The sequence below is a fragment of the Petaurus breviceps genome, unplaced genomic scaffold (assembly GCF_028583685.1).
Source record: "Petaurus breviceps papuanus isolate PSGF00001 unplaced genomic scaffold, PetGlider_PUasm1.0 225, whole genome shotgun sequence".
NCBI classification, from domain to species: Eukaryota; Metazoa; Chordata; class Mammalia; order Diprotodontia; family Petauridae; genus Petaurus; species Petaurus breviceps.
This window is the reverse complement of record NW_027185889.1, coordinates 4,776,527-4,848,615: the sequence shown is the minus strand read 5'-3', so window position 1 is coordinate 4,848,615 and position 72,089 is coordinate 4,776,527. Positions and strand designations below refer to the sequence as shown.

The following is a 72,089-nucleotide window of genomic DNA, read 5'->3' as shown; positions in this document are numbered from 1 at the left end:
TTCCCTTATGTGTCTCCTCCCCCTCCCCAACACACCCCATGTGTATATGTGTGTGTGTGTGTGTATTGCGGTTGCTATATGTGTGTGTGTGTGTGTGTGTGTGTGTGTGTTTTGTATGGTGGTAGTGGTGGTGGTGGTGGTATCTACCTTCTTTATATGCATGGACATGACTGTGAACTGCTTATTACAAAGATGATTATGAATCATAGATTCAGAAGTAATCTATTCAAATTCCTTCATTCTGTAGATGAGACTAATGAGGCCCAGAGAGGTAAAAGTAGTTGCTCCAGGACACATAGGTAGAAAGTGTCATGGCAGGAATTTGAACCAACTTTTCTGGCTCTCAATACCATGTTTGTTTGTTTGTTTGGGGTGTGGGGGGGTGTGCACTGTACCATAGCCATGGGCATCTTAAAGTAGGTTTAGTTCTTTCTATTTCCTGGCAGTCACATAGACCAAGCAGGACTTATTATGATGACCTTATTAGAGAGAAAAATGAAGGCATTGTCATAAGTATAATAAAACTTAGTGGTAATCTTGTCCATCTCTGTCATCAAGTTAAATAGATTTGTTCACCAGGAACACTGGCAATTATATTAATCTATATACACTGGCCTTTTAATAATGACTTAAAAGTCAAATAATGTCTTCCAAATTGCATTTTATTTTTGATACATATACTAACTAAGCAGTGTCATGGGACTTCCACTTTAATTCCATACCCTATTCCACCTACCCTGTCCCCATACTATCCAGTAATTTATTCGGCTATAACTAGACAACAAAGATTCTCATTAAGAGCAAGTGCTGAGATTATTTTTTACCACCCAATAAAAACTATCCACATGAGTATATGTTCCTATAGATTAAAACATGTTTTCTTTTTTAAATTTAGAAAAGCTGAAGTTCACAAGTCAGGTCAACATATCCCCCCTAAATATTGTAAGGGTGTGTGTGTTTATGTTTGTGTGTATTGTTTTTAATAAAGTTCAAATAACAATGGGTAACATAAATTAGAATAAAAAATACTCAAATTGACATTTGATGTCCATGATGTAGTTACACCCTCAGTGATGCATATTATAATTCACCTATGCCTACTAATTCTGTGTCCTTCTTGTACATATCCTAACCAATGTGCTAGGGCCCTTCCTTCCTTTCTTTTGCCATTGCAAAGATGTCTGGGGGTGGGGGTGGAATCCAAAATGTCTGGAAAGATTTTTTTTCTCTTAAAAAAAGCAGTGAATTAGCTGGTTAATATGTCTTTGAAAATTTTTAACATTCATTAACGTGGAAACCTCATAGCACAGTCCATGGTGAAATCTTTCTTCCAAGGTGAGTGACAGGAAAATAGATCCAAATATCACAGAACATCAGATAAATATTGTGTTGAGTTAAGTTCTGGGAATGGAAGAAAGACTTAAGTTGGTGAACAGATTTGTTGATTCCGGGTATATATCTATGCCAACATTTGACAAGAGGAATTTTGGTTTTCTTTGTGTTTTTACATCTAACTTATCTATTGTCTAAAATGAGATTTCATGTTACAATTCCAGAGAACACATCTGGATCAGAATACATCCTATATAGATAGATCTATGCTCTCAATTCGGTATTTGCTTTGCAGAGTTTTGAGAATACTATACTTCTGCAGTGGGGGGGGGGAGCAGGGGACAGAGAACAGGTCCAATTTATGAGTTAATTATTGACTTCTTTTTAGGGATAGAGAGTAACTCCATTCCTGTGAAGTCCACAAGTAGCTAAGAGCATACTGTACTACCATCCACAGAATTTCTGCATATCAGATAGATAACTTTCAAAGAAAACCCAAACAATTACAAATATAAATGATCACACAAGTGAAAGGAATTACTTTATAGGAGGAAAAGATAACTTATGAAAACTATTCATTAGTAAGCGGTGAGAAGTAGGATGTTTATATCCTTAAGCAATAAGTGAATGAGTAAAAGAATGTCAAGTATGATCTACAAACAAGGAAAATTCTCCATATAAATGTTTGCAAGTATATTACTGATAATTTCAAATTTGCATCTATGCATTAAAATAACACCTTAAAATCAAATTCAATTCAATAAATGTTTATTAAATGCTTACTACTATCTGATTTAACAGTCAGACCACTAAAGTTTAACTCATGTCTTTAATGAATACTGCCTATGTGACATGAGGGAAGTCACGCTAAATTTTGTTCCAGGCAAATCTCAAAGACCACATGTTATAGAATAGTATACTATCTATATCAATGGAGAGACCTTCTCTTCAAAGGAATGTGTAAGTAGATAAACATACAATCAAATGAATGGCTAATATCAGTAGCTAACACTTATATGGTACCTATTACATGCCAGGCACTGTGCTAAGTACTTTACATATATTTTCTCATTTGATCTTCACACCAGTTCTAGAAGTTAGATTTTTTTTATCATTACCCATGAGGAAACTGAGGCAAACAGAAGTTAAGTGATTTGCCCATGGTCTCACAACTATTGTGTCTGAAGCTGGATTTGAACTCAAGTATTCATGCCTCTAGGACTAGCATTCCCTCTACTGTATCACCTAGCTGAATAAATGGGTGGATTGATGAATGGATAACTAAAATAGTGCCAAGATTTCCATATATAAACACAAGAAATAAAATGTGTGTATTTACCATGTATATATCTGCATAGAACCTCTAGTGAATAAAAAGGGATGAGGCTAGCAGTCTTCAGGCATCTCACATTGTAATGGATGACTAAATCAAATATACAGATAAGTAAATGCAAATTATATATAAAGGCAATATAAAGTAATTTCAAGGATGAGAGAAGGCTAAAAACATTAAGAATGGTATGATGTAGGGGGTGGCCAGGTGGCGTAGTGAATAAGAGCACCGGCCCCAGAGTCGGGATTACCTGGGATCAAATCCGGGCTCTGATACTTAGCACCACACCCAGAAATAACTGGCCGTTTAACCTTGAGCAAGTTACTTAACCCCAATTGCTTAAAAAAAAAAAAAGGGTATCATGTAGGATACATCATCTATACATTATACTTTTAAGCCACCTAGGGATTCAAATAAGTATAGGTATTAAAGGGATCTATCTATCTAGACACAAGAGACTATGAGTAGCCTCAGAGGTAGGGAAATAATGATGTATTAAAGAGAAAACAATTGGGTCTATTTGGTTAGAACAGGGTCTGGAAAAATATGAAATAAATCTGAATGAGCAGATGGCAGCCAGACCACGTAGAACTTTATTTTATTTTTTTTATTTAAGCAATCGAGGTTAAGTAACTTGCTCAAGGTTACACGGCCAGTTATTTCTGGGTGTGGTGCTGAGTGTCCGAGCCCAGGATTCGATCTCCAGGTCGTCCCAACACTGGAGCCGGTGCTCTTACTCACTGAGCCACCTGGCCACCCCTCAAGTAGAACTTTAAATTCACAAATGCATAGGCATATGGCTGTAAATAAAAGACAATTTTTACCCATGATTCATCTAGTGAAAAGTTCACTTTCCATCTCTCTACTTCCTATGGTACAGGAAACAATCAAACAATACCTTTATGTTTAGTTTGTTGGAGCAAAATTGTTAATATACAATAATTCCTTCTTGGAGAGATATCCAAATGAATGTTTCCCTTTTTAATGCAAATTCTTACCAACCAAGAAAATTTCCTCTTCTATTTCTGCTTTGTAAATCCATTCTCCTGAATGGTGAATTCCTCTTTGGAGAGACTACTGTTTCAGACAAATATATATCAACCACACTTCTTTTAACTCCCTTTGTCTGGCTATGGTTTCCATAGTCTCTCCCGGGCTTTTGCCCCAATCTGAGAACTCTTCTTTCCCCTATGACTCACCTTACTTCCCCTCCCAGTACTAAAACCATGATATAAAGAAATGACTCTACCATTGATTCTGGATGGGCTATATCAATCTACCCTGCTTACCATGGACTTTAACTTGACTTTTCTGCCACTGAATTCTATAGGAGAAAGTTACAGGATAAATGGGAGAAGGAAGACATGAGCCAAAAGAAAGATGGAAATTCTGTAGGTGACATGGAGGGGTTTGAATGAGCAAAATAACTCATAGATTTAAACTGAGGAGGAGTAATTGGGAAACATTTTGGAGAAATTAAGGAAATTTGAAGGATATTCATCTCAAGTGTTAAGCACGAATTCAGATTTTGGTTTAATCAAAGAAAGAATTATGATCAAGTGAAATTAGGATATAAAAATGATGGATAAGATATAGAACCTAAAGAAGTATACTAAAAAAAAGAAAATCTAGAAAGTAGTAGGCAAGAAAATGGTAGCTAATGAAGAGAAGGTAAGTGGAATAATTAGAAGGTAAAACAAATGTATAGAGTCAGTTTTGAGGTGGGACAAATTGGAAAAGTCAGAATAGTTCTAGTCTCAAAGACAGGTAGATGGAAATATAACTACTAATTGTTCTTAATAAGAAGCAAAAGAAGTTGAGTGTCAAATTATTGAAAGGTGACAATTGAATGTAAACATTGTAACTAGGATTAGGGTTGGGGTGTAAACACTTACAACTAGCTTTTTTTTTTTTTAAAGCTAAAAACTCACTCATAGAGAATGTGGGAAATTACGCAGGGATTTGTATCAAGTTCATACTTGTGACACAGTCAAGTGATTATTACGTGTGTTCCAAGTTTAAACTGATCACCATCCTGGAGGAAGTAAAAGGACTCAAAAAATATCCCATTCATTCTTCAGGTTGACCTGGAGATTGAAGTGTCCCTAAAGTAAATAGAATCAAGTCTCAATATGAGGGGAAAAGGCCTATGAGGTAGAAGAAGGGAGATCTGAATCTTGTCAGAATGACAGTGAATAGAAGAAGGTTAAGGATTGAAGACATTGAGGGATATTTTCAGTTTGACTATTCAAACTTAGACAGAAATTTGAAGATCTTCACGAAGAGTTAGGAGCTAGATATCCTAAGAAGAAATAAACAAATAAGTAACTTGTCCTTACATGATCTAATAGATACAGATATGCTCTCAGGTAAGAGTCAGTAAGGGTTAGAGGAAGAAAAAGGCATAGTTGGTGATTCTCTGCTGGGTGATATTGGTGCTGCTATCGGCTGGGGGTTACTGAGGAAGTTACTTGTTGATCTGATAACATCAGCGTTCTATTGTTTCTCTGGAGTATGTTTTCTTTTTTTTTTTTTTTGGAGGGGGTAAAGTAGGACAATTGGGGTTAAATGACTTGCCCAAGGTCACACATCTAGTCTTTTGTGTTAAGTGTCTGAGGCTCAATTTGAACTCAGGTCCTCCTGACTCCAGGGCCAGTGCTCTATTCACTGTGCCCCTTAGCTGCCCCTGAGGTATGTTTTCAAGACATAACAGAGAACCTTCCAAGATTTAGCAAAATGTTTGACAAGTGCTCACATTCCCAAAAGAAAACTTTTAAAAAAATGTTGTCAGTGATTATAAAGTCTTTGGCAGGAATAGGGAACTTAGAAACCAACCTATATCTTAAAAAGAAATGTAAAGATGATGGATTCAAAGTCAAGCAACAGAGAAGGAAGATAAGACCATGGCTCAGTATTATTAAAAAAATGCATGGGGAATGTTATAATGTCAAAATAAGCTAAGGCTTTCAGGGGAAGCAATGGGAATACAAAAAGTGTTTTGTTTGTTTTACCATATTGGGAGTCAAAGTGTGGTACAGTGGATAGAGAACTGACTTAAAAGCCCAGAAGATCCTGAATTGAAATCCCACACCTGACACATATAGGCTACTTGACCCTGAGTAGGACACCTCAGTACTCTCAATAACTCTCTAATAACTTAAGAGATATTACAGACCTCCATTTAGAGAAGGAAATTCTTTATCTGGTAGCTCCCATTAGCAATGAAATAATAGGGCAAGGTCATAGCCTTATTAGGAGAAAAGTGAAAATAAAATAAAATATTTTACCTTTCCTTGGGGTAGATTGGATGACAACTTTTGTTGTTGTCCTTTGTTCTCAAAGAGGACCATGGTACCAGGAAGGTTATGCCATGACTTGCAAGTGAATTGGATTTAAGTGAGGGAGGGTGGGGTGAAGTCACCAGTCTTCACTCTCTCTTCTGGAGTCATCTGAGTCCAGTTGCCAGATAAATATTAGAATGACTGGAGATGGCCCCCAATGATGGATGGAAAATTGGAAGGAAGGGGAAAGGAGAGAATGTTGGGATATTGGGTTCTAGAGTTCTAGACTGGATGATGATAACTGAACAGAGAAAAGAAGAGCTGTTCAGTTTTATTTTGCTTCTGTTTTCTCTGCCAAAGGAAATGCACTGGTATGCCAGAACAAAAATTATTCGTAGGGTGTTGATACTAAAGATAATTAAGGAGCTTATAGAGCATTTAGCTGCCCTTGATAAATTCAAGTCATCTGGCCCAAATGAACTACAATCACATATGCGGAAATTGTTAGCAGGTGTGATTTATGAGCTACCCTCAGTAACATTTGATAGGTCATAGAATATGGGAGACTCACAACAAGATTGGAGAAGGGCTAATGTTCTCCTGAGTTTCACAAAAGGAAGAGAGAAGAGCTTTCAAAAGAGAATCTGTGATTGTTACTTTGATTCTTGGGGAAATTCTAGAAAGATGACTAAGTTGATGATTGATGAACATGGAGAATGAGGAGCAGTAATTACAAAGAGTCAAGGAGACTTCAATGGGGTTAGGTCACACTTGACCAATTCTATTTCCTTTCTTGACAAGATGACTAAACCAGTATGTTGGATAGATGCTGGAGTTCTAGTACTGGGCTTAAGTATAACTCACAGATGTCAGGAAAGAATATTTTCTCTGGAGCTGAAAGGAACTTCAGAGGTCATCTAGTCCAATAGTCTTATTTTAAAGAGGAGGAAAATGAGGAAGAAAGGTGAAATGACTCTTAGTGATCCCACAGATTACATCCTTTCCTTCCCCAAGGAAAGGAGGGAGAAGACTGTAAGAATGCCAAAAGGTCTCTAGTGAAGTAACCCAAGGATTTAAACTTGGTTTTATCCTGTTGAACATTTTTATCATTGATTTTGATAAAGGCACATATGGGATACTTTACAGATGATTCAAAGTGTATATATCAGTAGCTTTTATACTGAATGATAGTCAGGTTTTAAAAGGTTATGAGGCTATCTTTGGGCTAAATCTAATGACATGGGATTCAGTAGAGATGAATAACTTCTATATGTGAGCAAAAAAAAATCAACTTCACCAGTACAAGATGGACATAGAAAAATAGCTGTTCTGATAAAAAAAAAAATAAAAGATATGGAAGCATTAGTGGACACAAGTTTGACATGACATGTGACATGGCAACCAACAAAACTTATTATAATCTTAGTGTTGAAAGTCATACTCTCCAGGATTAAGGGGTTCCGAATGATCAGAGATATACAAAAGTAGAATTTGCTGCCTCAAGATGTGGAAGGTTGCCCCTTCCATGGCTATACTCAAACAGAAGCTAGATGACCGCTCATTGAGTATGTAAAAGGCTGCTAGGTGACAGACCTGAAGTAAGGAAGACCTGAATTCAAATCTGGTCTCAGATACACATTAACCTTGTGACACTAGACAAGTCACTTAACCTTGCTCTGCTTCAGTTTCTTCAACTGTAAAATGGGAATACTAATAGCAATTATCTCCTAGGATTAATGTAATGATAAATATTTGTAAGGTACTTTAGAAATTTTAAAGTTGCAGGGGGCAGCTAGGTGGCACTGGCTCTGCAGTCAAGAGAACCTGAGTTCAAATCCAGTGTCAGACACTTGACACTTAACTGGATGTGTGACCTTGGGCAAGTCACTCAACATTGATTGCCCTACCTTCCCCTCTACAAAAGAAAGAAATTTTAAAGTTCCAGATAAATGTTTTTTGTTGTTGTTGTTGTTGTTAGTCCTTTTGCATGTATGTTGAACTAGATAGCTGCTGAGGACTCTTCCAGCTCTCAAATTTTGAGATTCTGTGACTAGCCGTAACTCATGTGAAAGAAATTACATGCTGAATGTCTAACATTCTTCTGACTTTTGAAGCATAATAGAAATGCTAATAATCTAAAGGAAACACAACATTGACTCATAGCCATTAGATTCAGGAAGCAAAAGCACACTTAAACTTTTTAAGCTTCAAATCTGGTTGATTTTTACTGAGTTTAGTTATCTCAGTTTTCACTGACTGCTTATAATTTCTATATCATCACTAACCTGGGTTTCACAATTTTTTCTTATTCTTCAGGGTTGGGAAGATATTGATTCAATAACATGATAAGCTATGAGTCACTGGGTGGAATTAGAAATGACTGGCAGGTAGTATGAAGGGCTAGCTCTGGAAATTAGCCAAGTATGCCCATTTTGTACATGGATGGAAACTCAAAACCTAGACCTCTTTTCAGTGAATTAATTGGTTATTATTTTAAAATGTTACAACAGAAGAGAGTTCATTCGTGCTCACCATGCTACTATACTGCTCGGAAGACTTCCATGCTTCTGATTTCTTCTGGATAAAATACAAATTCCTCAGCTTGTCATTTAGGGCCCTTCACCTTCTGATTTCACCCTACATTCCCCCCACCCCTGCACAATCTCTATGTTTTAGGCAAATTGCCCTAATTGACATTTCTTGGAATGGCTGCTCAATATCCTGCCAACTTGTTTTTGCATAGATTTTCTTAACATCTGAACTTACTCTTCATCACAACTTGTTAAAATCCATATATGGCTTCATATCACAGCTCATGTGCCATTCCCTGTGGGAAAAATTACCTGGTACTATTAGTCCTCAGTATTATCTCCCTTTCCTGAATTATATGTGTGTGTCTATATATATAAATATATATATGTGTGTGTGTGTGTGTGTGTTTGCATGTATGTATATATACATAGACATATGTATACTCAATACATACACGTATATGTATGTGTGTGTGTGTGTGTGTGTATACAGAGAGAGAGAAAGAGAAAGAGAGATTTACTTGTCTGCTTATACTTTATATCTCATTGAAACAGTGTAATATCCTTGAGGGCAGGGATACATTGCTGTTGTTGTGAATGCTGCTGCTGTTGTGGCTGTTGCTATATCTTATCACTATATCACTTGTGCTCACCACAATGTCTTCTATAAGACATTTCAGATGCTGGGGTATTTTAAGATGCTAGTATCATAGATCAATAGTTAGAAGTAAACATAGAGGTTATATAGTCCAATCCCCTTGTTTTAAAGATGAGGAAAGTTAGATTGAGGTGGGTTAAGTGGATTTCCCAAGGTCCCACAGTGCCAGAGCTGAGATTTGAACTCAAGTCCTGGTGACCCAACTCCAGTGGTCTTTCTACTATATTCTCTGTCCTCTTAAATATTTTTAGGTGGCTTGGCTTGGTATAAGGTAAGTTTCCTTGTCTTTGTAACATACTCAGGAAAATTCTTGGCCTATAGTGGGTGTTTAAATAAATACTTGTTGATTCAAAAGAAAAAAAAAAGGAAGGAAATTGCAGGAGGCAGGGTATAGTATCATATTTTAGAGACATTTAGGTGAAGAATGGAAAAGGTAAAGTAATTTTATTCTAATTATAATTCTCCTTAAAAGGTAATAAGAACACTATACCATATCAAACCTCCACTTCAATGGGTAATGAAATTTAAAATACAAATTTAAATATAATAATTAAAAAAATTAAATCCAAGAGATTTCATGTACCCAATTTTGGTTTTAACTCTTATGTTTCTCATCAGTGAGAATCATTTCGTATGATAATTGATGTAGAGTTGGAAAAGATTTCATAAATGTCCTTGTCTAATTTCTGCATTTTACAGATGAGGAAACTGAGGTCCAATGATCTTATGTCACTTGTCTGAGGTAACACAGGCACTCATTGTACATAAAATATTATGGAATAGATTTTGTCACAAGAATGGACTTTCATGTCTCTTGTTTAATAAATCTCCAAAGAATCTCACTTTAAAATAGTTTCACCTGTGATAAAATTATATGCCACAGATCCTGAAACTATTTGAGAATGACTTTGGCATATTTGGCAATCAATGCTTTTGATTTTGAACAGATACTACAATTTATACTACTGATTTTTTTTTTAATATGGTTAGTTTAAGAACATGCCCTGATGAGTTTCAAGAATAGGCTTAAATGTGTTTTATTTATTTGTCACTTTTTTAAAATTTATCATCTCTATTTGGTTCTGGATTAAATGGGCAAAAACATAACCTTGTTTCAAGGGACTTAGATTCTTAATTATTAGAGCAGTGTTGTGAAATCTGCTATACATGGATTTCTTTTTTTTTTAATAAAGTCATCTTTCCATGGGAAGCTATTCTTGTAAGTGTATTGTAAGCATAAAAATGAAACCTTTAAAATGCCATTAGGAAATGAGAGTATAGCCTTGTAGAGTCAATGAAAGACTGAGTGGGTGATCCACTGATGATGTTGACTAGCTCTGAGTGGAAGGGAGCAAAGAAAGAAGTCATACAAGTGGGTGAGGGGAAACTAAAGGGAACAAATTCATCATCTGATAACATAGATTTAGCTCTTACAGTTTGAAGAAGGATTTGGATGAGAGAATGAGATGAGAGGATAGAAGAGATAGAAGAAAGGCTGAATGATTCAGAACAGAGAATGACTCACATATGGAAGCCAAAGGGGAATGAACATCTGGGCAACATCACGATGGTCAATAAGATATCAGTATCTATAGCACTTGGATTGAACTAGCAGAAAAGAAAAGAAAACATTTAAAATGAAAGCTATAAAGTAAACAGGAGAAAAATGAGACAGAGATTGCATCTCAGTGACAGTGAAATAAGGCAAAAAATGAGGCAGTTTGTATCTCAGTAATTAATAATAAGATTGATAATAATCATTTATATGGTGCTTTAAGTTCTCAGTTTTTCCTCACAATAGTCCTGGAAGGTAACCTAGACTCTGTTAATTATTCCCTATATATCCTGTATATAATTTGTTTGTATATATTTGCTTGTTGTCCCCCTCATTAAATTGTATGGGTGCTCAGGGAGGACTAGCACCTCTGGTGAGATCACTTGGTGAGCCCTTTTCAGGGTTGTTCATCCAACTTTGGTAGCCACCTTTCTCTCAACTCTGACCTGTGGCTCAAAGAAGCCACACCCCAGTAAAGCATCTCAGATGGGCTAAGCCAGGGTGTGGGTAACTGACAGGTCTCAAACCGTTTGATGAATTAGAAGGATGTCTGCCTCAAACATGGGAGAACTTTCCCTAGCAGAATGAGTGAACGAGAATACTTTATTCCAACAGCTATGAAGGTTTGGTAAGACATCAAAAACACTAAGGCCATACACTGTATCCTGAACCATTATCAGTCATCTTAACTTCTCTTTTGCTACTGGACATCCATGCCTCTGGAAGAGAGAATGAGGCTGACAACTTTGTGCAACTCTGCCTCACTTAAATCCAATTTGTGCAAGAGTCAGGACATCACCCATGATACCATCAGTCCTCTTCAAAAAAGGAAGGGAAAACAAGTTTATCAGCTCCTTTAGGACAGAAACTGTCTTTAGCCTCTTTTTTTAAAAATAATTGGGGTTAATTGTTTTCTCCAGTTTAAGGTACCTCTGTACCCCAGTTCCATTAAACCTATAAATAATTAGCTTTTACAAAGAAGTATTTGCTTCAAAGGTATGGTAAGAACAGATATGCAAACATCCCCTGACAACTCTTCATTATCTGGGGAAGGGAGGGAAATTAGGCTTACAATTCAACTTCTTCCTATATATCATAGTCACACACAAAGTTCCAAGTCTAACCACCCTGTTCTCCCATTTCAGCACTCTGAATTTTCACAGCCTCCCTGCTTGACTAACAGAAACATCTGGCCCGGAATCTTGCTTGCCATATCTGTGGCTCAAGGTGTGGGCTCCAAGAGCCCTACCACCTGTGCCTAAAAATGAAAAGGACAAATGAAAGAGATCTAAACTCTAAGCCCTCTGGGCCATTACAGCTAAAGGTGTAGTGAGAGGTAGTCCTTTCTCCCAGCCAGCTTAGTTCATGGGACCCATGCTATGATTAACCAGGACCTTTTCTCCCTGGATGCAGCTGGAAAGAGAGTTAGACACTTACAGTCAGGTAGTTTTAAAGATACAGCCTCTCTCTTCTACCTGTGCAGTCAGTGGAGAGAGTAATGCAATAGGAAAACACAGAATATCTTCTCCCAGAAGCAGGTCTCTGGCATTTCCCACATGGGTTCTTCTATCTTGAGTGATCTGGACTTACATAAATATATTTGTAGGTGCTGTTATTATATTCATTTTACAGATAAGGAACCTGAGGCAAATGTAAGAGAGGCATTAGATTTAAGAAGTAGGATTTTAGGTGTGACTTCAAAGGAGCCAGGGAAATCAAGAGGTCTACCATTTCAAGGCATAGGGGACAGCTAGTGAAAATACACTGTTTGACAATAGTGTGTCATGTCACATCTTTGAGGAAAAGCAAGAAAGTCACTGGATCAAAGAGTACATGGTGTGATGTAAGTTATAAAATGAGTAGAAAGATGGGGGGGGGCATTAGCTTAAGAAGGGCTTTAAACCTCAAGAGATGATTTTATATTTGACCCCCAAATAGGGAGGTATTGGAGTCCTTTGAGGTGGGGAGATGCCATGGTCAGAACTGGGCTTAGAAAAATCATTTTGGTCACAGAGTAGAGAATAAACTGGAGTGGAGAGAGACTTGCAGCAAGCAGATTAAACAGCAGGTTATTGCAATAATTCAATAGTTGAAATATATCATTTGGATGCCATAATGATTTTATTGCTCAAAGATCATTGATAATATTGATAAAAATGTATAATCACTGGCTTTTACATATGCTTTAAGATTTACAAAACACTCTATGGGTGCTATAATCATTTGATCATATAAAAAAACCTGAGATGCAGCTACTATAGATAATTATGCCCATTGTACAGATGAAGATACTGAGGCTCAGAGACTTAATTATGAGCACACAACTAGTAAATATCAGACAGGGAATACATATAAAAGTATCTCCTGATTTGAAGTCTTTGTTCTTACCACAACACTGTGCTGAAAAATCTACCTTTTTCCTTTCTTTTTCAAAGATATAAATTCTAGCTAATTTCATTTAGTTCATAGATGTTTAACTAAATAAATTATAAAGGAATCTCTATATGTACTAGCTGATTCAATAATTCACTGTGTCCATTTCTTAAAGACCAAGAACTCAACTAGAATGGAAGAAATACTAAATGAAGACATGATCTCTGCCCTTGTACAGTTTACAGTCAAACTGAGAAGACCTGTGTGAATGGTCCATATTTGGAATTTGACAGATATTTGTGAATGAGACTCATTGAAGTATCACAAGTTAAACACATTCCAAACTAGCCATTTCTTGTACTTACTCCCAGCATCTCATTAGGTCAGTGCCCTAAATATGTGCTGAGTGCTACTAAACAACTTGGAGCTCCCTGCCTTGATGATCACACCAGGAAGTTGAGATCTATTTTTCCAGTGTGGAAGCAGAGAAAGCTCCCTCCCGTTCCACATTTCTACTTCATTACTTCTTTTGGAAATATTAAGAAGGCATTAAAATTATTTAGTCTGAAGTTTTTAGACCCTTGTCAGCCTTTCTCTAATAATTTCAAAATAAATCCTAATTAACTTTTCATTGGTCAGTCCCAAAAAGTACTCCTTCCTAAAACAATTAGGGAAATGATCCAACTAGGGAAAGAGCTTCTGGAATGGTCTTCCCAAGTATAATATCCTCCTTGTTTTTGACCTTTGGGCACTGGAGAAGCTTATGATCGAACAAACAGAAGGAATAAATCTATTTGGTTATCTCAGTAATTGGAAGTTAGAATGGCATTTATTGCCTAGTTGAAAAAGAGAAACATTGAAGGGTGTAGTGTTTACCTTCTCATGCTTCTCTTCTTATATCTGAATGTCAAATTTTCTATTCAATTCTGTTTTTTTCAGCAAGAATGCTTGAAAGTCCTCTATTCCACTGAATGACCATATTTTCCCCTGAAACATGATACTCAGTTTTGCTGGGTAGGTGACTCTTGGTTTTAATCCCAGCTCCTTTGACCTCCAGAATATCATATTCCAAGCCCTTCAATCCCTCAGTGTAGAAGCTGCCAGATCCTGGGTTATCCTGATTGTGTTTCCACAATATTCAAATTGTTTCTTCCTGGTTGCTTGTAATATTCTCTCCTTAATCTGGGAATTTTGGAACCTGGCTATAATATTCCTAGGAGTTTTCTTTTGGGGATCTTTTTTAGGAGGTGATTGGTGGATTCTTTCAACCTCTATTTTGCCCTCTGTTTCTAAAGCATCAGGGCAGTTTTCTTTGAGAACTTCCTGGAGGATGATTTCTAGGTTCTTACTCTGATCATGGCTTTCAGGTAGTCCAATAATTTTTAAATTATCTCTCCTGTATCTATTTTCCAGGTAGGTGATTTTTCCCATGAGATATTTCACATTGCCTTCTATTCTTTCATTTTGTTGTAGTAGCATCTTGATTTCTCATGAAGTCATTAGCTTCCATTTGCTCCAATCTAATTCAGATGCAATGATTCTCCTCATTTAGCTTTTGAGATTCTTTTTCCATCTGGCAAATTTGGCTTTTTAAGGCATTCTTCTCCTCATTGCCTTTTTGTGCTACTTTTGCCATTTGAGTTAGTCTATTTTTTAAGTCAGTCAGGCTGTTGACTCTCATTTCATAATTTTCTTGCATTGTTCTCATTCCTCTTCCAAATTTTTCTTCCACTTCTCTTATCTGCTTCTTAAGGTTCTCTGTGGCCTGTAACCAGCTTGTATTTTCCCTTGAAGCTTTTGGTGCAGGAGTTCTGACTTCACCGTCTTCCTCCTGTTCCATGCTTTGCTCCTTTTAGTCCCCAAAATAGGAGTCTAATGTTGGAATCTTCTGTCTGCTTTGGTTCCTTTGCCTGATCATGTCACCCCTCAGTCACTTGACCCCTGGGCTTTTTGCCACAGTAGGACTCTGCCACCAGCAGGGGACCTTTCATCCCAAATGCTGGGGTTTTCTCAGCTGCCAGACATATTAGATGGGTGCCCTCTCTGAGGTCTCCACATGCTCTGGCAAGCTGGACACACACCCTAGGACCTCCACCCTAGACTGCAATCCAGATCCAAGAAGGCTAAAGCAAGAGCAATTACCCATCAGACTGGTGCTTGGTCCCCCTACACTCTCCAGGCCAGGAGCTGAAGCTGCCACGTGGCACTGCTGGCTGTGCCAGCATCTCAGCAGCTTCTAGCCCTGGGGGCAAAAGCCACACACTCAAACTTACTGGGTACCAAAGTCCAGACTGCACTGACCTCTCACTTAGTTCTTCACATCTATATGTTGATAAATCTGGAAAAGGCCACAGCTACTACTGATCTGGAGTCCCTCTGGCAGGTGGCTGGTCAGGCCCGCCCTGGGGCTAAAGCCTTGGAGAGGGGCTGGGCTGAGATCCCAGAGTGCTGACCTGGATGATTCCTGCTCGCCTGCTGGGCTGTCCTCAGTGGGAGGTTAGCTTTTCTGTGTCATTTTGTGGGTTCTGCAGGTCCAAAGTTTGTTTAGAGTCCCCTTTTTACATAGAGGAGAGGTTCTGCTTCTACTCCGCCATCTTGACTTCACCCCTCCCTTTTCTAGTCTTCTTAAACCTTACATTTCTTCATTTCTCTGCAACCCAGTGTCATTCTTCTTCTCAAAAGTCAGTTTCCAATTTCAGTGCATTTTCATTGCTTGGTCTCCAAACCTGGAATTTTTCCCTTGTCATTTGTATCTCCTGGGCTTCCTGGCTTCCTTTATACCTCAGCTAAAACTTCCCTAAGAAACCTTCCCAGATCTGTCCTATAATACTTATGCCTTTAAGCCCCTAAGTTTATCTCCAATTTAGCATGTATGTGTGTGTGTGTGTGTGTGTGTGTGTGTGTGTGTGTGTGTAAAATCTTGTTTGCATATAGTTGTTTTCATGTTGTCTTCACCATACTGTTAACTCCTTGAGAAGACAAACTGCTTTTATCTTTCTTTGTATCTTCAGGACTTGACAAAGTGCCTAGCACATAATAGATATTTGTTAATTGTTTGTTGACTGACTGGTTGGTTGATATGTGCAAACTGTTACATGATGGCAAATAGTTAATTGAAAAAAATGATGTTTCCCAATATCAATTTTAAAAAATTATAAAATATCCTATGATTTCATAAATAAGAAGGGAGGGAGAAAAGAATGAAGGAAGGCGAAAGGGAAAGAAAGAAAGAAATAAGAGGAGGGAGGAAGGAAGAAATAAAAGAAGGAAGAGGGAAGGATGGGAAAGAAAGAAAAAAGAAAGGAAAGAAGGAATTAAAGAAAGGAAGGAAGGAAGAAGGAAGAAAGGAAGGAGGGAGAGAGGGAAGAGGGGGAAAGAGAGGGAGGGAAGAAGGGAATAAAGAAAACCAGTTATCACAGTGTTTGACAAATAGTAATTACTGTTGACAAATATGTGCTTATTCTCTTTCCCCTTTCCTTTCTGTCAAGATGTACTGGCTTTAAGTAGATAAGAACTTTAATTCTAATTCAAATTTATTCATTTATTTTAAAGTAACATTGTCAAACACAGTGATAGTTCTTGTACCTCAAGTCCTTAAAGTATATCATAGGATTTAGAAGTTGAGGAGAACTTGAGGTGAACCTGTCTGATGTCATATTTTACAAATGAGGAAACTGGGGAGAGATGACGTAACTTGCCCTCAGTGAACACAATTAGTAGCAGAGCTAGGAATCAAACTCCAATTCCAGTACCCTTTAGACTATTCCATATTTCCAATTGATAGGAACCTGTTTAAGCAACATTTTATCCTTTATTAATGGGTCTAAACATTTAATTACTATTCTCAAGAACTGAATGATGTAGTCAAAGCTATGATTAGGAAACCTCAAGTTCCAGCTGACCATAACCAAGTTATAATGTGGATTATTTCGAACCATGTCCACACAAAATGAAATTCCTTGAATTATAAAATAATTCTTTTGATATATTCAGATTCTAAAACATTTGGCTGTTTTCATGAATCATTTAAATAAATCTGAAGCAACTATAAAACTTATTTAATGATCACTTATAAAAACAAGCTTAGAGTCATTAGAATTAGAAACTATTTTAAATTTATTTTTAATTTACATATCCTAAATTTTGTTGGCTAAAAGGGAAACTGGAACTAAATGCTGAAATGATTAAGCTGGTCATTAACTGAGCTCATTCAACTGGACAGCTTTGGCTAAAAAGAAGGCATTGTTATTTCAATATTTTCTCCTCAAAGAGCCAATATTAATAAATAAAGTTGGATGTTTGCCAAGTACTGTATGTGCATTGCCTTGGAAATGACTATAATTAATTAATTAATTGTTATGGGAGCATATCATTGGGAAATGCATTTTATTCAACATTTAGATTTTAATCATAATCAATTTCTAGAACCTACGCTATGAGCTCAGTTTATTTAACCCCCATTTAGAGGCAGGCACACATGTATGCACACACACACACATACTTACACACACATACACCTATTTATAATCATTCTGAGCTACAGAATCCATAAGCTTATAGACAGAAAAGATTTTCCTTAATATGTATGATTGATTGATGCTATCAGCTTCCCAGAAAATGTCATTAGAAGGCAGTCATAAGCAGAAAATACATAATATTTATCTGGTTTTATGTAGTACTAGTTGTACTATTGTTGATAGGTTCATTACCCATATTGGTTGTTTTTTTTTTTTCCCAGCTCTGTGACAGATATTAATTGATTAATGTTTTTATTCAGTGATTTTTTTTCTCTTTTGCTATCTTTGCATCTGCATATTGCAAGATTTTATGCATACTTTATAAGATTTTTTCCCCAGTGGGTAGAGGGAAGCAGAGAAAAAAAGAAGTCATTTGAAAAATATAAAATATGCCTGCCATGGTGAATTTCAACTTGAAATACACACACACACACATATTCACAGGCATACAGTTGTGTGCTATATGTTTGTATTCAGTTGTGCTGTGCTGACCATGTTGTATATGTATGTATATATAGGTGTATATACATACATACATAAAAGGTATATATATATATGTGTGTGTATATATATATATATATATATATGTATGTGTATATGAGTGAATGTGTGTATGTGAAATGTTTGTGGCTTTGTGCTCAGAATAAATTATATTTTGACAGCAGATTCCCTGAATCCTTCCCTCTCCCACTCCCCCCAAAAAAGTAAGATCACGGATCTTTCTTGGTGATCAAAGAAGATATCTTTAATACTTATAAATCAATATGTAGGTCAAGTTTGTTGGTTTTCTTAGCATTTTTCTTTGTTACTCAGCTAAAATTTTGAATTGATATTCATCATTCATGGATGTGAGCTGTAGCACAGGCAATAACATTTCCTGAATATTGAGGAATAATATGAACAAAAGATGACATTTAATGGTTCTCTGGTACTCCAGATAGATTTGTGATCTTGTGGTTGTTTCCTTGCTTAATGCAGATCATTGTCCATTCATGCCTGCTTATCCTGTGCAGCTCTTGTCCATGTTATCCCAGAAGATTACCAAGGAAGGGGCAGAGGGTTCCTACCTAATTGCAACTCCTACAATTTTCTATTTTTGTCAATTAAATACAAGTCAATAAATATGAAAAAAGCAAAATGTTGAAGGACTCTCTAAATGAAGGGAAACCAGCGATCACTTAAAAAAAATGTTTGATGCTGCATTTCATACAATTAACAATAACAAATTGGCTTAAGCTTTTCTTACAGGAATCATGTAATCATAGGTAACCCATGGGTTATTGTTCCCATTTTACAGCTATGGAAACTGAGCTTTTGAGAGGTAAAGTGATTTACCCATGGTCAAATAAGTCTCTACAGTGGGATCTGAACTCAGTTCTCAAATCCAAATCTGCTTTGGATTTAGATTTACTTTATTTACTACCCGGGCTTCCTCTCTATTAAATAGTTGTTCAACACCTCTAGTGATTCATTAGTCAAATGAAATTCCCATTGTTGGCTACATATTTAACTAGTTGATTACCCAATCATCAATTTCTTACTTTAGAGGAGATTTTGTCCTGTTCTCCCAGCTAGAAAGGCTATACAGCAAGCATCAGTATTTATTATCATTGCTAGAAATTTTGGGATTTTAGATTAAGTAAATCATTTAATTCAGTGCTCAGGGTAACAAAGACAAGAACTTAGTGGAACTAAATTCTAAACCACTTTATCTTATGAATTCACATTTTGAGCTTTTGACAATAGATGATATTTCTAAGGACTTCATGCTCATGCATTCCCATGTGATTTCTAGGGCATAAAATGGGAATTGAGAATCACATAAATATTTTAAAAATAAATGAGATGATTTAAAAAAAATTACCCACTGTAAAACAAGAATAGAGAATATAAAAAGGTTTAAATATACAGTAAGATGGACATTATATACTTTCATTTTCATATAAAGGCCAAATAAGCCAAAAAAAAAAAACAGAAAGGAGAAGGGGAAAGGAGCATAGAGAAGTAAATGGATAAGAAGAGAGGCAGAGATAGAGAAAAATGGAGAGTATTAGGAAAAAAGGGGGGAAAGGGAGAGAGACACACAGAGAAAGGAATAAGAGAGAGAAAGAAAGAGAGCAGACAAGGTGCAGAAAAAGAATCAGCTGCAGGTGCCTTCCCCTCAAATGAACCTTGTCCCTATATTCTGTGTTTTGTATATACTTATATGAGATCATATAATAAGTTCATTGAGGACAAGAATAGTTTCAATGTTAAAAAAAAGTTCCCAGAACCTAGCCTAATTGCTGACATACACATTAGGTACCTAATAAATGGATATAAAAAGAGGGGGAAGGAGAGTGAGGGATAGAGTGAAAGGCAGGAAAGCTAAAGAATAGGAGGGAAATCATAGCATTTTAGGGGAAAAAAAGAAAGGGGAAGGGAGTCAGAAGCAAAATGACCTAAAGGAGGGTGGAACCTAGGAGGTCCAGAGGTGGACCTGAGCACAGTAAGAAGCCAGGAGAATGTGTTATTCAAAGGTGAATAGTTCTTATCACATCCTGCTTTTCACTTGGCCTTCAGGCCCCAAAGCAAGTTATCAGCCCTTATCGCCTTACTTAGAAATTCTCTTAATTATCTTGACTTTTACAATTGGTCTTTCTAAACTGGGGAGGAATTTGTTGGTTTTTGTTTGAAGCCACATACTTTGTTTTCCCTGGCAATCCTGCAGAGTTTGCACATCTGTGCAGGAAGTATAGGGTCATTGACAGCAATCTTTCAGCATCATCAGTGACTGTAATGTTGTGAGTTCATTAATTTTTCCAATAATACAAGTTTATCCTTTTGAACTATGAAATGGAAGCTCCCTCTTCCACCTCTTCTCCCCCAATCCAAAAAAATTCTCCACAAGGCAGCTAGGTGGTACAGTGGACAGAGCTCTGGATTTGGAATCAGAAATCTTTCTGAGTTCTAATCCAGCCTCAGACACTCAACTAGCCATGTGACTCTGGGTAAATTATTTAACCCTGTCTGCCTCAGTTTCCTTATCTATAAAATGAGCTAGAGAAGGAAATGACAAACCATTCTAGTATCACTGCCAAGAAAACCTCAAAAGGTGGTCACAAAGATTTGTTCATGATTCAAAGGACTAAGCAAGAACAACCCCCTACCCCATTTTAAAATCCATTTCTGATAGAAATTTTGGCACATTACACAGTCCCTTGACTTTTCAAATAGAACACAGGAATTCCTCAATTTTTTGTGAACTAGAATTTCTATAACACTAAGGTTGGCTACATTGGAACTCAAGTCTTCTTGACCACACACCCAGTGTTCTTTCTACTGTGCCATTTAGCTGCTTCAAACATGGAATTTCCTTATATTTTAGCACAACTCAAAAGTTTCAGTATGTCACCCCCTCCAATTCAGTAAATTCCAGTGGTTCACTATTATTGCTAAGATTAGAAAACAAACAAACAAACATCATTTGGTATTTAACAATGCTGGAAAAAGAGTCAAAACATCGAGTTTCTGCTCTGGTGCAAGGTGACTTTTCATGAGTTTTTCAACTTCTCTGGACCTTAATGATATCATTTGTCAAATGAGAAGGTTGGACTAGATGACCAGTTCTCACTGGAAGTGTGATTTGGGGACAGCAATATGCTGGAGCCTGCACTAAATGGTGTTGGAAAGTCAGTTGTTGAATTTTCAGTATGAACATTTACACATCAGAAATGAGTAAATGCTAAAAATCAAGGTTTGATTTATTATTTTGTTAATTTACATACTTAAGAAAATCATGGGAAAATGTTAATAATGAGGATAAAACTACAAAGTATATTGTTTGTACATTTTTTTTAAAGAAAGTAAGTTGTTAAATATTTACCAACACACCATTGTCTGGGAAGCCCTGAGGGACCCCTACTCCTTTTGTGTGGGTCTACAAAGTCAAAACTATTTCCCTAGTAATCTTAAGATGTTTTAAGTTTAAATATTTAAATATAAATAGATATAACTGCAATAAACAAAACTCTACAGGGCTGTCAGTGTTTAAGAGTGTTTATATGGAGGTCCTGAAATTTAAAAATAAAACAAAATAATTGAATGAAATTATTTCTAAGCTTTCTTCCCCTTTTAAAACTAATTTTAAAAGATATTTAGTTTATTCTGAGCTTAAGAAATAAAACAAGTGTTTCCATAACAAAGTTGGGTAGAAAAACAGAGGACTGCACATGAAATTGCCAATCCCTTATATTCAACTTGGTATTCCTTTCAAATATAAAACAAAGTTGTCAAGTGACTTTCTTTTTCCTCCCTTCTCCCACCCTCAATCTTTGTGATGGCTTTCATTAGACAGAAATTTTTATGTGTATATGTTTCAGTTCTTTTTGTGGATTCAAAACAGCATCATCTTTATAGGATCTTTTTAGTTGATTTGGGTATTTATAACAAAATGCCTGGGTTATTCAAGGTTGTTCTTAACAGGATGTTGCTGTCATTCTCTTGGTTCATTTTGCTATTCATCATTTCATGGAAATCTCTCCACACTTTCCTAAAATCATTTAGCTCTTCATTTCTTATAGAAGAGTAATATACCTGTATTCCCCAATTGGTGAGCATCCACTCAATATCCAAGTTTTTGCCACCACAAAGAGAACTGCTATAAATATTTTAGAACATATGGGTTATTTTTCATTTTCCCTAATCATCTTGGGAAACAAACCTAATAGTGGCATTGCTGGGCCAAAGGATATAGGCAGTATATTAACTTTTGGGGCATAATTTCAAATCTCTCTCCAAAGCGGTTGAATAGCTCAACAAAGAATTAAGGTCCCAATTTTTTCGACATCCTCTTCAACCTTTGTCACATTCCCTTTCTATCATTTTAGCCAAGTTGATAGGTGTAAAATTATATCTTAAGTTTGTTTTAATTTGCATTTCTCTAATAATGATTTAGAACATTTATATATATATTTTATATATGACTATAAATTGTTTAGACTTCATCAGAAAACTGCTTGTTTATATTCTTTGACCATTTATCAATTAGAGAATGACTCACATTCTTAGAGATTTGACAAAGTTCTTTATATATTTGAGATATGAACCCATTAACTGAGAAACTGTCTATAAAATCCACCCCCCTCTCCCCAGTTTTCTGATTTCTTTCTGATCTTGGCCACATTTGTTTTATTTGTACAAAATTACATTAGTTTAATGTAATCAAAATTATCCATTTTATATGTCACAATACTCTTATCTGTTTAAAAATTCTTCACTTATCCATAAGTCTGATATATAATATGTTCCATGTTCTTCAAATTTTCTTGTAATATGTTCCTTTATATCTAGATCATGTATACATTTTGGCCTTATCTTGGTAAATGGTGTAAGATATTGGTCTATGTCCAGCTTCTGCCAGATTGCTTTCTAGTTTTCCCAATACTTTTTACCAAATAATAATTCTTATCCCCAAAACTTGAGTCCTTATACTTGTCAAAAAGTGGGTTTCTATATTTGTTTGCAACTATAGATTGTATGTTTACTTTATTTCATGGATCTACCTTTATATTTCTTAGCCAGTTTCAGAGAGTTTTGATAATTACTGCCTTATAATATAGTTTAAGACCTAATAAGGCTAAACCTTCTTCCTTTACATTTCTCTCCATTATTTCTCATTATTCTTGACCTTTTGTTCTTTCAAATGAATTTTGTTATGATTTTTTTCCAGCTCCATAATTATTTTTTGTAATTTAATTAGGATGTCATTGAATATATTGATTTATTTTGACAAAATTGTCATTTTTATTATATTGCCCCCACCTACCCATGAATAGTTTATATTTCTCCATTTATTTAAATCTCACTTTATTTTTGCACAAATTTTTCATGGTTTTGTTCATATAAATCCTAAGATTGTTTTGGTAGATGTATTTCCAGTTATTTTATACTATCTAGAGTTATTTTAAATGGGGTCCGTCTAGCTGTGTGTTCCTTCAGGAGCCTTTTGGTTATATATAGGAATGCTGATGATTTATGTGGGTTTACTTTATAGCATGATTTACTGAAATTACTATTTCAATTAAATTTTTAGCTGAGCCTTTAGGATTTTCCAAGTATACCATTATAGCATTTGCAAAAAGATATAGCTTTATTACTCCATTCCCTATTCTGATTCCATCTATTTCTTTTCCTTCTCTTTTTGCTATAGATAGTATTTCCAATAAAACATTGAATAATACTGGTCACAGTGGGCATCCTTGTTTCACACCTCATCTTACTGCAAAGGTATCTAGCTTATCCCCATTACAAATAATGTTTGCTAATGGTCAGGTATTTTTTTTAACCATTTTAAGGATAAGTCTTTTATGTCTTAATTTTCAAATGTTTTAATAGAAATGAGTTTTATAGTTTATCAAATGATATTTATATCATATGATTTTTGTTACTTTTACTATTAATATGAATAATTATGTTAATGGTTTTCCATATATTAAAACATCCCAACATCCCTGTATGAATCCTGCTTAGTCATAACATATAATTTTTGTGAGATATTTTTGCAATTTTTTATCCTGTATTTTATTTTGGATTTTTGCATCCACATTCATTTATTATGTTGGTCTATAAATGTTTTTTCTGTCTTTACTTTTCCTGGTTTAGATATTGGTATCACATCTGTTTAATAAAAGTAGTTTGGTAGGACCCCTTCTTTTACTATTCCAAATAATTTATTTAATATTAGAATTAGTTTGTCTTTAAATGTTTGATAGAATTCACTTGTAAATTAATCTAATCCCAGTGCTTTTTTCTTAGGAAGCTCAATTATGGCCTGTTTAATTTCTTTTTCTAAAATAGATCTATTTAGACATTCTATTTTTTTCTGCTAATCTAGGTCAAATATTTGTATTTTTGTAAATATTCTTCCATTTCACTAAAGTTGTTAAAGTTATAGGCATATAATTAGGGAAAATAACTCATAATAGCTTTGATTTAATTTCCTTTAGTGGTATATTAATGCATTTCATTTTTGATACTTGTAATTTAGTTTTCTTCTCACAGTTGAAAAAAACCATTAACCAATGGTTTATCTATTTCATTGATTTTTCATAATATCAACTTCTAGTTTTATTTATTAATTCAATGGTTTTCTTACACTCAATTTTATTAATTTCACCTTTAATTTTCAGGATTTCCAATTTGGTATTTAATTGGAGATTTTTAATTTGTCCTTTTTTTAGTTTATTTGTTTTCTTAATTGCATTAAGATTTTTTTTTAAAAAGGACATTCATTGGTCTGCTCTTTCTCTTTTTTAATTGATATAAGCACTTAGAAATATAAATTTTCCTCTGATTACTGCTTTGGCTATATCACATAGATTTTGATATATTGTTTCATTATTATCAACCAACACTCAATCTATATGATCCTAGGATCCTGCCCTCAAGTAGCTTTTTGTTATTATTTGGTAGTGTCCAACTCTTTATGACTCTCTCTATTTGGGGTTTTCTTGGCAAAGATAGTGGAGTGGTTTGCCATTTCCTTCTCTAGCTCATCTTAAATAAAAGGAAACTGAGTCAAACAGGGTTAAGTGACTAGCCCAGAATGATACAGCTAGTGTCTGAGACCAGATATAAACTTAGGTCTTTGTGACTCCAAGCCTGCCACTTAGCTTCCTCCAAAGCATCCATAAGATAATAGATTTAGAACTAGTTATATAGGCCTGGGATTCTTAAACTTTTTTCTACTAGTAACTTCTTATACTTTAGCAGTTCTTAAACTGTGGGTCATGACCCCATAGTGTAAGCAGTGCTGATAGGCTATCTTTCTCATTTTGCAGATGAAAAACATGAATAGAAAGAGCATTGACTCTGGATGTAGGGGACCTGTGTTCAAATCCCACCTCTGATTTTACTATCAAAGTGGTATTGAGTAGATCATGTAATGTCCCAGGTACACTCAACTGTAAATATGAGGAGGTGGGAATAGGTGGTTTCTGAAATCCTTACCAGTTTACTTTTCCATGACTTGCCCCAAGGTTATGTGGGTAATTAATTCTCTTCAAGTATGAAGGAGAAACCACACAAACATGCACAATGTGGGTAATTACTGGCAGAGGAAGTACTTGATTCCAATTTTGATATTCTTTCTAACTGCAATCCCAATCTTTCACTCAGCTTTTCACTTTTTTCACAATAGTTAATTTTTTGTTCATCTTGTTCAAAGTACCTTGAATTTTATACAAAGAATAATTGAAGTCAGAACTAGAATGAAAGAAACCATGTTTCATTTCTTTTATTATTAATATGTGCATAGGGAGTAGAATAGTGATTTTGTAGTATAGAGAAATATCCCTAACAATTCATCTTAGCATTTTTTTCTGCAACTTACTATCTTAGAGAGCTACCTAAAGATGTAAGAGGTTAGGTGACTTGGTCAGAATCTTCTTACAGCCACTATGTTTCAGAGGTAGGTTTTTAACCTTCAACCTTTCTGAAATCAATACTTGGTGTCTTTCTACTACTATGCCATCTTACTTTTCATATATAAGTTGAAATATAATTTTAAAAATAATTAATAATAATAACAAATTTGCTCATTTGCTGTTTCTTAGCCTTATACTCTTGCCTTTACTTGAAAGCATTACTATCATCATCATCACTGGTGAAGTATCGAATGGCCAAAAATAGCCCCCAGTCCAAGCCTCTATAATTCATTATTTAGGTTTTGATGACTTAGAAAGATTGTAAGTAGCAGTTGTTTTCTATTTTGGCAAGATACTTTGAGGACCTTCCCCATCCAGATTGATATTTTTTGTGGTGCTAAATTAGTTTATCTTTTGTCTCAATTCTTACCTACCCATTAGTCACTGGATGGGTGTTGCCTAAGACAAAATGAGGCATGGGAAAGACCTTGATTTACAAAGGCCAAGGTCATCCACTGCATCCTGGGTCATCTTCAGTCATCTTGACTTTTGTCTTGCCACTGGATTGTTATACTTCTGGAGGAGAGAATGAGACTGATGACTTTGTATAGCACTAACTCACTTCAATTCAATTCATGCACAAGTTAAGATGTCTAGCTTGTGATGTCATTAGTCTTCTTTGAGAAAGAGGGATGAATAAAAATAATAATGCCTAATATCTATATAGTGCTTGCTGTGTTGCAGGTACCATGCTAAGTGCTTTAGAATTATCCTAATTGTAACAAAATGACAATACTTGAAAGTTTCAGTAAGGCTGCATAATTCATAGATATCAGTTTATTAATGACTATTTCCTTTGAGGATATCTTTGCAACTGGTGCTTTTTCTATAAAAAGTCTGGCAATTATTTATTGAGTCATTAAAGGACTGTGTTGCCTAGTAAAACAGAAATTCTGAGCAATCAGTTCTGATTTATTATTACTATTATTATTGTTGTTGTTATTGTTATTATTTTACTTTTTTTACATTATATTTAGCTTGGTGCCATTCACAGGTGGGGGCATAATCTTTGTTTTCTGAGATATAACTTAACCATACCTTTGATTGTCTTTATGACATTGAGATTAAGTTTTATTTCCTCAGCAATTCAAGGTGAATTTGAATTTAATTTAGGAGTCAGATTCCCTGGTCCATGGCAAAAAGGGTAGTCTGAACAAAACTGAAAGCATTATGTGCCAACAAAATGTCTAGAAATTACGCATTGTTGGGCAGCTAGGTGGCACAGTGAATAGAGCACCAACCCTGGAGTCAGGAGGATCTGAGTTCAAACCTGGCCTCAGATATTCAACACTTACTGTGTGACCTTGGACAAGTCACTCAACCCCAATTGCACTACCTTCCCCCTTTCAAAAAAAGACAAAAAAATTCAGCACTATATTTCCTCTGTAGTTTGCAATTCGGTTCAACTAAAACATCATCTTTTACAGGGAACTTTTGCCAATCTCTCTTAATTTTTAATAACTACTCTTAATTATTTCCTATTTCTAGAAATTCTGAACAGTGTTTGTAACTATTGGCTTTTAAAATCTATTGTTCATAGCATGGTGCTATTCACAGGTGGGGGCTTAGTATTTATTCTAATTCTGAGATTTCTCTTGGCCATGCTTTTGGTTGTCTCTGTGACATAAGATTAAACTTTTATTCCCTTGATATTTCAAGGTATTTTAGAATTGTAATTTTAAAGGCAAATGCTTTAACTATTGGCTTAAAGGGTAGTGTTTTTTTCTTTTTTGTGTATTTTGGAGAGCAATTGGGGTTAAGTGACTTGCCCAAGGTCACATGGCTAGTTTTTGTGTTAAGTTAAATGTCTGAGGCCGGATTTGAACTCAGGTCCATTTTTGTTGTTTCATTTTTTTCTTTTGTTTGATTTTTTTCCCTTTTGTTCTGATTCTTCTTTAACAACATGACTAATGGGGAAATATGTTTAATATGATTGTACATATCTAATCTATATCAAATTGCTTGTTTTCTTGGGGAGGGGAAAGGAGAAGGAGGGAGAGGGAAAAGTTTGGAACTCAAAATCTTATAAAAGTGAATGTTGAAAACTTTCTTTACATGTAATTGTGGAAAAAATACTATCATTTTAAAAAGAAGAAGAAGAGTATTATAGAGGGAATGAGTATCAGGTTTGACCTGTCATTCAATAGTTGTGACCCTGGATAAGTCACTGAACCTCAATTTCCTTACCAGAAAATTAAGGAATGGGACTAGATGGGTTCTGAACTTCATTCTAGCACTAGATCTAGAATCCCATAATACCTAAGATCACAGGAATTTGTATATCTAAGTGCAGTCCCTGGCATCCTAGCTATGTGACAATGGTCAATTTTCATCCTTTCTCGGGCCCATCTTACCAAGATTACAAATGCTGGGAGAACTCAGGTTTCTGGGACTCTGAGACCAGGTCACTACTAAACTGGATTACTTTTCAAGTTAGGTACTACAGTTATTAACATATCTATTTTACAGATGAACAAACTCTGATGTCCTTTACTGCATCTCAGATGTGAACTGGACCCTTTGGAAGGTTCTTAATTTTCTCCTAGAGACATTCTGAAAAGTCAAGGATAATTAATAAAGGGTTTTTTGGAAGAACCATCAGAAACATGGAGATTTAATGTAACAGATAGTCCAGAAGCTTCAAAAGCTCTCTGCCTAAAGTGAAATCTGTAGGCAAACAGTGGAAAATATATTTTGTAGGACTATAAGCAACTTTGTATTCCCTGTGATCTTGAGAAATGATAATAGCCTTTGAAATGTCTGTGGTTAGCAAAACAGTTAGGTGCTATTCAATAGCCTAAGTTTAGAAAATATTGACTGTAGCTCACACAGGTGAAAAAACATTGCATAAGAATCTGAAGACATTTGCAACAAAAATATTATCAAAATAGAGCATCAAAGCTTCCTTAACTGACCAGGCAATGCAAGATTTTTTTTTTTTCCCAGCGTGTACCCACAAGTGAAACCCCATTAAGATTTCTGTGGGAATTTTAACTTTAAAGGGTTGCATGATAGACTCTGTAATAAAAATAGCAAGAAAACATTCATAGCCACATATAATTTGTGTGTGTAGGAATGTTGTAAATGCACACTATGTAATTATAGAAGCACTGTTTTTACATATAAAGGCAGACACTTACATATTTAGAATGATCATTAAAAGAGAATAATTTTGGTGAAATAAGATTTCCTATTAACCATAATTGGGGTTTCAGTTGTTACTTAGAAGTAGTAAAAGAGCATTTTAAAAAGATCATAATGTACACTTGGGTTACATATTTCTTTAGCTACTGAGATCTCTTATCATTCAGTTATGAACAACACACTGCAAATAGATAGACCAGTTCAACTAAAGTTTGTGAAAAACAAAACAAAACAAAACTCCACTATCTCATGTGATGTTTTTGTTTAAAGATCTCTCTTTTAGTTTGATTGTGTTTGTTATTGGTGACAGGATCATAAGGGTATAGGGGCATATATTTAGAACTGGAAGAAACCTTGAAAGTCTTTTATTGAGTCCACCAGCTTACTTTTCAGATGAGAAATCTGAGGTACAAAGAGTTTAAATTACAGGTTTACATAGCTAGTATCAGAGACAGGATTACAACTTGCGTCTTCCAGATTCCTAGTCCTACAATCTATCCATTAGGCTATCCAGTTGCCCCATAGATCTAGAGTTGGAAAGAGAATCAGAGGATGTCTTATCCTACCTTTTAAAGATGAGGAAATTAAGGCTCAGAGAGTTTAAGTGATTTGCCCAAAATCACATGGGTAGCAAAAGGGAAAAATGGGATTAATACACAGTTCACCTGACTATAGAGACAGTGCTCTTGCCATGATACCAGGCTTCCTACTCCCTTTTATAGTTACCCTAGAAAGAACAGCTAGGTGGTAAAGCCTGGGGCTTAAAATCAGGAAGACATGTCCATGAGTTCAAATCTGGGCTCAGACACTTACTGTGTCACTCTAGACAAGTCACTTGACCGTGCCCCAGTTTTGTCATCTGCAAAATGAGTTGGAGAAGGAAATGGAAAGCCATTCCAGTATCTTTGCCAAATAAACTCCAAATAGGGTCATGAAGAGCTTGACCCAACTGAAGGGTCTAAAAAACAAAAGTTCAAGGTCCCATGTTTAAGAGTCCAAGGATCCTTCTCTTCAATCTGAGTGGACAGACAACTAGAGATCAAACCTCCCTGGGTCCCAGTTTCCTCATAAAATGAGAAATTTAACAAAATATCCTTCAAAATCCCTTCCTGTTCTTAATTTTTGATCCTAAAAAGCAATGAATATTATGAAAGTAAACAGCCCACTCTTTATTTGTCTTATGGAATCCATTAATTAGGACAACTAGTAAGCTAATGAATTGTGACATAGCACAGATAATATGTTCTAAGTTAGCCATTGTCTGAAATAGCTTCAGTTTAAGAATTGTATAGTCTTTTTTCCCAGTTGGTAAAAGAAGTATTTTGCTCAAATCAGACCAGATTTCCCAATCTAAATTTATACTGACTAGTTCTAAAGGAGTCTGGTCGCTACCACACTCTTACACAGATTAGACAAACTTTGAATAAATAGGACTTAATGTCAATTGATTTCTACAAATGGAGACAGTCTTGAGTTACATGCATCTGGCTTACATCATATTTGTTTCCTAAGATATTAATAGTGACGTTAATAATGTTAGTATTACATGCTTACAACATTTGAACCAGGGCTTGCATATCCATAACCTCAGGTGCTTCTATAATACCTATGTAAAAGACAATCTGGAGTGGTGAGAAAGGGCCAACCTCGTCAGGAAGAACTAGGTTCAGATCCTGCCTCAGGTACTCAGATAATCTAGTTACCATGGGCAAGTTACATCCAATCTCTGCCCATATCTGGCTACTCTTTAAATTATAACTTAAGAAAGCATCCTTGGTCTGCATCAGTGGAGAGAGTTTCCACCATGAGAGTTCCCCCATGTTGATGCAATACCCAGAATGGTTTTAAAACAAATTAGCAAACAATGCTGAAGTGGGATTGAGAGGTATTATTATCCTTATAGGACCAGTGAGGAATCCAAGGTGTGTGACTTTCCCATGGTAATACAACTTGTTACTGAGAACATTAACCTAGTATTTAGACTCTAAGTAAAGTGTTCTTTCTTATGTGGTAAACTCTTGAAGGTGCCTCTTACCACTTCTCAGGTCTTGCCACTGGACTCTGATGACTGCAGAGGAGAGTGAGGTTGATGACTTTGCATAACTCTACATCACTCAATTTACTTTCAAGTCAAGGCATCACCATCCTGATGTCATTGGTCCTCTTTGAGAACAAAGGATGACCAACAAAATCTGTGTCCTAGAGGCCATTTGGAAATTGCCATTGCTGGAGCCTACCCCTTCTTCCCTCTATATTTAGACACTCCCCCTCCAGAAAGCTCAAAGAAGACTGCACTGTCATATGCACTCTTTTCACCTGCACTTCTAAACCATTCCTCATATCCTACAATGTTAGGTTAGCATGTTACTAATAACAGTGCTATTTGCATGGCACTTTTCCTAATCCTACCTTTCACTAGCAAATAAAATATGGGTGCAGTAGGAGCAGAAAAAAAGCAAATTTACTTTTTAAGTTACATAGGTCACATTATACCAAGGGCACAATTGGCCCAATGGTTCTTATTGTGTACTTATTCTGCTGGGTGAAGGGTGTTAAATAAATAGCCTTTGTGAGTGATGCTTGTATCTAATTCCCATTTATGGCATTCTCTAATGGGAAAAATAACCAAGTTATATGTACTTTTGAAACGATTGAAAAATCGGGAACAATCTACAAATGAAGTTTCTATTTCACCTATGCCTATTTTAATGTTTTTGCTAAGGTATTGGATCAGCTCAAAAATAGAGTTGGGCTGACTAGTGTGGAAGGTTTGCATTCTTTTCAGTCACATAAGCAGCCTTCCGAGGCCCCTCGGTCTTACACTAGCCCAGTTCATCTTTCTTCCTGGGTTCTGCCTTTGAGTTCTGAACAGCCAGAGGGTGGTTTGGCAGGGTCAATGTTATGATCCAGTTGTCAGCATCACCTTGTATACTCTAAATTCTGGGTCAGAAGATTTAGGATTCTACATTTCAAAGACTATAGGTTTCAGAGAGGGTGCCAATATATGTTAGTAAAGGGAATTTCCCACTGATAGAACCTTTTATCAATTTAATCCTAGGTTTAGTATAAAAAGAAAATGGAGATTATAGTAATGGCTAGGTAATGGTCTCTAAAGCATAGTCTAAGGACAAGACTAGTAAGCTTTAGGGAAACTCAGCACTGATTGGTTGACTTCATTCTCAACAATTCCCAGTAGTAAATGCTTGCTTGACCTAAGGTTGGCAAGGCTCCTAAGGAATACTGTGGACATGGAGAAGTAAGGAGTCTTCCTTCTTAGCCTGGTGACCTAGATCACCACCTGTAGAAAAGCAATACAAAGCTGTGACCTGCTACTCTCCAGGCAATGTTGCCTAAATGGAAAAAATGCCAAGTAGGGAATCTGAGGACCTGAGCTCAAGTCCTCCCCCAGATATTTACTGTATGGGTAACCCTATGCAAATGACTTAGCCTTCCTAGAACTCAGTTTCCTTATTTGTAAAATAAGGAGGTTAGAGTAGATGGCGTAGATGGCTTATGAGAACTGGTCTCATCCACTTCTCGATCTGTGACGTTTTCTTTGGAGAAACACACACACATACACATACACACACACACACATCCAAATGTTTGGCTTTCTCTGTATTTGTATATATACACATATGTATATAACTATGTATTATGTGATTTATAATATATACATGATATAACACAATATTGTATATATTACAAACACATAGACACACCATACACACACACATATATACAATATAAATATATATAATGTTTATGTATTAGAGAGAGGGAGGAGAGGAAGAGGGAGGGAAGGGAGAAATGAGGGTGGAGAAAAAGAGAGAGAGAAAGGGATTGAAAGAGGAAGAGAAACTATATGTGTGTGTATACAAACACATCTATATATCTACCTATGTCTATAGATTCTAGAGTATCTTTTTTCCTTTTTTTAAGCAATCGGGGTTAAGTAACTCAAGTTAGTGCTCAAGGTTACACAGCCAGTTATTTCTGGGTGTGGTGCTGACTATCTGAGCCCGGGATTCGATACAGGTCATCCCAACACTGGAGCCGGTGCTATTACTTGCTGAGCCACCTGGCCACCCCTATCTTTTTATAAAATATACAGAATTCATAAGACCAATTTCAGTCATATGATATTATTTCTTGGTAATTTAAAATTCACAGATACATATTTAAATGTACACATATATACATATACATACATACATGCATACACACACATGCCCTTTTTTGAAGCATGCTTACTTTTAGTTTAGACCTTAGATCATAGCATTTAGGTCAAGAAAGTACATTAGAGATCAACTCAACCAATTAATAAACTGAGGAAACTGAGACCTAGAGAGATCAAGTGACTTGTCCAAAGTCACAAAGGGCAGCTAGGCAGAGTGGATAGAGTGCTCAACCTTTAGGCAGGAATCTTCCTGAGTTCAAATCTGGACTCAGACACTTTCTAGCTGGACAAGTAACTTAACCCTGTTCACCTCAGTATCTTCATTTGTAAAATGACCTGAAAAAAGAAATAGCAAACCACTCCAGTATCTTTGCCAAGAAACCCCATATGAGGTCACAAAGAGTTGGACACAATTAAGCAATGATTGAACAATAGCAACAACCAAAGTCATGTAGAGAGTTAGGATCTGAGGTAAAATCTGAACCTATGTTTTTTGGCTTCAAGTACAGTATTCTTTCCGCTATACAGCACCAATCCCACATGCTTTGAAAATACAATTTAATAATTTATTGGAAAATCATGTACCAATTGAATTTAAATCATGGAACTTTCAAATTTAATTAAACAATTTAATAATGAATTTTAAACCCAGTATCTTTTTAGATTACTGCTTTTTAGCAGTAATAAATAATATTATATGATTGAGATTTTTTTCAATTTATTATATGTTTAATTTATAGGGGAAAATATTTCCCTAATATGGTCCAATAAAAAAGATAATTGCACATGAAACTAAAAATCTACTCTGCACAACTTACTATTCCTTTCAAATATAGAACAAACTTATCATGTAAATTTCTTTTTTTTTCTTCCCTAATTCCCCTCCCCTGCCCAAGTCCATCTGTTTTTAAAGATACTCTAAGGTGGTTCCATGTTTAGTGGAGCAGTAGAGGTGATCTTATCATTAGGAAGATTTGGATCCAAATCTTGTCTCTGATAAGCACTGTATCTGTGATTTTGAGCAAGCTATTTAACCTTCCTGATTTTTAGGCAATTTTCTAAGACAATAAATTGCAGAAAAGGTGCTGCCCTGCATTAGAGTTTCTTCACCATGGTATTTACCATGCCTGTGAAGTCACATTTCCTATCCATTCTCCTAACAGATACTCAGTGATCTTTATGCAGGCTTATTTTGTTTTAACGACAAGGTTATATTCTTTTTCTCTTTAGTTCTCAAAATCAGTTATTCACATATAGGTTCCAAAATAAAACAAATCTTCCAAACACTAACTTTACAGATGTTATTGGTTAAGTATATTACATTTGTGTCACTTGGCTATGAAAATAAAAAATAAAATCAAATACATTGTTTTATGACTTACAGTAACACATTTGACTAGAAAAATATAGGAATGCATATTCCTTATATAAAATCTCTAATGTTACTTGACATGATAATAATTTTAGAATTGCAAGATACCTCAAGGATCTTATATTTGATACTGTATATTATAGACAAGGAAAGAGAAATCTTTTTATCTAGGGTTTTCAGAACATTGATTTCCTCTGGAAACTCTTCAATAATTTATTCTCTCTGACTGTAGAAAGGGGAAGGGAAGAGGACAAGCATCTATCAAGTGCTTACTATGTGGGCAGCTAGGTGGCTCAGTGGACAGAGTGCTGTACCTGGAGTGAGAAAGACCTGAGTTCATATCTGGCCTGGGTGAACCTGGGTGAGTCGCTGAACTCTGTTTGCCTCAGTTTCTCATCTATAAAATGAGTTGTAGAAAAAAATGGCAAACCACTCCACTATCTTTGCCAAGAAAAGCCCGAATGGGGATCATGAAAGAGTCAGATATAATGGGAACATCTGAGCAAAAACAATATGCCAGGCACTATACTAAATGCTTTACAAAAATTACCTCAAGCCTCACTACAACTCTGTGAGGTAGATGTTATTATTTTTTCCCATTTTACATTTGAGCATACTGAAGCAGACAGAGGATAAGTGACTGGAATCAGCTCTGTCCTGCTAATTTACTCTGACTTCTCTAAATTGATATTTATAGTTAACTTAATGTTTCTTTTGAATGTGCATTATGTCATTTGATAAAAAGAAACAATTGCCACATAACCATAATAAAACATGAAGTGTTGAATTTGATTAAAGAGATATAAAGTGCTTTGGAAACTGCACAGTAATATGCAAATGTGAGCTATTATTGATTAAGGTAATTATTATTGCTAAGTGAACTCAGAGTGATAACAAAAGTATGATATAGGAGCCAAGAAAAATAATTAGATCTTAATGAATATTTTTAGTATGGACATGGAATCTGGGAATAGGAAGTGAAAGTCCCATCACACTAGGTTGGTATCAGGCTATAACCAAAAAATTGAGTTCAATTCTAGGTGACACCATTTTGGAAGACTTTGATGGTTGAGGATAACCAGATTAGGGTAAATTAAGGTGATGACATGTCTCACTTTTATCCCATGGAAGTACTCATTGAAGGAATTATAGATACCTGCTCTGGAAGTAATATGGTAGCTATTTTCAAGTATTTCACTGGCTGTTATATAAAAGAATTAAATTTGTTATACTTGGCCCCAGAAAACACAACTAACAGCAATAAGCAGAAGTTAAAAAAAGAGAGATCTAAGCTCAAGGCCAAGGAAAACTTCCCAAAGACTTTAGGTATCCAAAAGTATTCTATTCTGGGAATGTCATGTGAAAGTTTTAAGCAAACACTGAAAGACTACTTCTCAGGTATGTTATAGAAAGGATTATGTCATTATCATCAATAGGTAAGTTACTTCCTGAGGTTCCTTCCAACTCTGACATTCTATGATCCTGGAATTATTATTATAAAATTCTGAGTTTTTGAAAGCAGGGAAAAAATTGTGTATATATATAGATAATATGATATATCTACATATACACATACATATATACATGTATATATGGGCTGTGTGTGTATATATACATACACACATATATGATATAAATATGCATACATAGATATAGACACACAAACTTGTATAAAATCTTCATATTCCTACCTGATACAGTCAGTACCTGTGACTGGACATGAGATTTCATTTTCTAGGGAGCTCCCAGGTGAGTAAACTCCCTCTACCAATGCAGGTTCAGATCTTTAAAATTTACAGGGTTGTCTAAAGCACTAAGAGGTTTAGTGACTTGCCCAGATTTTACAAATAGAGTTAAATAAATGTTTGATGAATGAATAAATGAATAAACAAATCAGAGTAGGATTATGAAATAAATGCAACTTTCAAAACCCAAACAATGCCATAAAGTAGACTTTAGACATGATGAAGCACATACCAGGTGTGGAAGTTTTCTTGCCCAAATTTAGTAATGAATGGTCGTTACTTTTAAACTTGTTCAGTCTAGTGGCTCAATTTTTGTAAATTATATGTCAGATTTTATAAATTACCAACAATTAAATCATGCTGACCATACAAATGAAAGATGACTTGTGGTAGTTTTTTTTTTTTCCCCTAATGTGCTAAAGTTAAAAAAAATTTTCTTAGGGGTGACTAGGTGGTTCAGTGAGTAAAGCACCCCCAGAGTCAGGAGAACCCAAGTTCAGTTCTGGTCTCAGACACTCAACACCCACACAGAAAAATGCTAGCCATGTAACCTTGGGCAAGTTACTTAACCCCAATTGCCCTCCAAAAGGCCAAAAAAAAGTTTCTTTTAAAATTTACCATCTTTTGTCAGTAAAGCACTTTGTAGCAATAAATATTTTAAATTTTAGCTATTGTGTTTTCTATTATTAGTCATCATCAGTTCAAAGTTTTGAATATAGATGCATATACACGCATACATATACACATATATATACACATACAACTATATACATACATACATATATTATATATATATATATATATATATACATAAACAGAGACAGAGAGAGAAAGAGAGAGAGAGAGAGAATGTCTATATGAAATGAATACAAGGAAATTTGAATAGGAGAGAGGACACCAGTATATGTTCTGAAAAGTATACACATATATGTAACTGTATATGTGTGTGTGTGTTCTGCTAAATCACTGTCTTAATCTAAAAAAGAAGATAATGATTGGAAATTGAGTGTAAGGTATAATACTCTAGTGTAGTCAATTCATTAATTTTCTGGTTCCTCTAACTTCCCAGTGTGGAAACTACTTTCACTGAAATAGTTTGGGAACTAAGTCTGTGAGTTTTCTAGTGTTTTTTTTTCTCCAAAATTTTATTTTAGAACCAAATGGCAGAACACAAATAGAGAATTAAAAAAAGAAACAAAAACATATCATAAACTTAAATACAAAGTTAGAAGAAATTATTTCATTTGCATATCAGGATGAGAGGATTAAAAATATATAACAATAAATTTTCATTTCAAGAAAGCCTATGTGATAAAAAAAATTGTAGTGTTGAGAATTGTCCATCTTTTCTTCCTTGTGAATTTTGTTTTGTTCTCTGCTATGCACTTTTTTACTTTGCACTTTTTTCCCCTCGCCCCAGTCCTCCCCCCAAAAGGCCACAATAAAGTTTCTCTATAGCTATAGATAATATTACATATATTAATAATAATACACATATACAGACATTTATTCCCAAACCTATTCTACACCTGATCTTTATTTTTTATGTAAGATTATATCAAGTTTCCTATTCCTCCTGCCTCTTCTACTTTACTTCTGTCCCCTACCTTGCCTTCCTATGACTTGCCTACCCTCCTCCAAGCATCCCTCCCCATACTCCCATTTCCATAAATCTAAACACCTTTTTATGCCCCTATTTTACCTATTCCCTCACCCAACCCTCCCTTGTCCTCTCCCCCCTCCCCATTCCCCTACCATTTTATTTCTTCTGAATTTAGAAGACTATTATACTCTTCTAAATATATATGGATTGTTCCCTCTTAAACCCATTCCTGATGAAAGTAGTTTACCAGAACTACCAGCCCTTCTCCCCTGACTGCTCTGTATCAATTCTTCCTTTTGTACCTCAAATAATTACTCTAAACTGTTCCTAAATAGTTTTACTTTTTAAATTCATATCATTTTCAGGTTTACCCCAGTCTTTCTTATAAACTACCCAATTATTTATGAGAATCTTATATGCTGATTTTACATTTCACATATATAAAAAGTAAACAGTCTGTCCTTATGGGTCCCTTATATTCAGTCTTTGTTATGTACTTTATATTTCTCTTGGTTCTTATGTGCTGATTCTTCCATTAAGTTCAGGATATTTTTTTAACAAAGTCTTGGAAGTCTGAGAGTTTACCAAATGTACATTTTTTTCCATTCAGGATAATATTTAATTTTGCAGGGTATGACATTTTGGGCCAGAGTCCCAGTTCTTTTGCTCTTTGATATGTTGTGTTCCAAGACCTATTGTCCTTTAAGGTCTCAGCTGCTAGGTGTTGTGCAATTTTAATTCTGGCACCATCATATTTAAATTGCTTTCATCTTAATGCTTTTTTTTTTTCTTGAGCTGGGGGTCTTTGGAATTTGACTATGATATTCCTCTGAGTTTTCCTCATAGGATCTTGTTTAAGTGGTTATCAGTGGATTTTTTTTTTTCTATTTCTACTTTCCCTCCTTGTTCTAATACTTCAGCACAATTTTCTTTGATTATTTCTTGTATTATTATATCGAGTCCCTTTTTGATCATAATTTTCGGTGAATTCAATTATTTTTAAATATTTTCTTCTCGATCTATTCTCCAAATCTGTTGTTTTTCTTAAAAGATGTTTCATTTTCTTTTCTATTTTTTCATCATTCATATTTTGCTTAATCATTTCTAGGTCTCATAATTTTGCTGGCTTCATTCTGCCTGATTCTTATGTTCAAGGTGTCATTTTCTTCCTAAAGATTCTGAATCTCCTTTTCTTCTTGTTTTTGTTGAATTCTTATTTTCATTTTTAGTTTTTCCTCCATCTCTATTATTTGAATTTTTAAGTCTTTTTTAAGATCTTCTATGAATTCTTTTTGGCCAGGTGACCATTTGACATTACTCTTTGGGGGTTTCTTTACTTCAATATTCTCTTCTGAAAATGAACCCTGGTCATCTCTCTTCCCATAATAGGTTTCTATAGTTGGATTCTTTCTCCTTTGCCTGTACATGTTTCTTTTTTATTATTATTTGTGATGGTAGCTTAATTATTTGTGTCACCTCCAGCTCGGGTGTATGGGGAATAGTACCTCTTGGCCCAGATCTTCAGTTCTTCCCTCTAGCCTGAAGACAAAGTCAAACCTCCAGTCTCCTTTAACTGCCCACAGCCAGGGGCTTTCTGGCTTTCTGCCCCGCTGCTTCTGCACTTCCTGGATATATGCTGATTACTTCTCACCCTGTGGCTCTTTACAATAGAGCTGGGTCTGGCATTTCTGGTCAGAAGAGGTTTCCTCTATCTTCCTGGGTTCAGATGCCCAACTCCCCTTACCATACCGAGGCTAAAAGTTCTGCTGACTGCAGCCAAGGCACCCTCTCAAACCAACTAACCCCAGGACTTGCTGCTTGTTGTTTAAGAGGCTAGCCTCTTGCTATTAAAATGGAACCTAGCCTGGAGGTGTTTACTTTTCATAGGGACAAAGCCACCTCTTAACAGTTTTCTTCTGATCTCAAATTGTGTGGGGAGGGTTATGTCCCTCTTCTTGTGTATCTCCACCCATACCTTTTTTGTCCTAAGGTGTTATTTTAACGGGGAGGGGATTGAGGGGGGAGGGGGAGGAATCTTGGTAGCTTGGAATTTTCTGACCTACTCTACATCTCATCTTCCCAGAGTTTTCTAGTCTCTTGAGGTTTCTAGTCTTAAAGTAAGTATTCTTCATGTACCTCTTTGGCTGTCTGTTGAAGTCTATGGATCTCATCTTAGAATCATGGTTTTAAATATGTAAAAAAAATTAATAGTATTATAAATGAAACCAATTATATTAAAACAAGTATGCAATTTTCTCCTTCAAGTTTGAAGATCCCCTGAAATTTACTTACCTTCAGCTTGAGAGCACCAGATTAGTAGTTTCTCAAATTCACACAGCTTTTATGTATCAGATGTAGGACTTGAACCCAGGTTCTCTTGTCTCTGAGGCTGGAGGAAGTACAAATATAACATAGAGAAGAGAAAACTTAAAGCCTCATTGTGTTCTGTCTCCCAATTTGGAATACGATCTTCTTTTCTGGGTTCCATATTGTAGGAAGGAGCTTGACAATTACCATATTTCCAGTTTTCTTATTTCTAATACCTCTCCACGTTCTCTATAATCCAGTGATTCTGGGTTGCTGGCTGTTCCTTGCACACCCAATGTTCTAGCTTCTGACTGTATTTTCACTGATTGCCCTCTAGTCTTAAATAGTTCTTCCTCCTTATCTTTGTCTTATGGCTTCCCTTGCTTCTTTCTAATTTTAGCCAACATCCCACCTTCTGAAAGAATTTGCCCCTCAACCTCCCTTAATGTTAATGCTAATTGACATATATGAGTGTAATGTATATTTTGTTTATGCATGGTTGTTTTCATGTTGTCTCCCCCATTAGACTTTTTTTGGGGGGGATGGAGGTATCCTCAGAGGTTATCATAGCATCTGACAATCAGTCAATATTAATCAAATAGGCATTTATCAAGTCCCTTCTATGTGCTGGGTAGATAGTAGGTGCTTAATAAATACTTATTCTCTTATTAAACTGGATTTTCCCTATTACAATTGTGACATATAAAAAGTTAAAGAGACATAGTTTCTGGGTAATTAATCATTTTATTAAGCATGTTAGCAAATAATAAAAGGGGTCAGTGGCACTCTGGAATACCAAAGACACCTCATGGAACCCACTCAATGCTTATATATCCTTGGAAGAGTGAGCTTTCTGGAGGGTGGCAATAAATTCTAATTGGCTAACAATCAATGAGAAGAATGAATATTATAATGAGAGGTGAGTTTATTTTATTGAGGGACTAGGAGATATGACTGATTACCCATTCTTATCAGGAATCTTATCCATCTTGCACACTACCCCTGCCTAGGGCAATTTAGACAAAAAAAGAATCCACCCCTGCTCAGATCTGGTGGAGGGGAAAACTGGGTCAGAATTCACCTAAGATTAAATTCTTTGTAAGGTTCTCTGGTTGGGTGGGGGTAATTCTAAGATGTCATTCCATCAACTGCCCTGCCCTTCAGAGAACTAAGCCTTGACATAATCTTCAAATGAGGAATTAAAAAATCCTGGATCTCCCCAATAATTCATATTCATTTCTCTCAATTGGAAGCCCTTTAAGAGAGAGCTACTCCTTTTCTAATATTTTTATTGCCAGTGCTTAGCCTAGTTTGTAGCACATAGTAAGCATTTCCATTAATTTTTCATTTGATCTGACTTGATAATCAAATATGTGCCCAGAGGAAAGCAACAGGGATGGTGAGGGGAGCAGAAATTCTGCCACAATCTTCTCATTAAAGGAAATACAGTTGTTAAGCATGGTGAATAGAAGATTCAGTAGAAGCACAATAATTGTCAACAAAATATTTGAAAGGCATCATATGGAAGAAAGATTCGAATCATTCTCTGTCATTCCAGAGGCAAAAATAAGAAGTATAGGTGAAAGTTACTAAAAGATAAATTTTGGATCAATCTAGGAGGGAAAAAAAATTCCTAACAGTCCTGTCCAAAAAAAGAATGAGAAGACATCATATGTGCATATGATACCTGAGATTTCTTATGAGATTCTGTGATTGGGTTATGTTTAAAATACAAATCTCCTCATAGACAAGACATTCAATAATTCCACAAATGTGTTTGGGGAATAATTTATAATCAAATGATATAATTTATAATGACATTTATACGTTTCTTTAAGGCTTGTGTAGCTTTTCTCAAATTGGAGGTTATCCTTATTTCTATGTCGTTATACTAATGATATAGATGAAGAAACAGATTCAGAAAGTGTAAGCTTCTGGCCCATAGTCACCCAAGTAACAGAAACTGAAGGCAGTATTCGAACCTATGTCTTCCTGGTTTTTGGTCTAGTATTATTCTATGTATTCTTCCATACTACCTTCTGAAGAAGGGTAGAAACACCAACAGCATGAAAGTCTGCTTTGCTTTTTCAGAACATATACTGGTGTCCTCTTTCCTACCTAAATTTCCTAGTTTTCATTTTGTATACGTTTTGTATACAGGATATTGTTGTTATTATTGTTTGTCCTTCATTCTTGAAGAGGACCATGAGAGAAAGAAGATGATGCCATGATATGCAAGTGAATTCGATTTAAGTGACAGAGGACTGTACAAAGTCACCAGTCTCACTTTCTCCTCCATAGCCATTTGGGTCCAGTGGCAAGATCAGAACGACTGGATAGAGCCCCATAAGGTGTTCTAAAATTCTTAGTGTAGTTTTAAACCTTAAAATCTTAAAGTTATTAAAGCCAAAACTTCATTAAGACTTTTAAAATATACTATATAGGTATACACGTACATGTTGTCTACCGAAAAAATAGACACTAAACTTGGAGGTAGGAATATGTGAGTTTAAGCCTGCCTAAGATAGTGGCTCTGTGACCCTAGGGAGTCACTTAAATGCTTTGATTCTTAGTTTCCTCATCTATTAAATAGGAAGAAGAACAAGGACCTGTCTCACAAGGTTCTTATGAGGGTCCAATTTTATAAATAGTTATATATTACATTGGATAACATAATTTATGTATATGTCATATTTATAAAAACTAGTCTATACACTTGCAAAAATTAAAATGTAATATAAATGTTAACTATTATCATCACCATCAGTACTATAATTATTATTACCTCTCCTGACAGAACCCTTGAGACCAAAGATTATTTAATATTTATTTTTGCTTCCTAAGTGCCAAGTATAGTTCCTGGCACATAGTGGGTCCTTAACAAATTCTTATGAATCATTTTATTCCTTAAGATATGTATAAATCAAATCTTATTTAAAATGTAGTGTGGGAACTTTTAAAGAAATGCTGAAGTTAATTCTTCTTTGTAGAGTCATATTCATTTTGGTGTATAAATGATTACTTCCTAATTGGTCTTTTTGAGAGGATCAGATTTTTCTTTTTTTAATACTGAGCTTCATTTATGTGGAGCATATCTGTATTGACATAAGCCTCTTTGTTCCTTGGGACTGTTTAGTCCAGAGTCCCCATGGCAGTTTTCCAACTGGCAGAGATGCTTCCCAATTCTAATCATCCCTTCTTCATAGCCCCTGTCCTGTCCTGCAGTGAAACCTGATAGCAAAGTCCTGGGCTCATAAGAGCATGGGGATGGCTGGACCAGGCTCCAGTGTGGAGGTCCCGGCTTTGAAATTCCCCTGGGACTGGGGAGAGACAAGAAATAGAGATTCTCATAACTGGGGTAGACCAATGAATTGCCTCACTGAGTGTGCTGAGTCCTACATCAGTTAGTTGGATTCAGGTTTGCTGAGGAAATAATTTCAGTTCATTGGAAAAATTTTGGAGTAAGTACATCAGCTTCTAAGGCCAGGGACAAGAGGATGCAGAGGTAAGTTTGTGTTTGCTGGTGTTCTTTGTGGTCATTTGGAATTGTTTCTTCTGTTTCTTTTTTCTGAAGGAGGCAGATGTGGCATGATAGGGCCAGGGACTTTCTTCAGGATTGACAAGTCCTTGACTTTGGTGTAGAAAATAGAAAATGGATATCTTCCTATGGACCTTGTCCATCATTCAGTCACAAAATATTTAAGAGCCTACTATGTGGTAGACACTACAAGAATGTCAAGTATCGAAAGGAGCAATTTACAATTTAATTAAAAAAATGAATTTTTTTTATCTTTGTGTTTTTAATGAGATGACTTTTAGTTTACTCAAAAATATATTTAAAATCATGTATTTAATGGTAAAATGTCATTTATTTAGCCTCACTGGTGTCCATAACAGTGGGTTTTTTCCCCAGATTTCACTAATTTTTATTAATAATTATTGCTATGGAAACTATCTTCTGTAATGATCTAAAGTTCATTTTCCATCACCAGGGATATGAAATTCCTATTTGAGTTTTTCAAAATGTGTCTATGGTCCTTTTAGTTCTTCATTGTCTATTTTTTTGAAAACAAAAAAAATATATTGAAAACAACTATCAAGATGCATGTCCTTTACTGAACTTCCTTGGAGTTTTGAGTATGGTATTTACTGAAGTATTTGAGAAGCATGCATGGTGTAGTGGTCAGAGTGCTGGACTTGAAGATGAGAAGGCTTGGGTTCAAATCCAGCATCAGATATTGAATAGCTGTGTGACCCTGTAACAAACATATATTAACCTCAGTTTCTTAATTTGTAAAATGGAAATAATAGTAGTACCTACTTCACAGGGTTGTCTTAAGGAGGAAATGAGATAATATATGTAAAGTGCTCTGATTTAAATCTGAATTGTTAATGCTAGTATTATATTATTGATTAGAGCACACCAAGATAAGGACTTTGAATTAGCCTGATGGACAAGGCAATCAGAACTTGTTTCTAATTAAGATGTTCCAGAAGGGAAGTGAGAGGCTTAGGCTTATAGAGAGAAAGGAGGCTTATTACAGTGATAACCTGGAACAGCTGTTGACTAGCAGTCCCAAATGCAGTGAGTGTAGTTCACTGAAGTTTCTGGACCAAGAGTTCAAACAGCAGCACATCATCTCTGATTCCTGATTACTGTGGACACAGCACCCCCAACAGAATGCATGTTAGCCAAGACCATTACCCCAGGCCCTGACCTGGCTCAAAGCTCCCTTCCTCACCTGGAACAAGGATGTCCTTCTGATCCGGCATGGAAGAATATTGGCAGAACACTTTCTGCTTTTGTTTTCCACAGAGGCTAGTTCCCACATGGTGGAATAATACAGCTGAGTCTGTGAATCTGGACTGGGGAGCTTCATCACTACTAAAAGACAAAAACAGCCTTGACTTCTTAGGGGACATATGCAAAAGGAGGTCAAGGTTGGGAGGAGATATTAGCTTAGGAGGAGATCTTCCCTCTCTGATTGATAAAGCCTGGGCCTGAGGGATTTCAATTTCTAGAAGACAGAAATATCACCAGAATAGCAAAAGCTGGGATATAAATATATGACCATTATATAGAAGACAGATAGAAAATGACTGCATGATTTAGGTCTTACAAGCTGCTTTCTAGGTCAGTTATATAACAGATGTCTGCCCCAGGCTTCATTTTGTTATTTTCATTTTACCTAATTTTATACAATTAGCTTTGGAAATTATTTTTTTAAGTTAAATACTGAGTATATTATTGGCAATTTCTCTTTCATCTGAATTTGGAAATAATTCTATCACTTAATATCAGCATGTCTTTCAAAGTCCTTCAAAGAGCCAGTGGTTGCCAAAGTATCAGACATTTTCATTATCTTGAGGATCATAAGAAAAATTCCCCACAAAACAAAATAGGAGTAAACCAGTCCAGTTTTTTTGGATGATCACTTGTAAAAAGTAACTATGTTCTGAATGCTTTTCCAAAGAACAGAATATTCCTTTTTAGTTAAGAGCACTAGACTAAAATCCATTGCATAGTCTTGCAACTTTTCCTTTAGGGGTGTTAATGAACCTTTTTATGCTGAGAAAAAAAATCTAAAGATCCATTCATTTTAACAAGTTTTAAAGATAAAATTAATGAAGAAGAATGTATCTCAATTGCTACTAAATCACAGACATTTCAAAATCTAAATTTTAAAGCACTTTGTCTTCGGTATTTCCTTTGTAGTTCACATGGAGTAGTTTATAATATTTTACAATAACCCATTTTATAACATATTAGGAATGGATCAGTTGTTACTGAAAATTCCCACTTAGGATTATAGATTTAGAGATTGAAGGAAGCTTTGAGATCATGCAATTAAATCCACTGATTTTATATCTGAAGTAACTGAATCCCAGGGGAGTTAACTGAATTGCCCCAAATCATATAGGTAGTCAGAGGTGGGTTTTGAACCCAGGTCCCATGAGTCAAAAACCAATATATTTTCCTCTGTAGAGGATGCTGCCTTCACATAATTATAAATATTATAGGCATGTGTTCTCTTTTATATATTTTGTATTCATCACTCAAACAGATATGACTAAAGAATTAGTTTGATTTATATTTGCAATGGAACTTACAAAATAAAAAATCTGTGACTTGCTAGGCTGGTGAACATTAATGCTACTTCCAAAGTAGATGCTTATTAATTAAGAGTACATCTACCATACATGTACATATGTAGCATGTATACTATGAATATGTATATATACTATTATATTAACAGGAACTATCAATCTCTTAAGGCATCCATAATTTCTGCTCATCTTTTTGCCAGTAAAAGATCACAGATGTAAAACTATAATAGATGTTGGAGGCCAACCAATCCAATGCCTCCATTTTCTGCTTCAGGAAACTGAGGTCAATGAATGATGTTTTCACTTCAAAATCTATTGGAGTTTCCTTCCCCAAGTTTCCTTTCCAAATTTTCCAAGAATCCAAACATTCCTGTCTATTTATAATGTAAATCAGAGGTGGTTAAATACTCAGCCCATGGACCACATGTGACTAACCACACTTCAGAGTATTCTGAACTAGATTAAAATGCAATTGGGAAATATTTGATAAAATAAATTTTTAAAGTGCAATTAAAACATATAGAATTTTATGATTATTTTTTCTTCTATTCAATATGTAGATCACAGGGAATCTAATATACTGTTTAGTGGTCCCTCTTTCTATTTCAGTTTGATACCACTAGTATGAAGTAAAGTCAATGCCTTAGTTATGTCGTCAGTGGAAGATCACTTCTTTCCTTTTTCTTTTTTTTTTTTTGGAGGGGGGAAGGCAGGGCAATTGGGGTTAAGTGACTTGCCCAAGGACACACAGCTATTAAATGTTAAGTGTCTGAAGTCAGATTTGAACTCAGGTCCTCCTGACTCCAGGGCTGATGATATATTCACTACACCAACTAGCCACCCCAATGATCACTTCTGTCCTCTAGGTGCCCACTATCACACCTCTCTAGTATGTTGTATGTGCTATCACTTCGATCATCTTCCATGCTCTCTTATGCTACCCTTTCTAACTCTTAGTGGTACTCCCCCTATATTCTCAGGTATGATAACTACAATAAGGGCGATAATATAGGAGAGCAGCCCCTAAGCTTTTGTTGAAGACCTGGAACTAATCTGCTTTTAAAATTTTATTTTGTAGTCCTGGGAGAAGAAAAGTGCATTAACAGTGAAAGCTCTTATTCCATTTTAGACTGAGACCTGCATAGAGTCACTAGATCTTTGAGGTTTTTTTTTTTTCCAATTTTGCTATTGGTATCAACACAGTAAATTATTTTAGGGTCTTATAAGAAAGACAATGAACATGTCCCTTCATGGTGGGTGAAGGGATTTAGAGCTCCTCTACTCCAAATTCCATATTTTAAAGATAAAGAAACTGAGGTTCAGGCAGGGGGCTAAAATTGGAACAGGTCTTTGAGATCATCCAGTATAGTCAGGAGCACTAGATTTGGAGTCAGAGAAATTGATTTCAAATCTTGACTCTACCACTTACTATGTTTATGACCTTTAGTCAATAACTTTACCTTTCTAGGACTCAGTTTCCTTAATTATTTCGAAGATCCCTTCTATCTCTAATTCTTTAACTCCATCGTTTTATCATTTGTTGAACATAGGCCCTGGCAGAAAGAGAGAATTGTCTAAGATCACATAGATAGAAGACAGATTTTCAGCTAGAAAACAAATTTCTTGACTCCTAGTCTAGGGATCTACCTAATCTATCCAATTAAAAAATTAGCTGACCTTAGTGAAAAGTAGAACTTGCTCTTGGATGAAGCATGGGATAGTAGAAAGTCTACTGGATTTGAAAGTAGAAGACCTATATTGTGGAACAGTGGGAAAAATAAAACAAAAAAGAAAAACACTGATTCTGGAATCACCGGACCTTATATCAAATCTTGCCTCAAATGCTCACTATGGTGACACCAGTGAAATTATTTAACCTCCCTTAGTCTCACTTTACTCATCTACTAAATTATGAGGTTAAAGTAGATGGCCTCTGATGCCTTTTACAATCTCATAATACCATAACCTGGATCAGTACCCTACCAGTAGCCTGAACTACTTAGTATTTGTGTGACTTTGGACAGATGATTGAATACTTTTTTGATTCTAAATCAATGATCTTATGTTTTCCACATTATGCTTTTCTCATCTGTAAAATGAGAATGGAGATCAACATGGCCATTGATTCTATCAATGTGGCAGATAATATGGGATAGAGAAAAGACTACAGGTTGTGGGGTCAGAGGACCTAGGTTCAAAGTCTGCCTCAGCTCTTCATTAGCTCCATGACCATGAGCAGCTAGCTCATTTGAACACCATGACCCTCAGATCCCTTATCTGTAAAATGGGTTGGATTAGATGGTGCTTAAGGTTCTTTCTAAAGATTTAATTTTATGAAAAGCTGTTAAAACAACTCAATAGGTGGTCAGATTAGCTGTATTCTTATTTTTGTTTTCACTTTATAACCAAGAGCTATAAAGCTCTTGACAAATGACATTTTGATGACAAGTTACCTAAAATATGGAAGGAATAGGATTGCTCAGCTACTTTTCTGAATTCCCATATGGGATTAAAGAAAGATAATATTCTTTGTTATTTTCATTTTAGATCACCACCTAAGGACATGGATGCAGAAGAGAAGGAAATTGTCATCTGGGTTTGCCAAGAAGAAAAGATTGTCTGTGGACTGACCAAACGTACCACTGCAGCTGATATAGTCCAGGCTTTGCTTGAAGAACATGAAACCACCTTGGGAGAGAAACGATTTCTTTTTGGACAGCCCAGTGATTATTGTATCATAGAAAAATGGAGAGGCTCAGAGCGCGTCCTTCCTCCACTCACAAAAATCCTGAGACTTTGGAAGGCCTGGGGAGAAGAACAATCAAACATGCACTTTGTCCTAGTGAAAGCAGATGCTTTGGTTCCAGTTCCATTATGGAGGACAGCAGAAGCAAAATTAGTTCAAAACACAGAAAAACAGTGGGATCTCAGTCCAGCCAATTATATGAAGATGTTGCCACTAGACAAGCAGAAAAGGATAGTCAGGAAAACATTCAGGAAACTAGCAAAAATTAAGCAAGACTCTGTTATACAAGACCGAGACAGTATGGAGACATTGGTGCATTTGATCATTTCTCAGGACCATACCATTCATCAGCAAGTCAAAAGAATGAAAGAATTGGATCTGGAAATTGAGAAATGTGAAGCAAAATTTCATCTCAATAGAGTAGAATATGAGGGAGAAAATTATGTTCAGGATTCTTATCTAATACCCAGTCCCATTGAGGTCAAACAACAAAGAAATCTGAAGCAAGAAGAAAATCAGACACCTGACTATCTGAGTGAGAGTGAAGGGATTTTACAGCTGGAAGAACGACTGAAATATTATAGGCTGCTTATCGACAAATTATCTGCTGAAATAGAGAAAGAAGTTAAAAGCATTTGTGTAGATGTGAATGAAGAAACAGAAGGGACAGTTATGGAAGAATTAGAAAAGAAAAACTTGGAAAGCATTAAGCATGATTTGGAGAAAAGTATGAAAGCTGGTTTAAAAATCCATTCTCACTTAAGTGGTATCCAGAAAGAGATTAAATATAATGATGCCTTGCTTGAGAAGAAAGCAATAGAATATGAACTCCTGGAAGAGGAACTGAATTCGCTTCATTCCAGTAACAAAGATGGATGTCAATCTAATGAAAACAGGGAGAAAGGGCTTGAGGATTCCAGTAGCAGTGTGGCACACCCTCATTTTACTAAAAAAATATTTCATTCCTATATCAATGATACAGACTCAGATACTGGAATAAGCTCTACTCACAGCCAAGACTCAGAAACCACCTTAGGAGATGTAGTGCTGCTGTCAACATAAATGGAACTGTTGTTTCATGACCTACTATCATTTCTAAAAGATCATTTAAACAGGAACATTCAATAGTAAAAGCTAGATCACCACAATATCTTCATTCATTCATTGCCACAGAGGCTTTATTCCATGGATACTTGATTAAAGTACTTACAAAGTAGGTGAAAACAAAAGATTACAAATCAGCTGACTAAAAAAAATGTCTATTTAAACTTTATAAGCTATATGGTAAAATACACTGTTTATTAGAAACATTACAAAAAAAGAAACTTCAAGTATGAAGAGACATTATATGGGATAACAGTTATAACTTGCTTAGAGGTTCTTTTTTTTCTTAATTTGTATCTCATGACTCAATAAAAACTTAAAATTTATCATTATTTTGAGAGGGTCAAAAGTATCAAAACTGTATAATAAAAATAATAAATACCATCTGTAAAAGCTGTCTTCAGCGTTAAGTGATTGGAATTTTATGTCTGAAAAGGTGATAGAGGTTAGCTTATTTTTACCTGATTTTTTCTTGATCTTTGTTTTGTTAATTTCTAGTTAGAATGTTCAGCACATTCAGTTAGACTCTTCCTGACCTATGTTGGAAAATGTAAAGAGCATCGCTGTAAGGACTTGGGGCTACTGTGAGAGAGCTAAGACATGGGGTAATTTGTGAGCAGGGGGAGTGTAATCATAAGCTACATAAAACAATTATTTTGAGAAATCCAGAATCAGAGAAAAATTATGTGGCTCCCATTTTGCCTGGCAAAAGGTCTAGCTCCCCACCAAAAAAAAAAAAAAATGGGACAGGGATTCTTTACTTCTCTGAAACACAGAACAGAATTTCATTGAGAATCACCAAACAGAAAACTTGATATAGGATTATCATTCTAGGCCTGGAAGGGACCTTGAAGGTCATATAGTCTATTACTCTCATTTTAAGGTGGAATAAACAGTCTCAGAGAAAGTGGAAGACAGCCATGGTAGTTGGCTTCAGAACTATTTTTACATAGGTCCTATAACTCCAAAGTGAATACATTTCTATTATACTTTACTGTCTCCACATCTGCTGCATGTCTACAAATGGTGAGAGCTACAAATTTTAACCCTTTTGTGGGTACCAAAAACAAATAAACTGAAAAGGGGTTTCTAGACTGATTTTCCTCACCTGTTATTGGACCAGATGCTTCCTTTTCTCTAGTGATCTAGAGATCGCTTTCATCTAGTGATGCCATGATCCTATTTAAAATGACTAAAATTTCATTATTAGATTTAGATATGTTAATATGAATAAATCAGATAAAAATTAGAGCTTTGGGGATAACTTGAACTTATTAAATCAAACCATCAATTTCCTATTGACTAACTGTCTGGCTGTACTTTATAATGGGAACTGAGAAATACTGTCCCAATAAATGCATGCCCTTGAAAATGGTCTCCAGAGAAATGATTTTACCAACTCTTTTCACCTCTTTTCCAGAATTTACAGATCTCAGTTGTTTTTGTATTCTTTATATATACACACATGCACACCCACATATATGTATAGGTATACATGTATATATGTGTGTATGGATGGATATATTTCAGAAAAGGGGAATATATTTAAACCTTATTTCCTTTTTCTGCTGCCAGTTAATTAACCCAATGGGACAAATTCAAGTCACATATGATTTCTTCAAGTTGTAACTGATACATAATATTAAAGGAATAATTTTACTATTTTCTTTGACTATGTTTTTTTGTGTATCATTTATAACTACATATGAATACATTTATATTAGTTGACATGTCATTTCTGTGTAAAGTTAAACAAATTATTTAATATTTGTTCATTAACTTCCTGAAATTCTTCCTGATATAAATAATACATGATACATATTTGCATTGTATACCTTTATAAAAAATAAACCCAAGCAAATAGAAGTAGATGTTGTTTTTCATCATTAGAATTTTTAAGCATCCCTTTAGATAAACTATCACCAAGACAAAGCCATCACTTAATAAATGCTTGTCACCAGAAGGAAGGAAAGAAGGAATAAAGACTTAATGCTGGCAGAAATCCTTCACCACAACCTACCAAATTTCCTTCACATTTTAGAATGAATTTCTTTGTTGTTTCAAACTACAGGGCTTCTTCTATTCTCTTAAGGATACTTATTCTTGGTACCGAAGATACAAAGATGAAAAATAATACCTGCCCTCAGGGAGCTTATGTTTTATCAGGAAGAACAAGTATGTATATATTAAATAATTACAAGGGGTTTGTTTTTGTTTTTGTTTTTGCCTGGGGGAATCAGAAAAGGCTTCATGTAGAAGGTGACAGTTGAGGTTAGTTTTTTTGGGAAAAAATGTATCCTAAGAGAACTAAATTCACCCTAAACTCCAGCTAAAAATGTTAGTTGTTATTAGCCCATGGTTCTACTGAGAAAAGTCAATGGAAGCAAACACTTTTCAGTATCTCAAAATCTCCCTAGTTTTTTTCCCCCGAAAGTTTTGAATCAGAATTCCAGAGATTCATAAAATACCTTCTTAAAATTTGTTGTAGGATCACATTTTGAAGCTTTAAAATTGAAGACATTATCTGGATTATGCAAGGAATAACAATAATAATAATAATAGGAAAGGAAAATTGATTTTGTATGTTTATATGGGGAAAGGGAGTGAATGTAATATTGAATTAATGAAAAAAATCCTAGTATAGAAACCCATTTCATCAAATCAGATTAATAACAAGAAAATAATTATAGCAAATATCTATATAGCACTTACCATGTGGTAGGCACTATGCTAAAGGTTTTCCAATTATCTCATTTGATGCTATTATTCCCATTTTTACAAATGAGGAAACTGAGGTTATGTGAGGTTATGGCCAGGGTCACACAGCTAGTAAATGTTTAAGGTCAGATTTTAATTGAGGCCTTTCTAATTCCAGCCCCAATGTTCTACTAAATCTTCTACCTACTTGCCCCCTTAATCTGATCTTTATTTTCTTAGTTGAATGGGGCACTGAAATGTGTCTCATCCATGAGGATGTAGCTAGACATAGTCAGACACAAGCCTAGAACTTAGGGTTTCCTGATTATAAAGTGAGCAATTGGTTCACTCTAAATTTTCTCTAATGTATACATATGAGGTAATTTTGTTTGCTGTTTTATGTGGGTATTTGTCTTAATTCTACTTATCCCATAACATGGTGACAATCAATGCAAATTGGAAAGTATTAAATTCTGTACTAACTACTTTGCCTCCACTCTGCCAAGTGACCATTTTCATTGATATCCAACAATGAAATTCTTCCATAAGCAAAGTTGGAAAGGTTGATCTTGACCAGATTATGAAAGACCTTGCATGTCCACTGAAAGAAGCTAGAGTTGATCTTAGCATTTGCAGCATTTTGTTGAAAGGTCACTACTTTCTTTTTTTTTTATTTTTTAAAGCAATTGGGGTTAAGTAACTTGCTCAAGGTTACATGGCCAGTTAATTCTGGGTGAGGTGCTGAGTGTCTGAGCCCAGGACTCAATCTCCAGGTCATCCTGACACTGGAGCCCGTGCTATTACTCTCTGTGCTACCTGGCTGCCCCAAGGCCACTACTTTCTAATGGTCCAGATCCTAACTCATTGTCTCAGATTCTCAGGTCAGGCCTGCATTTGTAAAGTAAAGTGAGAAATTTAGGCATAATTCCAACTACTGTTGGAAATTCAGGTCTCAAAGTTCACTTATCTAAATCTTCCAGATAAAATTGCAGTGAGTGTTAAGAAAGAGGGTTTGTTTTTTTTTTTGACATTTTTGGTAGCATCCTAGTGATAATCAACAGTGACAATAATTACAAAAAGAATAATAGAATATTCAGGAGAATAGGATGTATTATGTGTATAGCTATATACAACTTTCTTGTTTGTATGCTTATGTATATAAATATGTGTTATATACATGCATATACACATACACATGCATGCCTGAATATATGTGTATGAATATATATTTTTGTATGTGTATATATATCCATGTGTCTGTATATAGATATATACACAGTTCAGGGTGGGCTAGCACTTCTGGTGTGAGGGCTTACCAAACCATTTTCAGGACTATTCTTCCACCTTTGTGTTCACCTTACCACCCAAATCTCACCTGCATCTTCAAGAAGTTGTAACATGCAACCACACCCAAGTAAACCTGTATCAGTAGATGGGTTAAACCAGGTGGAAGGTAACTGATAGGCCACAAATGTATCTGTGAGTAAAGGGTATCCCAAGCATGTGAAGACTTCTTCTCACATAATTGGTAGATGAGAACAGTTTGTTCCAATGGCCATGAAGGTGGCTGAAGCAGGCTCTCTAGAGCACTTAGAGCTTAGTCAGACATCAAAGATGCCAAGGTCATCCACTGAATCCCAGGGTATCTCTGGTCATCTTGACTTCTGTCCTACCATTGTATTTCAATGACTTAGGAAGAGAGTGAGGCTCGTGACTTTGCACAGTTCTGCCTTGCTCAAATAAAATTAATGTGTAAGTCAAGACATCATCCAATATTCACTATTTTACCCCAACATCATGAGGCTATTGCTTCTCTTTGAAAATGAAAGATGACCAAGAACTAGTTAGATAGATAAATAAACAGATATAGATATCTGTTTATAGAAATATCTAAATGTATCTATATAAAAATATCTATATCCATAGAAATCTCTCTCTACATATATATGTATATATATATATATATATATATATATTTCTCCATATCCCTAGGTCTAGAGATTTATAGAAGATATCTCATTAAATCCTCAAAACCCAATGAAGCATGTACTAGGGCTGGGGGGCGGGGGGAAAACCTGTGGTTTTGAGGCCACGTGTGGCCTTCTAAGTCCTTGCATTCATTCTTTTGACTGAGTCCAAGTTCTACAGAACAAATCTGTTCTGTGAAATTTGGATTCAGTCAAAGGGCCACGGATTCCCTACTCCCATACTAGTGTATCCTAAAAGATTTAATGGATGAAAGTTGTACTAAGACTCTTGGGACACCCTGTATCAATATTGTTCTTTTCATAATACAGGAGAGGAAACAGGTTCAGAAAGATGGAGCTCCTTGAGGGAGCCCAGGAAGCCTTCTCCCATTCAGGGAAGGACTATTGTATCCTCAACAACATAGTGGTTGGCATACATGAGTGCTTAATAAATGTTTATTGTTTGAGATAAAGACATGCTCAATGTTACATATCCAGTAAATGGTACAATTAGGATTGGAACCTTATTTCCTATCTCAATTCTATTCATTTTACCATACCTCTAAGTCAAAATATTGGTTCTCACATTGTATGGATCTAGAATTGGAAAATATGATGGAGGTGGTATAATCCAATACTCTAATTTTGCAAAGAAACTAAGGCAGACTAATATGAAGGGATTTGTTCAAAGTTACACTGTTCACTTTCAAAGGCAGGAGTTGAAACCAGGTCTTCTAACTTGTCTTACTGTAGGTTCAGAAACCTTTCCATCATGCAACATTTCCTACTTTGCTCAATAACTTATAAAAAGTCATGGCTAAAAATACCACCCTGGTAACCTACAAATACATTCTACTTTGAATATTTGGCAACCAGAGATAGGGGACAGCATTAGAGTCAAGTGTCATATCAGAGAAATAAACAAGAGGAGAGGAGGAAGGGGTGTTATAGCTCTGAGTGATTTAATTTTGGTTAACACCCAGCCCATCCCCATATGTGAGGAACTCAGCCAGTTTTAACTCATTTCCAGGATGTTACTGCCCTGCTATCATGCTTCCACAGGTGTTGTGGCTTCTCAGAGCATAAAGCAAATTGGCAATTGTTGAAACAGCTGGCTCAATTCAGGTAATATGTAATTATGAGTACGGTAAAAATACAGGGTAAACAGGTTCCCTTTGAGCCCCATTCAATTTGTATCTCTGAGGAATAATTAATGCTATACAGGACAGTAATTATTATTCTGAAACTGGTGAGTGGAGCATAAAGGACTGAGTAGACAAGATCTTAATGAATCACTGACCGACAATGAAATAAGATGGAGATAGAGAGTGAAGAGCCAACTACATGGTACCCAACATGGGTGGGGAGAAAGGGGGAGAGAGAGGGGGAGAAAGGGAGAGAGGGAGAGAGGAAGAGAGTGTCAGAGAGAGAGAGAGAGAGAGAGAGAGAGAGAGAGAGTCTTAATCCTGGTTTGGCAATTTACTGCCCTGTGATATTTTTTTTTTCATTTTTCAAATGCTTTTTTAACTTCTGATTTACATTATTCATTTCTGCCAGATTTTGAGTTACAAATTTTCTCCCAATACTTCCCCCACCCACCACCCCAAAACAGCAGTCCCAGAGGATATTCCCTTCTCCAATCTGCTCCCTCCTATTTTCTCCCATACCCCTTTTGACTTTTCCAGTGGATCTCTATGTCCCAGTGCCTGTACATCCTATTTCCCAATTACATGCAAAATAGTATTAATAATAGTATATATATATATGTATATATATATATACATATATATGTATATATTTGATTTTAAAACTTTGAATAACAGATTCAATCCCTACTTCCCTTGCTGGGAAGACAAGCATTTCAGTATAGGTTGTACATGTGTGGCTAACACAAAACAATAACATAGTAGATATATTGTAAAAGACTGATTATATTCCCTCCCTCCTATCCCACCTCCCACTTATTCTATTCTCTACTTTGATCCTGTCCCTTTTCAAAAGTGGGTGTTTCCAATTTCCCTCCCCCCCCCAGCCTGGCCTTCCTTCCATCATCCCCCCTCTCATCCTCTCACACCCCCCACTGTCCTGAAGGGTGAGATACCCTATTTACTGTGTATTTCATTCCCTCCTCAAGACCAATTCAATGGGAATAAGGCTGACCCATTCCCTTTTGCCTTCCTATTTTTCCCCTCCATTGGAACCATTTTCCCTTGCCTCTTCTATATGAGATAGTTTACCACATTCTGTCTCTCCCCATCTCTTCTCATTATATTCCTGTCTCACCTTTTAATTTCACTTTTTAAGTATCATCCCTTCCTGTTAAATTGGTCCTGTGGCCTCTATCTATGTATACCTGTAAACATATGTATATATATATACACATTCACACATGTATTCTTATGCCCATATACCCTCATATAGACACATATATATTTCTATTCCCTTCAACTACTGAGAAAAGTTTCATAAGTTACAATTATTTTTTTCCATGTGGGAATGTTAATAGTTCAACTTTGATAAGTTCCTTATGATTTCTTTTGCCTGTTTACCTTCTCATGCTTCTCTTGCTTCTTGTATCTGAATGTCAAATTTACTATTCAACTGTGGTTTTTTTCAGCAAGAATGCTTGAAAGTCCACTATTCCACTGAATGACCATATTTTCCCCTGAAGCATGATACTCAGTTTTGCTGGGTAGGTGACTCGGTTTTAATCCCAGCTCCTTTGATGTCCAGAATATCATATTCCAAGCCCTTCGATCCCTCAGTGTAGAAGCTGCCAGATCCTGGGTTATCCTGATTGTGTTTCCACAATATTCAAATTGTTTCTTCCTGGCTGCTTGTAATATTCTCTCCTTATTCTGGGAATTCTGGACCTGGCTATAATATTCCTAGGAGTTTGCTTTTTGGGATCTTTTTTTAGGAGGTGATCGGTGGATTCTTTCAACCTCAATTTTGCCTTCTGGTTCTAGAACATCAGGGCAGTTTTCTTTGAGAACTTCCTGGAGGATGATTTCTAGGTTCTTACTCTGATCATGGCTTTCAAGTAGTCCAATAATTTTTAAATTATCTCTCCTGGATCTATTTTCCAGGTCAGTGGTTTTCCCATGAGATATTTCACATTGCCTTCTATTCTTTTCATTTGTTTTGATTTGTTTAACAGCATCTTGATTTCTCATAAAGTCATTAGCTTCCATTCTCTCCAATCCAATTCTGATGCAATGATTCTCCTCACTGAGCTTTTGAGATTCTTTTTCCATCTGGCAAATTTGGCTTTTTAAGACATTCTTCTCCTCATTGCCTTTTTGAGCCTCTTTTGCCATTTGAGTTAGTCTGTTTTTTAAGGTGGTATTTTCCTCAGTCAGGCTGTTGACTCTCATTTCGTAATTTTCTTGCATCATTGTCATTTCTCTTCCCAGTTTTTCCTCCACTTCCCTTGTCTGCTTCTTAAGGTCCTCTATGGCCTGTAACCAGCTCGTATTTCCTTTGAAACTTTTGGTGCAGGAGTTCTGACTTCACTGTCTTCCTCCTGTTCCATGCTTTGCTCCTTTTTGTCTCCAAAATAGGAGTCTAATGTTGGTATCATTTGTCTGCTTTTTTTCCTTTGCCTGGTCATGTCACCCCTCTGTCACTTGGCCCCTGGGCTTTTTGCCACAGTAGGACTCTTCCACCAGCAGGGGAGCTTTCTCCCAAATGCTGGGGTTTTCTCAGCTGCCGGAGGTATTAGATGGGTGCCCTCTCTGAGGTCTCCACATGCTCTGGCAAGCTAGACACACACTCCAGGACCTTCACCCTAGACTGCAATCCAGATCCAAGAAGGTTAAAGCAAGACCAATTACCCCTCAGACTGGTGCTTTTCCCTTTACAACTCTGCAGGTCAGGAGCGGGAGCTGCCCTGTGGAGCTGGCTGGCTATTCTGGAGGCTCAGTGGCTTCTTGCCCTGGGGGCAAAAGCTACTCACTCCCACTTACTGGGTCCCAAAATCCAGACTGCACTGACCTCTCACTTTGTCCTTCGCATCTATGTGTTGATACATCTGGTAACAGCCACAGCTGCTGCTGATCTGGAGCCCCTCTGGCAGGTGGCTGGTCAGGCCCGCCCTGGGGCTAAAGCCTGGGGCTAAAGCTGGGCTTGGCTCCCAGAGTGCTGTGCAGGCCAATTCCTGCCAGCCTGCCAGACTGTCCTCAGCGGGAGGTTAGCTTCTCTGTGTCATTTTGTGGGTTCTGCAGCTCCAAAGTTTGTTTAGAGTCCTCTTTTTACATGGATTGGGGGAGGTGGAAGCCAGAACCCAGCAGAGGTCCTGCTTTTACTCTGCCATCTTGACTCTGACCTGTGATATTATGACTAAACCACTTATCCTCTTTGAGCCTTGGTCTTCCTCTCCTATAAAATGAGGGTTGTAGGCAAGATGATCCTCAGTTTCCATTGTTTAAGTCAACCTCCAAATGAGGTTGAGCTCTATGGACACTAAAGTCTCTTTTTGCTCCAAATTTATGATCCTATGACTTCTAAGTGTCCTCTAAGAACTGTTTACAATCCAATATGAATTCTTTCCAAATGAAATCATAAAGCGAGAATTAACCTGGAAGAGTTTTCAAGTAGACTGTATGCAAAACAAGGATAATTTTAAATGTAAACTATATAGAAAGTGAAATAAAAATCAATATATCATATTCCATTTGATGAAACAATTCTATTAAAAATAACCATTGTATATTCCTAAAGTATAAACAGTAGAGGAGTGTAAATTTATTATTTTTGCATGTATATATCATGGAACAAATGTAATATCCAAAGACACCATTAAATAAACCTCATGCTGACTTTGTAAAAATCAGTGCATAGCACTTAATAAAAACAAGTTTCTTAAGTAAATATGATAGACAGAATGAGTATGTATTTCATTAGCGCACACTGAATATTGGAGAAAGTATTCAAATGACAAGATCCTAAATCAATTTAAATGCTAAATTACAATAAAAATATAAAAGCCTCTTAAAAATTGGAGCAAAAAGGAGTATGGTTTCCATTGACAAGCTACCCTCAATCATTAAGTCCTTAAATTTATTTTGCCTCTGTTCATTCCTTCCTGCTGCTTTTGAATTTTCTAGTTGCTAATCTCTATCCAGTTGAATGTGAGAAGAACACAGGGCCTCAAAAATCAGCTGCATTAGCCACTTCATAGGTCTTAGTTTCAAAGGAAAAGCATCATAGAGACATAGGGGCCATCCAGGAACCTCATTTTATATATGATGAAACTGAACCTCAGGGAAATCATGAACACCCTGTTGGTGAGCAACAGAGATGGAATTTGATGACAGGTTCTCTGAACCCAAATTCCATGTTGTTGTTTTTTTTTTTCTACAGCACCAAGAGTTTGACTCAATTTTATAAAATTGCTTTGAGGGGTTACCTATGCGTTATCTAAAGTAATTAGATGGAATTTCTTAAAGTGAATTATAACTTGTCTCTGCAGGTACTTCCTAAAGAGAATTCCAGAATATAGAAGAGGATTTTGCCTCAGTATTTGGAGCTATAAGTTAGGAGGCAGCTAAGTGACTCAGTGAATAATGCAGTAGGGCCTGGAATCAGGAAGATGTAAGTTGAAATACTACTTCAGATGTCTACTAGTATCTGGGCAATTCATTTTAACCTTGCTGTGTCTCAGTTTCCCCAGCTGTCAATGGGGATAATAAAGCACTTACTTCCCAGGCTTGTTGTGAGTAATAATAATCAATAATGAGATAGTATTTATAAAGCTCTTAGCATAGCTCCTGATACATAGAAAGAACTGTATAAATGTTCATTATTATCATCCGTGAAAATAACTACATTGGTATGTTTAATTTAAAAGTCATTTTGCATTAAATTTAGATATTATATACACAGCCTGTGCACATTGCCTCTCCAGAGGATTTTCTCAGAAAGGCTCAGCTACTTTTGGTGGTGGTTGCCCATACCTGTGCTTTGAGCAAAGTTGGGAGCTATTGGTACAAAAACTCGTAGAAAGAAGGAAGCACATTAATGAAGCCCAAAGGATAAACACAATGAATTTGGGGTGGTTGTAGAGGGAATAGCTTATGGAGAAGCTCCAAGATGTAGTGGATAGAGGACTGTTCTTGAGCAGATAATATGGGCATACATTTCATATATATGTAATTTATAGGATGCATAATTAATGTAAATATGCAAATTAGAGAGTGGGACAGAGAGAGAGAGAGAAGAGAGACATACAGACAGAAAGACACAGCACAATTCCTTTTTTAAGTCTCTTTTTATTTTGGAGGGGGAAGACAGGGAAATTGAGGTTAAGTGGCTTGCCCAAGGTCACACAGCTAATAAGTGTTAAGTGTCTGGGGTCAAATTTGAACTCAGGTCCTCCTGATTTCAGGTCTGGTGTTCTATTCACTGCACCACCTAGCTGCCCCCTGAGACAGCATATTTTCCATGGGACCATAATGCCTCCCCAAGTGGGATCTTCATCTCACTTTCTTGTTCTAGGAACTCTTCCATTTGATATGAGAACTCAGTGTTAAAGAATCACTTGCCTCTTTATTTCTGTTGGTATCATATTTGGGTCTAGCATCACTTGACCAGAAGAAGCTTCATCCCATTCTGCCAGTCTTCTGGGAAGTCTGAAGTCCTTTTCAAAATATCTTTAAAATATTTCTGACCACATCATTTTCATCCAACTTGTGAATGATGCAGGATGTCTTGTGCTGCTTTAATCTATCTATCTATCTATCTATCTATCTATCTATCTATCTATCTATCTATCTATCTCTCTCTCTCTCTCTCTCTCTCTCTCTCTCTCTATCTATCTATCTATCTATATATATATATATATATCTGACATGAACACAAATCATTCATTAATTTGTCTAGGCATATATTTATCTATCTACCTCTCTATTCATTTATTTGTTTTTATTCATTCATTTATCCATTTCTCTATTTGTTTATCTGGTCATTCATTCATTCATTCATTCACTTATTTGTCTTGACAGCATGACACAATGCAAAGAGCAAAGTCTTCTGGCCTTGGAGTGAGAACCCCTGATTTCAAATCCACTTTTCTATTAAAATCTATATGACCTCAGGTAAATTACTTGACCTCTCTGACTTTTGTAATCTAAGCTGTTTGCAAATTGTCTGTTATACTTATAAATTATTTTGCTTTTAGAATGCAATATTGTTACATTAGTATCAAAGAAAAATCTAAAGTAGAAAATAACCTTGCATGACAAATATACCAAAATTTGAGAGTGGTTTCATTATGCCAAGTCAGCCTGGCAGTCTCTGACATCCTTCTTCTATCACTGTTCTACTGAGTTATGGGGTGGAAGTTCACAGGAGGTTACAAGTCTCCTAACACTGATCTCTGTGGATTCACCCACATCACCACTGAAACCCATCATCACATATAATTATAAGTTGACTGTACACTAATTATAATTAAGGAATCTTGAACAAGAACTTTGATACAATGTACACAACCTGGGGGAGGGGTGAGGAAGTCAACCATACCTCACCACTCTTTGTGTTGTTTTTTTTTAAGCAATCGGAGTTAAGTAGCTTGCTCAAGGTTACACGGCCAGTTATTTCTGGGTGTGGTGCTAAGTATTTGAGTCCGGATTTGAACCCAGATCATCCCGACACTGGAGCGGATGCTCTTACTTGCTGAGCCACCTGGCCACCCCTAAGAAATTGGGGTTAAGTAACTTGCTCAAGGTTACACGGCCAGGTGTTTCTGGGTGGGTGCTAAGTGTCTGAGCCCAGATTCGATCCACAAGTCATCCCAACAGTGGAGCTGGTGCTCTTACTCGCTGTGCTATCTGGCCGCCCCATACCTCACCACTCTTAAACTTTGGAGAAGCTAGCCATAATGTATGATATCACTCTTAATTGATATGGACCACAAGAGTCCTGTACATGGAGACTCATATGCAAGGATGAAAACTTACTTTGCATGTTCTAAATCTGAGAAGCATCATGCCTACACAATATTTACCAGGAGCCAAAAGATGAGTTGCCTTTCCTGCACTTAATAACACCTTGTATTATATTGCGGCAAAGACTTGGTGTGTGTGTGTGTGTGTGTGTGTGTGTGTGTGTGTGTTATCTTCATAACTTTACTGTGGGGAAGGTAAGTCAAACACTATTATCCCCATTATAGAGAGAGTGAGACTAAGGTACATATGGAAAAGTAAAATTATTTGCGCAGTGCCACATTGCATTGCAGTCAGAGCTGGACTCAGGATCTAGACTCTCAGACTCTCTGTTATTGCTTACTTCACCAGACTACATGGGATTGAATGGAAGTAAACAAATGTAAGGACTAGAAAATAAAGGGAAAGGGGAAGACTAAGAGAAGGAAGGGAAAAAGAGAGAAGGAAGGGAAAATGTAAGGGAAAGGAAAGGAATGGTAGAGAAAAGAAGAGAAAGAAGAGGAGAGAAGAGAAGAGAAGAAGAGGAAAGGGAAGGAAGAATCTTCTAATCATCAAATAATAAAGATTTTTCAAAAATTTTTACCATTTTACATTAATATAAATTCTTTTGTTAAATATTTCATTTTTCTAATTATATAAAATAATTTTTAACATTTAAAAATAGTGTTTAAATTTAGCTTTCCTCCGCTTCTCCTTCATTGAGAAGGTAAATAATTTAATATGGTTTTATACATTATTGTTGCTGTGTTGTTCATTGTTGTTGTTATTTATGCAGTCTTGTAAGACATTTCCATTCGAAATCATTTTTAATAAACATTCACTCCCACTCCAACCCCATAGAACTCTCACTTATTACAAACATTGAAGCTGAATAAACCAACATGCATAACTATATTTGATAGTATATATGGCGATCTGATCCCACAGGCTACCACATTTCATCTAAGAAGAAGGGCATGTTTATAGGTATCAAATTCTCAAGAAACCCACATTTGACATAACAACTAATAATTGCATTTACATAGTGCTTTAAAAGGTTCCAAAGTGCTTTACAAATATTATCTATTTTTATCCTGCACAACAACCCTTGGAGGCAGGTGCTATTAAGTATCCCTATTTTACAGTTGAAGAAACTGAGGCAGACAGAAGTTATGTGACTTACCCAGGGTCACACAGCTTGAGAGTGTCTTCCTGACCTCAGACCCAGTCCTCTTTTCAGTGCATTCCTTAGCTGTCTTTAGGTAATAAACATGAGTATATAATTAGCTAGTAGGTCCTCTGAACTGTACTAAATGCTAGGGATGCAAAAAACCAAATTGAAACAGCCCCTATCCTCAGAAACTGACATTTCTTTTGGGGAGGTGGGTTTCAGATAAATAAATGCATGTGTGTATGCACATGTGTGTGGATATGTGTTATATATCCATGTACACATATGTATATACACATACTTGTGTATATATGTGCATATGGACATGCATATGTATATTTGTACTAGCATAAATGAAAATAATATCAGCTAGTATTCATACAGTGTTTTGAAGTTTGCAAATAACTTTTCATGTGTTAGCTCATTTACATCTCACAACAACCTTGTGAAGTAGGTACTATCACTGTTTGTCTTTACAGATGAGCAACTGAGCAGAGGGTAAGTGATTAGACCAGGGTGACACAGCTACAGAGTGTCTAAGAAAGGGTTGGTGCTCAGGTATTCTTAAAGATCTGGACAGATAAGTAAATACAAAACATTGATAGAGAGTGGACCTATTATTGCTTGGGCATAAGGAATTAATTCCCAGAAGAGGAAACTCATCCTACCAATACAGGCCACTTTCAATTCTTCAACTTACAGAACAGTGGTTCTCAACCAGGATTCATATATGTTTTATACATACATACATGCATGTGTGTGTACACACATATGTATATGTATTTTTTCTAACCTTTTAAGCTTTAATAGTTTTAAGATATTTTGGAACATTAAGTGTGTACGTGTATACCCTCACAAAAATATACACACACACACACATATATATATATATATATATATATATATACTACAAATATGTGCAAAATATACACAGCTAATATATGTATTATATTAATTATATTTAAGCATAATTTGTTTCCTTTGGTACACCAATTATTTTGTTTTATGCATTTGAAAATATTATTCTGATGTGTCCATATTCTTCACCAGAATGGCAAAGGGGTTTGTGACAAAAAAAGATTTAGAACTTGTTTTAGAAATTTAGTTAGAATACTGAGAAGCAGGATCACACAGTCCATGTGTGTCACAGGTCATGGATTCAGATCTTTATATCCAAGAAACCATGATTTTTCAAATTATTAATTAACTTAATATGTTACTTTACATGTTTATAAAAAATAATTGCCTTAAAAAGAATTTTATTAGTGATATAGGAGACAACAAGTATTTTATGAATTATCTATAGGTGGCACAGTAGATAGGGAACTAGGCTGGAGTCAGGAAGACCTGAGTTCAAATCCGGCCTCAGATACTCACTAGCTATGTGACACTGGGTAAGTCACTAAACCCTATTTGCCTCAGTTTCCTTATCTGTAAAATAAACTGGAAAAGGAAATGGCAAGCCACTCTAGTATCTTTTCCAAGACACCTCAAATGAGGTCACAAAGAATTGGACACGACTGAAAAAACTGAACAATAATAACACTTATTGTGTTCAGAGTGATTTGCTAGGCTCTGGAGCAGATATAAAATTTAGGTAAGTGTTGGTGCCTTCTTTAATCAAGTTTGTAGTTTAGTAAGTAGATTACACAAAACCACAGATGACTAGGATGCATCATACCACAAGAAAAGTAGAGTAAAAGGTTAAAAACACCCACAAGCACATGTTCCTGCAGTGAGTAAGAGTAACTTAAGTAAGTCTCTCCTAGGCTCTGATGACATCACTCTGCCATGTGTCTAAGCACTAAAAGTGATTTGAAAGGCTATCCAATTCAAACCCCACCCAAATCATGAATACTCTTGTGATAGTAATGGCATTTAAAGATTCCCCTGTATTGGCTTGGTTTTCAAATTGATTGTGTTAAAACCCAGAGCTTGTTAATCCCACCTGTGGGATGGACTTGTTGATGTGAAAAGAAAGTCCTGAACTGGGAGGAGCTGGTGACTTAGATTTGGAGAGACAAGAGAGAGGCAGAAGATCTTTTTGGAAGCAGCACCTCGTGGAGAGAGAGAGACTAAGAGAATTGCTGGTGGCCGCTTTGAATTGCCCTGGACTTTTGAGACCTGCCCCCTGAGCTGCCAAGGACTGAGGAGACATGGCTGTTTTGCTGGTACTTTGTCTGTCTGTTTTGATGTTCTTTTGCCAGATTTGTCCACTGGTGAAAGACAGTCCTGTTGTTGAAGAAGTCCTGGAACCTGGCTTTTGGTTAAGAAGCCCTGAGACTGTCCTGCAGACAGAGAGTGAATACTGTCCACTGGTGAAGGACAGTGCTGTTGTTGCAGGGGTCTGGAGACTGTCCTGCAGACAGAGTGAATACTGTCCACTGGGTGAAGGACAGTGCTGTTGTTGCAGGGGTCTGGGAGCCTTTCTGTTGGTTCAGAAGCCCTGAAGAAGGATTTTCTTGTTGTATGTTTACAGAAATCCTGGGAGAGGGCTTTGCTAATGTGTTCAGGGGTTCTAGGACTGTTCTACAGACAGAGGATGAATTCATGAAGGGACTGGCAATGTATCTTAGGGCCTTGCTAAGCCTTGTCTCCCCAGGAACTAAGATTGCTGAGAACTTGCCTTGTGTCAAGATGAAGAAAAGACCTCCATTTGGGTATTAAGTGCTGTGTTTAAACTTGATGTAACTCTGGGGTAGATTCAATTGTGATCCAGGGGTGGGGAACTTTTGACCTTATTGTGCTCTGTGATTGACAAATGAAGGTATTTTACTTATGTTTGAAAACTAATCTCCATTTGAGAAGAGGGGTTTTGTGGTGGACCAAATGAAGGTATAGCCTAGGGGTGGAGAAGTATTTAGAACAGGGACTTTGTAATTGATTGAATGATTGGAAGGTCCTGGGGTGGGGTAGTACTTGGAGATTATTTAATCACCCTTAGTAAATGCTGTATTTGGAATGATGTCATGTTTTGATCTCTCTGTTCTTGGTTGGTCACTGAATAAAATGGAGAGCACCTATGCTGGTATTCTGAACCTTGGGAAGTTACCTTTCCTTGGCATTACATTACAACTCTCTATAACATACCCAATGAGTGGTTGAATCCTTCTTGTGGTCATTCATCCTCTATTTGAATCTCTATAAACTCAGGATCACTTAAAGCCACCCATTCCATTTTGTGACAGCTCCATTATTAGAAAGCTCATTTATAAAACAGAAGGATAAAGCAGAATGGAAAAGAAACCAGATTCTTATAGTATATTGTTTACAATAAACATATTTAAAACAGAAAAACACACAGAGGTAAAACAAAGGGTTGGTACAGAATCTAATATGATGTGGCAGAAGTAAAAAAGGCAGGGGTAGTAATCATATCTCAGACAAAACAAAAGCAAAAATAGGCCTAAGAGAAAATCAGGGAAACTACATTTTCCTAAAAGGTAACAGATAATGAATTAATATTAAAAAAAATTTCCACAGCAAGTTTCTCTGATAAAGGCCTCATTTCTCAAATATATGGTAAATATATAACTTATTCAAATTTATAAAGAATAAGAGCCATTCCTCATGTGATAATTAAAAATATTCAAGAGTCATAATTTCTGGGTAAATTAATCATCTTATTAATAATACCATCATGTTATTAATAAAAAGATGGTCATTTGGCCATCTTTCTAAGACCAAAGTTCCCTAACGAGGTGGGCAAACAGTTTATATGCTCTTCAAAGAGTAGGTATTCCTGATGGGTGCCTAGTCAGCTTATTGATTAACACAAAGGGAAGTGGGCTATCTTGGTGTACGTGACTTAGGTCGCTCAAATCTTGGCCAATGCAACATCAATTCCATGTCACCTGTCTTGATAATAGGTAGAATCAACATTTTCCCCAGACCTCTCTGAGCAAACACAAAGACCAGGAATATTGTAACAGTATGTTAGATTTATCCCATAATGAATTGTTTTCCTGCTCTCTGAGTCAAGCAAAAAAGGTCTAATTGTTTTTCCTTCTGACGATCCTTGTGATCATTTCATGTAGAGAAACATAATAATCAAAGGCTTTACACCTTCTAGAAACCTTAGAACCTGCCTAGCCAAACCCTCTAATTTAACAGTTGAGAAATTTGAGACCTGGAGAACATTGACATAGCTGTTCAAGAGCAAATTGACTTCTGCCTCCAAATTGCTTACCACTGAGCAACATTATCTTATGTGCTCTTATGTGCACAAAAACATATTGTGGCTCTGCTTTCATATTTTACTGAACTTGGCATGTGTTTTTATTTAACAACAGTAACAACAACCAAAAAAGTGATTTTGTCAAGAAAGTAAACCTTTGGGGAGGCTAGGTGGTGCAGTGAATAGAGCACTGGCCCTGGAATCAGGAGGACCTGAGTTCAATTCTGACCTCAGACATGTAACACTTACTAGCCGTGTGATCTTGGGCAAGTCACTTAACCCTAATTTCTCTGTCTTCCCTCCCCCCTCCAAAAAGCAAAAAAGAAAAAAAAGAAAGTAAACCTCCTCCAAAAAACTGTGATCAGTGCTGTGTAAAGACAATATTATCAGCATAGGTTGCAATAGCCTATAACTATATATAACTATAGCTACAGGCTATCTATAGATAAATGCAACTTTATTGATCATCTATTCTAAATAGCTCAGTTTACAGATGAGGAAATTAACATCTATAGACTTGTCTAAGGTCACATCTGAGCTAAGTGCTTGGGCAGGTATCTACTAGCACATCTATACAGTATGGTAGAAAGACTGCTGAATTTGGAGTAAAAGAAACACATTCAAGTCTTGGTTCTTTCTTTTACTACATATGTGACCTTTTGTGAGTCTCTAAATATCATGAAGGAACTACTTAATGAGGAAACTACTAAATCAGGATGTTTAATTGGATAGCCTCTGCTGTCTCTTACGTCTCTAAATCAATGGTCCTACAATGTGAATGCAAATTTTCTGAGTCCAAATCCATTTTTTTTGCTAGTAATCATGCTGTTATTTTGGATTATTATATTTAGTCTTAGTAATAATATGAAGATAATAACCCATTTATAGGGCCCTTTATGGATACAAAGCTCTCATATCTGATTGTCTTACTATTCTGTGAGATAGCTACTAAAATGATTAATGGACCAACAACAAGTATTGTGAAAAAGAATACTTGATTATAAATCACATGATCTAATTTCCAGTCCTCCACTTGAGGTCAGTGGTCCTTGTTCATCTTTGGTGTATTTCATGACCCCAGAAGTGTGATTTGCACAAAATAAATGCTCAGTAATATGGGAGATATCATGATGTTATGGGAGAAAAACTTTGGAATGTGGAGGCCTTGTTTTCATTTCAAACTTATTATGTAACCATAGTAATATGTAACATAGTAATATATACCATATCAATCAATTTACCAATTTATCAGCTGACAAACATTAAGTGTTTAATACCTGACAGGCACTGTGGTTCATGCTGAGTATATTGTACAAATAAAGGCAAAAATTTCCTGTCCTCAAGAAACTTAGATTTAATAGAGTATAGGTGATTCACTATCTTAAAATGTTCCAGTTTCCTCATCTATAAGATGGTTTTATAATATTTGTACTGCCTTGCTCTCAAGGTTTTGAGGAAAATGCTTTGCAATCCTAAAAATATTATCAAAATAGGGGTTATTTTTAGTTGAATTGATGGTTTGATTTTGGGCAAGTCACTTCTGTTTCTGATATTCACTATTATCAACTGTCAAAGTGAGAGGCTCCAAAAGTGTAGACCACCTAAGTCACTCTCAAATCCACAAAAGTTCAGATGGCTCCTTATTGACTCCAGGATAAAATGCAAAGTTTTATTTCACCATTTGATTGCTTTTCCAGAGTTACTGTACACAATACACATGCTGCTTATCCCAGCTAAATGGGTCCACTTCCAGTGGCTTACACATTATTCTATCATGGCCATGCTTTTGCATAGGCTGTACCCCATATCTGGATTGCATTCCTTCCTCACCCCCACCTCTTAGAATTTCCAGATCTTTTCAAAGCTCAAATCAAGTGTCACCCAGATAGATGAGGTTTCTCTTTATCTCCCCAGTTGCTTATGTCTTCTCACCAAATTACTTTCCATTTTCTTTGTGTATCTTTCATATTCACACACACATATACATATATATGTATATGCATATATATGTATATACATGTTGTCCCCTCTGAAAAAAATGTGAGTTTCTTGAAAGTTATGAATGTCTTTTTTTCTTTCTTCTTTATATTCATGAACCCTAGTACATTGCTTGGAACATAGGAAGTATTTATAAGTGTTTGTAGCTTCATTGATCTATTAAAACAAAATTCTTTAAAGTTCCTTTTGATTCTAACATTCTATGGCTCTATTTCCCCTGTGTTTTAAATGAGGAAATGACAGTTCAGAGCTTTCAAATGTCTTACACAAGGTCACAGAAACAGTGTTAAAAACATGATTTATTCCCAAGTTTACTGAACCCAATTTCAATGCATTTCTCACAAGGCCATGTTGTTAAATATAGTTCAACATATCCTAAAATGACATTGGAATTCGGGGTGATATACCTGTACACAGGTAAAATTATGAATGTCTAATTATATATAATGAGTAATAAAATGAGTATATAATCATTTCATTTAAAAAAGTAGAAAGAGGGAAGGCAATGCTGTGGCATTCTGTATGAATACAGTGTTGTACTCAAAATCCTGAGAGATCTGAATTGGGAAGTGTCACTGAGCAAGACATTAAACTTTGTAAATCTCAGTTTCCTCATCTATAAAATAAGGATAATAAAAATAATTGGAATAACTTATTTGTGAGGCTCAAATGGATAGATAAATTGTTAGATAGAAATGACATTTATTAAATTCTTACTATGTACCAAGCATTATGCTAAGTGCTGGGGGTACAAATACAAGCTATTAAGATAACAATAACATGATGATGATGATGATGATGATGATGATGATGATGACATTTATATGTTTCAACTGTGTACAAGACACTATACTAGTAACTTTACAAATATTAATTTATTTGATTCTCCCGTCAATTTTAGATATGGTAGGTGTTATTATTATACCATTTTACAGATTAGGGAAACTGAGAGAGACAGAGGTTAAGTGTTTTAGTCTTGATTTGAACTCAGGTCTCCCTGACAACAGGACCAATGGTCTGACCATTAAGGAGTTTGCATTATAATATAGGAAAACAACACATAAAAGAAAGAATTAGAAAAAAGAGTAAGGGGAAAGGTAGTTGGCAAGGAGGCAAAGAAAAGAAAGCTACAGAGTGGAGTCCAGAGTGAAGTGAACCATGGCTAAGACCTTTCCTGAAATAATGGTCTAAGTAGGCAGTCACCAATCAGAGGATGCTACAGTGGAGGTCTTTCCATAGTAGGGTGGTACCAGGGGTGCGGGGGAGGTGAGAAGGAAGAAGAGGAAGAGAAAAAGGGATGATCTTTTGGGTTCCAGGTATAAATAATGTATGTCTAGCACTTTGCAAAACTAAAACACTATATAGAGTTAGCATTAAGTAGAAAAAGCAGCAGAAAGGCCTATGGAAACCTAGAGCTAAAAGTCCAGGCAGAAGATTATAAAGGACCTGGATTATCATTCAGGCACTAATAACCAGATTGGAATCATAGAGGTATAAAGATGAAATGGGTAGAAAGATCCTAAGATGGCTTCTTCTCTTCCTTACTTTTATTTCCCTTGGGTATTAAAGAATGTCAACACTAGGTAATTTATGGTTCGAGCTGAGTTTTAATTAAAGTATATAATTAAACTCCAGGTTATACACATTTGCAAAAATTGACCAGATTATGAAGACCAGTGAAAAATGGAACACAACCATTGCCTAAGTGAAGTTTAATGAGGCTCTGTTACAGTAAACATTTAATTATGCACTTAAATGCATTTCCCCATTTAGAAAAGGGCAATGCACCAATTATTTAAA

The 72,089-nt window shown here is 35.9% G+C and overlaps 1 protein-coding gene across 1 annotated transcript; it reads left to right on the top strand.

The window, feature by feature from the left end:
• Positions 1 to 23,780: 23,780 nt before the first annotated feature.
• RASSF9 (Ras association domain family member 9) lies at positions 23,781 to 52,220 on the top strand. The gene is made up of 2 exons (XM_069095104.1): positions 23,781 to 23,847; positions 49,052 to 52,220. Exon 2 carries the CDS (start codon positions 49,068 to 49,070, stop codon positions 50,310 to 50,312), a length of 1,245 nt encoding a protein of 414 aa, XP_068951205.1. The 5' UTR covers positions 23,781 to 23,847; positions 49,052 to 49,067; the 3' UTR covers positions 50,313 to 52,220.
• The last annotated feature ends 19,869 nt before the right edge of the window (positions 52,221 to 72,089 follow it).

Excerpts from the sequence above, each read along its gene's own strand:
- RASSF9 (XM_069095104.1), top strand. The coding sequence starts at position 49,068 with ATGGATGCAGAAGAGAAGGAAATTGTCATCTGGGTTTGCCAAGAAGAA.